Source organism: Schistocerca cancellata, chromosome 7, assembly GCF_023864275.1.
Source record: "Schistocerca cancellata isolate TAMUIC-IGC-003103 chromosome 7, iqSchCanc2.1, whole genome shotgun sequence".
Taxonomy (NCBI): domain Eukaryota; kingdom Metazoa; phylum Arthropoda; class Insecta; order Orthoptera; family Acrididae; genus Schistocerca; species Schistocerca cancellata.
This window is the reverse complement of record NC_064632.1, coordinates 504344996-504417084: the sequence shown is the minus strand read 5'-3', so window position 1 is coordinate 504417084 and position 72089 is coordinate 504344996.

Below are 72089 nucleotides of genomic sequence, written 5' to 3'. Positions count from 1 at the left end.
CAGTTTAAATTACAGACCTTCATTATACACATTTTGAGACATTGCAAAACTACACTGGACTTGAGGTATGTTATGGAAGACGACAGGCGTCTGTGAGTTACCGCCCCGACGGCAATATCTTTAACTAGGAAACTACTTGACTACCTGCCCCATTCATCTGCTCAACTGATTTTCCCTTTTTGTTTTTTGTGGATAGGCTGCATTAGAGGTAATCTCAGTTATCAGAATCTAAACGCACTTCAATGCTTAAATAGTATTAATGAAATGGTGGTCCTATCATTATTTTAGTCAACTGTCGATGCGTGATTAATATATCAATACGGGATTGATGTTTTATAAATGTTATGGCACAAGTTTGTCGGTTAAAATTGGACAAAAATACACGTTAAGCGTGACGGCAAAAATGAAACAAGTACTGATGACCGCAAAAATATGCAACAGTCAGTTAACACTCCTCTGAGTGGCTGGTGGTTGGCAAAGACTAAGGTTTGTCTGACTGGACTATTTACTGTGGCTAAAAATATCGATAACGCAATCTAAAACTATTTAACACTGAATAGACTGTTGGATTTGTTCTACACAGAAGTTATACTACATTGGTGCAGCTGTTACATTCCTTCCCTGGGGCATGAGTGTGTGTGTGTGTGTGTGTGTGTGTGTGTGTGTCTGTGTGTTGCCCCTAGCGTCAGTTATTTTAAGTCACAAGAAGTAGTGTTTATGCCTAGGGACCGATGACATCAGCAGTTTGGTCCCATAGGAACTTACCATAAATTTCCAATTTCCTGCCGTCTCACAAACTCTATCTCTTGCACGAAAAATCAACATTAAATTGTACCCTTAAATAAGGAGAATAGTGAGAAAGTGACTCGTCCTCAGCAATCATCGTTACTAAGTATCACAAATTGACAAATCGAATTTAAAAAAGCCTAAGACACCACACTCACCAAGAGATTATCTTGTTGCTGCTGTCCCATTGTTCATTGTGTTCTTTTTGTCGGCTTTGGCAGTGATTATTTTGAATATTTGGTGTAAGTTTGTATGATAATGGAAAAGAGGTATAGGTACTTTGATGAGCGAAAACATTATGACCACCTACTAAAAAGCATGTTGGCCGGCCGCGGTGGTCTAGCGGTTCTAGGCGCTCAGTCCGGAGCCGCGCGACTGCTACGGTCGCAGGTGCGAATCCTGCCTCGGGCATGGATCTGTGTGATGTCCTTAGGTTAGTTAGGTTTAAGTAGTTCTAAGTTCTAGGGAACTTATGACCTAAGATGTTGAGTCCCATAGTGCTCAGAGCCATTTGAACCATTTTTTTAAAAAGCATGTTGGTCCGACTCTGGGACACAATTCAGCAGTGATTCTGCGTTCCATGGATTCGACAAGTACTTGATAGGTTTCCTGAGGTTTGTGGCACCAGATGCCGACACACAAGTCACATACTTCCCGTAATTTCAAAAATGGCTCTAAACACTATGGGACTTAACATCTGAGGTCATCAGTCCCCCTAGACTTAGAACTACTTAAACCTAACTAACCTAAGGACATCACACACAGCTGTGCCCGAAGCAGAATTCGAACCTGCAACCGTAGCAGCAGCGCGGTCCTGGACTGAAGCGCCTAGAACCGCTCGGTCACAGCGGCCGGCATCCCGTAACTTATGGGCGGTTGGATTGTGGGCGCAGAGCTGCACCCGATAACATCCCAGCTAGTTTTCATCGGATTCAGATAAGCCGAATTTTATGGCCCAGACATCAACGTAATTTCACTATCATCCTCCTCAAAACACTGTGAAACACCCCCGATTAATTCTTTTACTGGGTTTTGTGTAATTTATCGAAGCCGCCAAACAGTTAATTATTTTGATTATATGACCGTGTGCTTAATGGATGAAAGACTATCGGTTTTTCTGCTGTGGTTTCGGGAGTATTTCAACCGAATGCGGCTGTTCTGAGATGGAATAGCTAATGATTGAAAGTTTGTCTATTATTAAGGACCACAAAGGTTACGATGTACAAACTGATATATATTTCCTACTAACACACAAATGCTGAGGCAGTTGCTACCTTCGCCTTACACGTCAATTCACAGTTATATCTTTTTATTGGTTGCTGATTTTCAGTACTTCGTCACAAGCAATGCTGATGGTTAACATTCAGTACAATTGAAACGTCCCCTTAGAACAATTATACATGACTGTGCTTAAACTGACACACAATATTTTTTTAGCGCAACGCAATTTGACTTTCAAAAATCCCTTCAAAAGAATGGCCCTGACTAACATTAACCTATACCTTTTACAAATCATTTACCTCACAAAAATCTTCGTTACTCGAACTACTGCAATACAGCGAGCGCCACTACTGCCAGCTACATAAAAGATTCAAACTACGGAAGGCACTAACTACTGATAGGGATAGTTAGCAAATGAAAGATATTAATAGAGAACAAACAATGTATTTACCTTAATAGTCATAATATATATAGCAGTTCATGACAAATTACAAAACTCCACCATCTCTCTCCCCACATCCAGCACTGCTGGCGGCTCACCTCCAACTGCGCAACGCTACGCGCTGTTGACATCCAGCTGCCGCTACCAAACACTACAATGGCAGACAACAATGCAAACTAGCCACAGACTCTACATAGCACAGCCAGTGATTTTCATACAGAGCGCTACGTAATGTTGCCAATAAGAAAACATAAACAGCCTACTTACACAATCCTCACTGCAATCCATGGTTGTTGCTGGCCGACGCGGTTGACGCGAAACACGTAAATCGGCACTTGTCACTTTCATATCACTCGCGAATCTGTATTAGTGAGGGTCAACCCCACGACGATCAGGGGGACGTGCTCACTCATCATACTCGGGTGAATTTTACTCGACCACCATTCTTGCCCGTCTTTCCCGCACTACCGCTCACTCGTCACTCTCCAGTACTACTCTGCACTCGACACTCGTCTCACTGCCTACTGCAGCGCTCGACAATCGATTCCTGTCTACTATCGACCTGGCTGTCGGATACTAGCATCTATGTTCATGGGATCACGGATCCCTTACAACTGCAGCACAATTTTGGTCTTTGGACACGGACAGTTACCCTGCTCCAAGATGCCATCGCTGTTGGGGAAGACGTCAACCATAAAGAGTTACAGGTGGTCCCTAACAATGTTCACGTAGTCCACAGGTGTGCCGGAGCCATCGGTTACTACCGCTGGTCCCATGGAAGCCCAGGCGAATGTCCTCCAAGGCACAATACTGCTTCCACTGACCTGCGTCTGTGGATCGCTGTGTGTTAAGAAAAGCCGTTCGCCTTGATGACGGCACATCTGGACACAGCCGTCGACCTGGTTTAGCAATAAACGGGACTCATCCGACGAGGCGTCGAGATTCCGTTGATCCGCAAGTCCAGTCTCGACGATCCTGTGCCCGTGTAATCATAAGTGACAGTGTTGGTGGGTCAACATGGGAACACGCAGGTGTCATCTGCTGCAGAACACCATATTCAATACTGTGCGATGAACGGTGGGCTCCAAAACACTTGTGCCTGAGCCAGCACTGTAATCTGCCGTCAGATCTGCCACAGATCGCCTCCAATCCTGCTGTAGAGAGTGGGCAAGCATCCGATCCCTCTGTTCCCTAACGAGATATGGACATCCAACTTCTTGTCGCCTACTCGTGGTTTCAGCATTCTTCAACCAGTTTCCACAATTGGTCGCGACAGTAGCACACGAACAGCCGACCAGTTTCGCCGATCCCTAGACGCTCGCTCCCAGGCACCGGGCCACAACAATCTAGCTTTTGCCAAAGTCGCTTATGTCGGCGGATTTCCTAATTTGCTACAATAGTTCTCCATTCGTCTCCGCTCCGCTCATATACTTTTCTTACTGCAGGTGCACTCAGCTCCACCACGCGGCATACAACTTCGCGGTGGGCAGTGGTGGCTGGCTCTGAGCACTATGCGACTTAACTTCTGAGGTCATCAGTCGCCTAGAACTTAGAACTAATTAAACCTAACTAACCTAAAGACATCACACACATCCATGCCCGAGGCAGGATTCGAATCTGCGTAGCGGTCGCCCGGTTCCAAACTGTAGAGCCTAGAACCGCACGGCCACTCCGGCCGGCTGGGCAGTGGTCATAATGTTTCCACTCATCAGTGTGTATGACTATGAGTGTGTGTGTGTGTGTGTGTGTGTGTGAAGTAACTACATAACTAGCGATGCTGTTCCCTCAGAAAGTGTGTGTGTGTGTGTGTGTGTGTGTGTGTGTGTGTGTGTGTGTGTGTGTGAAGTAACTACATAACTAGCGATGCTGTTCCCTCAGAAAAAAAAAATAGAACTGCTTACTTTTTTAGCAAAGGAAGATACCTTTACCGGCTAATTTACAGATGACATGCATTCAAGTCATCAGTGCACACCAACAGGCATGTTGTTCAATACAGTGCTTCAATTAATGCTGCATGGGGGCTTAATAAAATGTAATGCAATTACTTTTAGTAGCTGTCTGTCCGATTACTCAAGTCTCGTAAACGGCTGGCCCTGACTAGTATTATTACGCAATCTGACTGCTTAGAATGACAACAAAGAATGTAAGAAAATTTCTGTTAACACAATTAACTAATTAAGTCCCCAGCAACTATAAAATCTACGAAGCCAACAAAGCACAAGTGTAGCTGTTCTGTGTGTGGTAGTGTGACTCAACGCACATCTGGCACGGTTCTTCTTCAACAAAACAAGAATTTATAAATACCAATTATACTGACGTGATAAAAGAAAATTACAAATACTATAATTGTGCAAGAAAACCAAAATTACACTCTAATACAAGAACACAAGCCAGATGCTTTGTTGACTGAACCTGTAATGACCCATTATTCAGGACACACAAATAATAAGAAAATAAAGAACAGTAGTTAGTTACCTTAATTTATATTGACGAAAGGCACTCAGATCATTACAATATCTCCATTAGAATAACATCTGCTATCTCTCCCATCACATAGCTGCATAACATGGAACAACACTCACTACTACCCCATCTCATTCCAACTTCAAATACAAGCAGTGTCCACCACGAATGCTCGGCAAGAACTCTCGGCAAGAACTGCCTGCCACTACCTCTCAATGAGCACTGCCCGTGGAGGCGGCGGAACAATACTCTCTCTGGCGCGATTTTTGGCGCTGTGGCTCAGTGTAGCCGGCTCTTGCAAAGATACGTAATAATGAATCCAAAATTTTGTTGTGCTCACTCCAAGAACGTTTAGCAATAAGAATGTCGTCGGCATAAGAAGTAATATTGTCACGAAGATAAACAGGTAAAATTTCATTTAGGCTACGAATGAATGCTGCAGAAAATATAGTAAGTCCAAACGGTAAATTCCAAAGTCACTTTTCGGTAAAACAGTCATATCCGGTTATTGTTTACTACTGTCTAGATAGATTGATAGTCGAAGAGTTGTTTTGACAGATGCAAAGAATAGTGAAAGAGTAGGCAGCGGTACAGAAAACTAAAAGAGAAATAGCACCACTACAGCTCGGGGCCCTATGCTCGCTACGGCACATATTCACTTAAGAATAGTGAATCCCCTGAGGACTTTAATAGCTGCACATTAATTTTAATTTGTGACTTTGTGGCACATCTGGCGGAAGTGCGTACGTAAATTGATATAACCATGCACATGGATGTATGTCATTCTTAGAATTGCGGAAGATTTTAAATTTCCGAACAGTCAAAAAGTGTTTATAGTCAAAGTTTTCGCCTCGTGGCGACAAAGACCTACCGCGTCTGTCCCAGTCCAAATGTCGATTATTGTCAAGTTCGCGCGCCTCTTGTTGCATCTCGTAAATGAAACAAATTACTTTCTTCAAACCCTTCTGCTATCTGTGATTCTAAATTCCTTCTGCTGTCTTTTCCTACGATTTCGCCTTCAATTTGTTTGACTTGCTTTCGTAATGCCTCCACTTCCCTTTTAACGCGTTCATTAAATTTTCCCTGATTTTCAACATGTTTATTTATGCTCTGGTACTCTTCGGTTTCTGAAAATGGCAATGGAGCTTTGTCATCTGAATCTCTGTCCCCATTCAAACTAAAATTTGTCAATTTATCTGAAATCTCCTCCACTCTTTCCGATAAGTCACCTATTTGTTCTTTCTGTTTATTTACGTCTTCCGTAAGTGTCGCGACTCGGGTTTCGGTATTGTCACATTTAATAGTTAACTGTTCACACTGTTGCGTTAAGTTATTTATTCTGTCATTTGGTACGGATTCCTCGATTCTTTCAAGTATTTCTTCCTTATCGATTGCACGTTTTGAATTTAACTCTGAAAAATTTTGTACTATCACGCGATCTTTTTTTTCCTGTTCTCTGTCCTGTTCCTCTTGTCCGATTTCTGTTGAAATTAAACTATTATTGTGAGCATTCAAAATTGGTTGCACTTCTTCTCTAATTTCTTTGTTTGATTCATCTTTCATGTTGAAATATGTCCCTATTCGTGAACTTAACCGTGTTGCCATTGCTTCCATCTCTGTTTTTAATTCAGATCCTAACTGCGATCCAAGTGAGTCTAACCGTGTTTCCATTGTTTCCCTTTGTGAGTCTAACCGTGTTATCATATCAGTTTTAATTTCAGATCGTAACTGTGATCCCATATTTAATATAGCACTCATCAACCGCTGCATATCTTCTGTCGTTAATCTCGTATTCTGAGAATTTTTCGATTGTGAAAAATTTTGAAATGGTTCCGGACTATTTTCCCGACTTATTACATTGTTTTCCACTTCATTATCCATCATACTGTTGTCCTGTGTTGGCGAGTTCGCCATGTCAACAATTTCGTTATTCTCACTATTCATCATTTTTGCCTTTTTCATTGATCGCGTAATCATTTACAAAATCTACAAAACTCGTCACTATATGAAAATTACACACAATGACTCTTTATCTCCAACAATACCATTTACATGAAATGTTTCCCTCAAACACGATTAACGAACAATTGAAATAATTGCACTAGATTGTCAAAAGCGTATACAAGACAACAAAATTAAATTATGAAATACCATTAGAAGAATGACAATTACCAAATCTACACATGCAATCTAGACTACAATTACTAAACTACAAATTACTACAACAATACTACTGTCTACTATTTTTACAATCAGAAGATTCCAAGGGACGATCCGAAGCAGCGGTCGCCACGTGCATGGGGGCTTAATAAAATGTAATGCAATTACTTTTTAGTAGCTGTCTGTCCGATTACTCAAGTCTCGTAAACGGCTGGCCCTGACTAGTATTATTACGCAATCTGACTGCTTAGAATGACAACAAAGAATGTAAGAAAATTTCTGTTAACACAATTAACTAATTAAGTCCCCAGCAACTATAAAATCTACGAAGCCAACAAAGCACAAGTGTAGCTGTTCTGTGTGTGGTAGTGTGACTCAACGCACATCTGGCACGGTTCTTCTTCAACAAAACAAGAATTTATAAATACCAATTATACTGACGTGATAAAAGAAAATTACAAATACTATAATTGTGCAAGAAAACCAAAATTACACTCTAATACAAGAACACAAGCCAGATGCTTTGTTGACTGAACCTGTAATGACCCATTATTCAGGACACACAAATAATAAGAAAATAAAGAACAGTAGTTAGTTACCTTAATTTATATTGACGAAAGGCACTCAGATCATTACAATATCTCCATTAGAATAACATCTGCTATCTCTCCCATCACATAGCTGCATAACATGGAACAACACTCACTACTACCCCATCTCATTCCAACTTCAAATACAAGCAGTGTCCACCACGAATGCTCGGCAAGAACTCTCGGCAAGAACTGCCTGCCACTACCTCTCAATGAGCACTGCCCGTGGAGGCGGCGGAACAATACTCTCTCTGGCGCGATTTTTGGCGCTGTGGCTCAGTGTAGCCACCTTTCAATGCATGTAATCACAACAAAATAGATGCACATTTCTTTCAGAAAACACAAAAGACTTTTTTTCGGAATGCTTCAGATATCTTTCCTTTAGTGGTCTGTTCCGTCTTGTTACTTGTTTTGGCTTGTAGTTCGGCAGTGCTTTTATAATACTAACTCTACGCATTCTTCAAAGAGCTCGTATCACTTGTTCTCGCATATTTTTATTTCCTCGCTCATGTTCATTATTTAGTAGTTACTGACTGAAAACTTCATTTTCTTCCTATCTAGCTAATGGCAACTAGCCACTTTGCTAAGATCTTTCATCTCTGCACTTTTCTTTCGTTTATTAGTTATTTTGTTAGTGTCCTAGCCGGCCGTTGTGGCTGAGCGGTTCTAGGCGCTTCAGTCTGAAACCGTGCGACCGCTATGGTCGCAGGTTCGAATCCTGCCTCGGACATGGATGTGTGTGATGTCCTTAAGGTTAGTTAGGTTTAAGTAGTTCTAAGTTCTAGGGGACTGATGACCTCAGATGTTAAGTCTCATAGCACTCAGAGCCATTTGAACCATTTGTTAGTGTCCTACGACTACTTTAACGTTTCCTCCCAGCTTTTCCGCCTGTGTCAGGATTTGCAAACGATGGACACTCGACGATACACGATTTTTGTTCTCATTCAGTTCCTGGACGCTCTATGTGTCGTCACGAAAGTCATTTACCAGAAAGGAGACGAGTCATGTGCCCCACCCGTCAGTGAATCTTGTAAACAATTGTCTCTATCTGTTGTTTTTTGTTGTGTTACTGAACTGGGGGTGGTAAACCGACGTCGTGGGCTTTCCCACAGTGCGCTTGGCGATCCGGAATGTTATTCTGGTGTATTAGACAACAAATATTTTCGACATGTGTTTTACGACCGTCAAAGGAAGCCATAACAGTGGGAAGCCCTGTCGACAGTTTTGTAATACGAAAATTCCCTCGTATTCCGTCATTAATTAAGACTGGCTAAGGACGTTTTCATAGGCACGTTTAAATGGTTTTTTTAATTAATATTTACCTTTTTATTTTCGTATATTTTATTTTTACCTTTTTTCTACAACGTTACTGCAACAAATGATTAATCTTCTTGTCTTATTTTATCAGTTTTAATTTCTCTCTCAATTCTTTTGTAAGAAATGTTGGTTGGTTGATTCACGGGAAGGGACCAAACATCGAGGTCATCGGTCTCATCGGATTAAGGAAGGATGGGGAAGGAAGTCGGCCTTTCAAAGGAACCATCCCAGCATTTGCCTGAAGTCATTTAGAGAAATCACAAAAAACCTAAATCAGGATGGCCGGACGCGGGATTGAACCGTCGTTCTCCCGAATACAAGTCCAGTGTGCTAACCAGTGTGCCACCTCGCTCGGTTTTTGTAAGAAAGCCAGAGGTTCCAAACACAACCTTGATTCCCCAAGTCGTTATACACTGAAGAGCCAAAGAAACTGCCTAATATCGTGTAGGGTCCCCGTGAGCTCGCAGATGTGCCGCAACCCGACGTAGTACGGACTCGACTAATGTCTGAAGTAGTGCTGGAGGCAATTGACACCATAATTCCTGCAGGGCTGTCCATAAATCCGTAATAGTACGAGGAGATGGAGATCTCTTCTAAACAGCACGTTGCAAGACATCCCAGATGTGCTTAATAATGTTCATGTCTGGGGAGTTTGGCAGGCAACAGAAGTGTTTAAACTCAGACGAGTGTTCCTGGAGCCACTCTGTAGCAATTCTGGATGTGTGGAGTGTCTCATTGTTCTGCTGGAATTACCCAAGTCCGTCGGAATACACAATGGACCTAAATGGATGCAGGTGATCAGGCAGGATGCTTACGGACATGTCACCTGTCAGAGTCGTATCTAGACGTATTACTGATCCCATATCACTCCAACTGCACGCACCCCACACCATTACAGAACCCCACCAGCTTGAAGAGTCCCCTGCTGACATACAGGGTCTATGGATTCATGAGGTTGTCTCCATACCCGTACACGTCGATCCATTCGATACAATTTGAAACGAGACTCATCCAACCAGACAACGTGTTTCCAGTCATCAACAGTCCAATGTCGGTGTTGAAGGGCCCAGGCGGGGCGTAAAGCTAACAAGGGTACAAGAGTTGGCCTTCGTCTCCGAAAGCTCATATCGATGATGTTTCGTTGAATGGTTCGCACACTGACACTTGTTGATGGTCCAGCACTGAAATCTGCAGCAATTTGCGGAAGGGTTGCGCTTCTGTCACGCTGAACGATTCTCTTCAGTCATCGTTGTTGGAGAATCTTTCTCCGGCCCCAGCGATGTCGGAGACTTGTTTTACAGGATTCCTGATATTCACGGTACACTCATGAAATGGTCGTAAGGGAAAATCTCCACTTCACCACTATCTCAGAGATGCTGTGTCCTATAGCTCGTTCGCCGACTATAACATCACATTGAGACTCTCTTAAATCTTAGTAACCTGCCACTGTAGCAGGAGTAACCGATCTAACAACTGCGCCAGTCAGTTGTTGCCTTCTATAGACATTGCAGACCGCAGCGCTGTATTCTGCCTGTTTACATATCTCTGTATTTCAGTTGGTATGCCTAAACCAGTTTCCCTGATGCTTCAGTGTATATTTTATAACTTCTTTTTACCTTTTGTTAAGATCTATGTATCTCTCTCTTCTGTTTTGAAGAGACAGGCCAAGGGAATGTTTTTCATTTTCAAATATAGTATTTACTGCTTCCTCCTTTTGCTTATTTAACATAAAATATGCATTCGTTTGTTTTTTGTTGATTGAATTTAGTTTCCTAGGCTAGGTTTCGACAGCATTCGTGGCCCTGTGAAGCTGCTTGAGAGATTTCCACATGAGTTGGTATGTCAGGATTTTCCACCCGTTGATTGAACATGTAGTTTCGAATTCATAATGTCTTCTCCAATACACATTTCCTCGATTATTACCACGCACGCATTGTTTGGTGGAAGATATACCACTGCAGCACACATGTGGCAAAACAGTCTGATTTTTCTCTATCGCTGTATTCTTTGTTAATCTGATTCATGTATTTTCTTCCACAGACATAGGTTGAAGTGAAAATTTCAGCCGGAATGAGATGTTTCGAGAAATACTGTTTTCACTATGTTAATCGTAGTCACTTCAAAGCCTAGCATTGCAGTTTTCGGTGACCATATAGGCACCTTATTTTACGTCCCACAAAAAAAGTCTTTCATATGTATTTCGACTTTTGTCCGGGAACAAAGCAAATGAAACTAGGAATACCTTGGTCTCTTCTTCTGTGCTTCCGACGTCAACGTGTGTGGTATACAGCTGTTTTAAGTGTTTCGAACAATTGTCAGATGTCCCGTTCATAAGAACAGTTTTATTTATAGACAGTATTTTCCCCAAATAATTTTAAAACTGGGGCAACCAGAACTAAAACAGTTATGCATGACTGTTTGACATTTCATAAAGCGAACAGATTTTTCTTTTTAATACAGGTTTTAAAACCACTGAAATGAAAAAAAATGAAATGTCCAATGGTCCGCTGTAGCCCTGTTTGTTCAGGTCACTTATAAACCCACACAACTGGTTTCGCAACTTTCGAGTTGCATCTTTTGGTGTAAATATAAATGCTGTCATAGATTACAGAATGCCGCACTGTAACATTTGATGTGGCTAGGTAAAGATTTTCATTACTTCTCAGTTGATAAAAAGCATCGTCAAATGATAAAAAAAACATCTTCAGTGACGGAAGTCATGTCTGTGTTAGGTCATGAATCTGTAAAAAAAAAAAAGAAAATGGCTCGAAGCACTATGAGACTTAACATTTCAGGTAATCAGTCCCCTACAACTTAACTAGAAGAAGGGATCGGTTGGTAGGACATGTTTTGAGGCATCAAGAGATCACCAATTTAGTACTGGAGGGCAGCGTGGAGGGTAAAAATCGTAGAGGGAGACCAAGAGATGAACACACCAAGCAGATTTAAAAGGATGTAGGTTGCAGTAGGTACTGGGAGATGAAGAAGCTTGCACAGGATAGAGTAGCATGGAGAGCTGCAGCAAACCAGTCTCAGGACTGAAGACCACAACAACAACAACAACAGAACTTAGAACTATTTAAACCTATCTAACCTAAGGACATCACACACATCCATGCACGAGGCAGGATTCGAACCTGCGACCGTAGCAGCAGCGCGGTTCCGGACTAAAGCGCCTGGAACCGCTCTGCCACAGCGGCCGGCTAACTGTACACATTCCGATTAAAATGTGGTCCTGTTGGCCTATGTCAAGCAACAAAAAATCCCTCATGGATGTTATTCAGGGAAGGACAAGGCATGAGGGGCATTTTGTTGCTTGACATATGTCAACGAGAGCATATTTTAAGAAGAGTGCTTACGATTCGCCTCTTAACACAGGCACGACGTTCATCATTGACGATGGCCTTTTCTATCATTTTATCAACTGAGGAATGCTGAAATCTTCACCTAGCCACACCAGTTGTTACTCTGCGGGATTCTGTAACTTATGACGTAGCGTTTATATTTGCACCAGAAGATGTGAAACGTCCCCTCTGAAAAATTATAAATGACTGTGCTTAAACTGACACACAACATTTTTAGCGCAACGCAATCTGACTTTCAATAATCCTTACAAAATGATGGCCCTGACTAACATTAACCTATACGTTTCACAAATCACTTACCTCACAAAAATCTTCGTTTCTCGAACGTATGTTTTTTAACAAATACCTACGTTTTTTTAAAGGGAACCCCGTTAGTTTTGTTAGCACATCTGAACGTATAAACGAATACGTAATCAGTGCCGTTTGTTGCATTGTAAAATGTTAATTACATCCGGAGATATTGTAACCTAAAGTTGACGCTTGAAACCCCCGACGTTCAGTTGCCACGGTCAGCGAGCAGCATCTGCAGGGACATGTTTACAATGACGACTGTGTTGGCTGTAGTGCACTGTTGTGGTTTGGTCTAGCTGTCACAGTGTCCGCATGTAGCGCTTGCTGCTATTGTTATTCTGCATTCAACTCTGCACGCAGACCAACTGTAGTACACCGTGTTACCAGACGTCTGTGATAGTGTAGTGTTGTAGGAACTGTGACCATGGTGTATTCGACCTCTGAAAAGGTGGAGATGATAATCATCTATGGCGAGTGTCGACGAAATGCAGCTGAAGCCTGCAGGGTGTATGCAGAACGGTACCCGGACAGAGAGCATCCAACGTGCCGCACATTGCAAAACATCTACCGCCAACTGTATGCAACAGGTATGGTTGTAGCACGCAAACGGGTCTGTAACAGGCCCATCACAGGAGAATCGGGTGTCGTATTTGCGATGCTTTCTACAAAGAAATGTCAATAGCAAGGATAATGGCCTCCTTTTTTCTCCACCTGTGCCTCTGAAAGGCACACACTAATGAGTTTTTTCCAGGCGACAGTCGCACAGCTGGGTGCCCACGACGCATTACGTGAAGGTGGTCACTTAAATTTCTTACCGAAATATTTACGACATCAGTTTGCACTACAGTGACGGTCTCATATAAAATTTCACAGGTCGAGAATTTGCGTTACAAATGTGTAGAAACAAAATCCTTTAAATATAATAGTGTCCAAAAAATTTTTGTCAGCATTGTCATATATTCACGCATTTACACACATTTCATAACTCTTTAAAGTACGATTCTTGGTTCCCATCATCCTTTTTCACAAGCCAGAGTCCCTAACCACTACTCCTTATTCCTTACCTTATTACACTTATACATATTCATCAACACGTCTTCAATATTTCATCATAATAAATACATAGCATAATCAGACTCCTCATATAGCATCATCTCATTGATCATAAACATACCTCAACAGCATAATACACATCGTCGTCGTAATAATAACATCATAAGAGATCAATCACATCTCAAAATCGTCGTAGTTTTCTGAATATTTTAAAACCTAAAAAAAATTCTCTGCTCATTTCAAAAGTGTCATCTACCTCAAACGTACTTTAAATATCATGATCCCATACCAAACACATCATTCAAAGCTCTCATAGTATCACAATGGTTCCGAAAAATATATGAACAGTTCACAAAGTACAGACAAATTACAATTTCATAAGTGAGAAGTTATCCAACTGTGTAATTGCGTAAACATGTGTCACTGACGAAGCAAAAAAAAAAGTTTGTTTCTCTGTTAAATAATCAGATAGCTGTGTAATTTATGTGTTAGAGAAATATGGTACCGATGTGTAAAGCTGTATAAGCAAGTACCATATTAGCTAGGGCTCCTTGTGCTTGCCAAACACATGGTACACAGAGAAAGAGTGTACCCCCTGAGGATTAATGTAATTATACCCTCAGGTGTTACAGATTACAGCAATGGAATGAAATGTATCACAGAAAACTTTCTTCGTAATTCAAAAATATTTAAAAATAAATGTTTTAAGTACAAAATTAATCACTCAAATGCGTGTCCTGTAGCGCTAAATTGTGTGCCTTGTTGCAACATAATCTCTATCATTACTTAAGGGTAAAAAATGTGCCAAGTGTCGTAATTATCGTCGTCCATAAGCAAAGTTCTGTGGAAGTCAATATACTTACCTCGTAATAAACATAAGCGAAATGCTATGCGTATAGATATCGTAGTTATTATGCTTATTGCCGTGATGAAGAAAGTACTGTACTGTAACGTATTGTTGTGCTACAGAAAAGGCTGTCTCATTGTAGCTATACCAAAAAAGTTACTACTGAAACATGTTTTACTTTATAGAATAATACATAAAAACTGTGCAGATATAAAACAGATACACCGCAAAAGCAACAATGTAAATTGTGTCACACATTAGTAGCGTTGTGATATAATCGTGTAGCCGTCAAAGAAACCAAACACTAAGTCATCTTTAATCTCACAGAAAGTACTTCAAATAAAGAATGTATTTTCAAGTAAACCAAAATGTTCCATTAGAGTCTCATTAGCAGTATATGTTCTAAGTACACTCCTGGAAATGGAAAAAAGAACACATTGACACTGGTGTGTCAGACCCACCATACTTGCTCCGGACACTGCGAGAGGGCTGTACAAGCAATGATCACACGCACGGCACAACGGACACACCAGGAACCGCGGTGTTAGCCGTCGAATGGCGCTAGCTGCGCAGCATTTGTGCACCGCCGCCGTCAGTGTCAGCCAGTTTGCCGTGGCATACGGAGCTCCATCGCAGTCTTTAACACTGGTAGCATGCCGCGACAGCGTGGACGTGAACCGTATGTGCAGTTGACGGACTTTGAGCGAGGGCGTATAGTGGGCATGTGGGAGGCCAGGTGGAACGTACCGCCGAATTGCTCAACACGTGGGGCGTGAGGTCTCCACATCGATGTTGTCGCCAGTGGTCGGCGGAAGGTGCACGTGCCCATCGACCTGGGACCGGACCGCAGCGACGCACGGATGCACGCCAAGACCGTAGGATCCTACGCAGTGCCGTAGGGGACCGCACCGCCACTTCCCAGCAAATTAGGGACACTGTTGCTCCTGGGGTATCGGCGAGGACCATTCGCAACCGTCTCCATGAAGCTGGGCTACGGTCCCGCACACCGTTATGCCGTCTTCCGCTCACGCCCCAACATCGTGCAGCCCGCCTCCAGTGGTGTCGGGACAGGCGTGAATGGAGGGACGAATGGAGACGTGTCGTCTTCAGCGATGAGAGTCGCTTCTGCCTTGGTGCCAATGATGGTCGTATGCGTGTTTGGCGCCGTGCAGGTGAGCGCCACAATCAGGACTGCATACAACCGAGGCACACAGGGCCAACACCCGGCATCATGGTGTGGGAACGATCTCCTACACTGGCCGTACACCACTGGTGATCGTCGAGGGGACACTGAATAGTGCACGGTACATCCAAACCGTCATCGAACCCATCGTTCTACCATTACTAGACCGGCAAGGGAACTTGCTGTTCCAACAGGACAATGCACGTCCGCATGTATCCCGTGCCACCCAACGTGCTCTAGAAGGTGTAAGTCAACTACCCTGGCCAGCAAGATCTCCGGATCTGTCCCCCATTGAGCATGTTTGGGACTGGATGAAGCGTCGTCTCACGCGGTCTGCACGTCCAGCACGAACGCTGGTCCAACTGAGGCACCAGGTGGAAATGGCATGGCAAGCCATTCCACAGGACTACATCCAGCATCTCTACGATCGTCTCCATGGGAGAATAGCAGCCTGCATTGCTGCAAAAGGTGGATATACACTGTACTAGTGCTGACATTGTGCATGCTCTGTTGCCTGTGTCTATGTGCCTGTGGTTCTGTCAGTGTGATCATGTGATGTATCTGACCCCAGGAATGTGTCAATAAAGTTTCCCCTTCCTGGGACAATGAATTCACGGTGTTCTTATTTCAATTTCCAGGAGTGTATGTAAGCCTTATAGTCATTACGTAATCGTGCAACTAACAAGCAAGAATGTACAAATATCAACCCTGTGTCGTCTGTTCACTATAACAATGCAGTCGTAATTTCTGTTTAAAAATGTTCTCTTGGTTCTTGACTGGATATTTAACTTCAAAACATAGTTGCATGTTAACAGTTTCTCAGTGTGACAAATTGTACTAGTAACGTGAAGTGAAAAGATTTATGGCAAAGACGAAGTTAAAAACCAGATTACTTTTCAATAATCGGTTTTACATGTGAAATGTGGTTCAATCCTTTACTCTTCATAGTACTCAGAGTTTCAACTTAAACGCATTTATCATGCGGTATACGTCGGTAAAGAATACTGGAATTTTTCTCAAGATTAGTGTCTATGTTATTATTCTCTGAGCCAGCCGGCGCACGTGGTTGCCTGTGGTGCGTGTCATTGTCTGCTATCTCTTTGTTGGCGTGCGTCGTTATTGGGATTAGGAGACCTAACTTCTACAAATTCACTTTGTCGAGACAGCCCAGCCCTGTTTGAATCCCACCAGTTCTGATGAAATTCAGGTCTGTCGTTATGATTATATCGTCTGTCGTCATGTCGGTAGATTCCATAGTTTCTTTCTTGTCGGTCATGTGGTGGAGAATTTCTCCCTGAATCGTAACTGTGCACTGGACCGTTGCGTCTAAAGTTATTCTGTCTCCCTTGATAATAATTATTTTAGTTCCCATATTGTCTGTTTCTCTGATTGTCTTGCAGCTTGAGACCAATATGCTGAGAGGAAGGCATGATAAAATTCTCCTTCACTGTGACAGTTGTGAATGACCGATCGCATTATTACAGCTGGTTCATTCTCTAAATAGCCACACATAAATTCTAATCTATGCTCTAATGACCAGTTGGGAGGAAAACAATGAGAGAATGAACGTCGCGGCCAGAATTCTTAAACGTTTTGAATTTACGTGTAGTAATGATCAGCTTATAGTCAAAATCATAGTGTCGGCGAGTCGCATATCGGTCATTGTTACGTCGTGTCGGCAGTTCCATCTCAAAATTCGGTGCACCTTGCCAATTTCTTTCATAATTTCCGAAATGCCCTGTGTTATTATATTGCGGCTTTTCCGTATTCCTAAGTCCCTCTTCCCGTGTTGGAGCGCGAGTGTCCTCTGAAATATGCAATTTTTTTTGTATTACTTGTGCCAACTGATCTTGTACTTCCCGGATTTCTCACTGAAAATAATATCTAGTTAATTGCAAGCGCAGCTGCGAAATACTTGGTGCAAATCTACATGCATGCCACAACTGTTTTACTGTACAACAATGAAAGACTACAACTATAAAGGAAATTCTCTCTATAATTACGCAATAGCTACACTAATTACACAAACTACAAGAAAAAATCAGAAGATTCCAGTGAGGTATCCTCGGCTAAGGGTCGACATATGAAACGTCCCCTTTGAACAATTATATATGACTGTGCTTAAACTGACACACAATATTTTGAGCGCAACGCAATCTGACTTTCAATAATCCTTACAAAAGAATGGCCCTGACTAACATTAACCTATACGTTTCACAAATCACTTACCTCACAAAAATCTTCGTTTCTCGAACTATTGCAATACAGCGAGCGCCACTACTGCCAGCTAAATAAAAGATTCTAACTACTGAAGGCACTAACTACCGATAGGCACAGTTAGCAAAAGAAAGATTTTGATAGAGAACAAACAATGTATTTACCTTAATATTATTCAAAAGTCATATTATATATATCAGTTCATGGCATCCAGTCTTACAAATGTACTGTCTCTGATGGACACACGTCCAGATCATCCGCTCACAAAATTCCGCCATCTCACTTCCCCACATCCACCATTGCTGGCGGTTCACCTCCAACTGCACAACGCTACGTGCTGTTAACAGCCAACTTCCCAACGCTACAATGGCAGACAACAATGCAAATTAGCCACAGACTGCACACAGCACAGCCAGTGATTTTCACACAGAGCGCTACGTGGCGTTACCAATATAAAAACCTAAACAGCCTACTTACAGATGCAACTCCTCCAAGTTGCAAAACCGGTTGCGTGGATTTATAAGTGACCTGAACAAATACAGCTACGGCGGATCATTGGACATTTCATCCAGTGTCAATAGTTTTAAAACATGTATTTTTTTTAAAAAAAACTGTTCGTTGTGTCAACTGTCAAGCAATCGTGTGTACGTATTTTCTCTGTTTCTTCACAACCAAACACCAGGATTGTTTTGTCAAGAACAGACTCACCGTCAATTTTCAAAAAGTTTTTACCATCACTTAATTTCGAAACGTCTCCGCTTAGTTGAATCCCCGAACTAGTGCCATGGCTCTGAGTCATCCCGGTAGCTTCCCGTCTTGCTGTACACAATGGAATCTTGGAGTTCTCACAGTCTGGCATATTTGCGACTAAAACTGAACCATTATCAAACCTTGAAATTTCTCTTTAAGAATTTGGAGAACAGGCACTTTTTTTTGTGGACACCTTCCATGCGGTTGTGCATTCGCTTCTGAATCTACAAGTCTGCTTTGTCAGGAAGACAAGAATGTCACTATTGAGCCATGATCCTGCCATTTGCCTCGGCACTTACTCCGTTCGGAATTCACGCACTACTAGTTCGTATGCTCGTCACATTTTCCGTGCACCCGGTAGCGATTAGTATTCTTGAGGAGACATGGCTTCTCTTCCGTTCTTGTAATTATTTCCATTACTCGCATTAGAATAGAACTCAAGTAGCTTAGGCGTACACCACTGTACAGAAGCTGTCGGCGAGGGGACTGCCTGACCGACTGTGACATCACATCCGCTGCTGGTGAACGACTGGCCTGCATTGATGTTTTAAGCACCTTCTTGCTTCCCATTGTTGAAGAGTAATTGGAGGGTGGCGATTGCATCTTCCAACACGATCGAGCACCTGTTCATAATGCACGGCCTGTGGCGGAGTGGTTACACGACAGTAACATCCCTATAATGGACTGGCCTGCACAGAGTCCTGACCTGAATCCTACAGAACATCTTTGGGGGTACTTTGGAACGCCGACTTCGTTCCAGGCCTCATCGACCGACATCGAAACCTCTCCTCAGTGCAGCATTCGGTGATGAACGGGCTGCCATTCCCCAAGAAACCTTCCAGCTGACTGAACGTATGCCTACGAGAGTGGAAACTGTCATCAAGGCTAAGGGTGGGCCAACACCATATTGAAATCCAGCGCTACCGATGGAGGGCGGCACGAACTTGTAAATCGTTTTCAGCCAGGTGTCCGGATACTTTTGTTCACATATTTATATTGCTGTTACACACATCTGTTTGGCTTGGGGTTTGTCATACGAGTATTTGTGTAAATTAACAATAAAGTTGCAAATAAGGGCATGAAATATGCTTTGAAAGTTTTAGTGCGGTAAAGTGGGTGCTAATTTTGGCTGTTGGACGGAGGGATACCAATATTCCCGACAGCTTGGAGTCAAGGCTACAGCACACAACGCAATCCCGCTGGTATCGGCACTGCCTCTCCACGTCTTGACAAGTGTGGGAGTTTCTTGCCCTTGACTTGGACACGTTAAGCCTAGGGAGTGATCCCTTTCCCATCCCCCAGTGCCCACCGCCTTGAGTTAGTATCTGAAGCCAGGTGGTCGGGGACCAGCTCAATGAAATATTTTAAACGGTGAAGCCATAAAACTGGCAGCATCGCGTTGTGAAAAGTGCAGTAAAATTATGCAGTTGTTGTCGGTCCGTATCGATCGATGACGCCGCATGGAAACGTGAGCAGTTTTTTCCATGAGTAGAACTTGTCTAGTCATTGTTACTTTTTCTTGCAACATACTCCGTCGTTTCCAGCACTGTTAGGCCCCTGATAGAGTACTACCTGCGGTGGGCAACTGCAGTAGAGCAATGTGCTGTAGAGATGGGCAAACTGAAACACGTAGTTGTTTCGAACCAAATGAAATATTACAATGTAATGTTTCGATACGCTGTTTCGAAACAGTGAAACAGTTTGTGTTTTTTAATCTAATAAACACATTTTATCATCTTGAATATCTGCTGTATAAGTATGTCCATATAAAGACAAATGAGCTGCGAGAGCGCTAATCATGTCGCAGAAAGTATGAAACTATCAGTTGTGCGTCTTGGCAGTTTCGTATTTCCTGCAGCAAATGCGCTGCTTTCGTGTCGTGTGACTTTCATACTTTTCAATTGGCTGAGGCCAGCCATAGCTGAAGACAGAAGAACCACCGCGAACGGAACAGGAGGTGGGAGCAAACTGCAGAAACAACGTATATGCTACTGGGATTCCCACATTCCCTTACTACGGGTAATAAACCCATCCTAATAATTTCCATGCACACAAAGGGAATCATTGTGGATAATAGGCACAGTGACTATAGACTCACAAATAACGCCAAATAATTCGAATTGTTGTTGTGGTCTACAGTCCTGAGACTGGTTTGATGCAGCTCTCCATGCTACTCTATCCTGTGCTAGCTTCTTCATCTCCCAGTACCTACTGCAACCTACATCCTTCTGAATCTGCTTAGTGTATTCATCTCTTGGTCTCCCTCTACGATTTTTACCCTCCACGCTGCCCTCCAATGCTAAATTTGTGATCCCTCGATGCCTCAGAACATGTCCTACCAACCGATCCCTTCTTCTAGTCAAGTTGTGCCACAAACTTCTCTTCTCCCCAATCCTATTCAGTACCTCCTCATTAGTTACGTGATCTACCCACCTTATCTTCAGCATTCTTCTGTAACACCACATTTCGAAAGCTTCTATTCTCTTCTTGTCCAAACTAGTTATCGTCCATGTCTCACTTCCATACATGGCTACACTCCATACAAATACTTTCAGAAACGACTTCCTGACACCTAAATCTATATTCGATGTTAACAAATTTCTCTTCTTGAGAAACGCTTTCCTTGCCATTGCCAGTCTACATTTTATATCCTCTCTACTTCGACCATCATCGGTTATTTTACTCCCTAAATAGCAAAACTCCTTTACTACTTTAAGTTTCTCATTTCCTAATCTAATTCCCTCAGCATCACCCGACTTAATTCGACTACACTCCATTATCCTCGTTTTGCTTTTGTTGATGTTCATCTTATATCCTCCTTTCAAGACACTGTCCATTCCATTCAACCGCTCTTCCAAGTCCTTTGTTGTCTCTGACAGAATTACAATGTCATCGGCGAACCTCAAAGTTTTTACTTCTTCTCCATGAATTTTAATACCTACTCCGAATTTTTCTTTTGTTTCCTTTACTGCTTGTTCAATATACAGATTGAATAACAACGGGGAGAGGCTACAACCCTGTCTCACTCCTTTCCCAACCACTGCTTCCCTTTCATGCCCCTCGACTCTTATAACTGCCATCTGGTTTCTGTACAAATTGTAAATAGCCTTTCGCTCCCTGTATTTTACCCATGCCACCTTCAGAATTTGAAAGAGAGTATTCCAGTCAACATTGTCAAAAGCTTTCTCTAAGTCTACAAATGCTAGAAACGTAGGTTTGCCTTTTCTTAATCTTTCTTCCAAGATAAGTCGTAAGGTCAGTATTGCCTCACGTGTTCCAACATTTCTACGGAATCCAAACTGATCTTCCCCGAGGTCGGCTTCTACCAGTTTTTCCATTCGTCTGTAAAGAATTCGCGTTAGTATTTTGCAGCTGTGACTTATTAAACTGATAGCTCGGTAACTTTCACATCTGTCAACACCTGCATTCTTTGGGATTGGAATTATTATATTCTTCTTAAAGTCTGAGGGTATTTCGCCTGTCTCATACATCGTGCTCACCAGATGGTAGAGTTTTGTCATGACTGGCTCTCCTGAGGCCATCAGTAGTTCTAATGGAATGTTGTCTACTCCCAGTGCCTTGTTTTGACTCAGGTCTTTCAGTGCTCTGTCAAACTCTTCACGCAGTATCTTATCTCCCATTTCATCTTCATCTACATCCTCTTCCATTTCCATAATATTGTCCTCAAGTACATCGCCCTTGTATAAACCCTCTATATACTCCTTCCACCTTTCTGCTTTCCCTTCTTTGCTTAGAACTGGGTTGCCATCTGAGCTCTTGATATTCATACAAGTGGTTCTCTTCTCTCCAAAGGTCTCTTTAATTTTCCTGTAGGCAGTATCTATCTTACCCCTAGTGAGACAAGCCTCTACATCCTTACATTTGTCCTCTAGCCATCCCTGCTTAGCCATTTTGCACTTCCTGTCGATTTCATTTTTGAGACGTTTATATTCCTTTTTGCCTGCTTCATTTACTGCATTTTTATATTTTCTCCTTTCATCAATTAAATTCAATATTTCTTCTGTTACCCAAGGATTTCTATTAGCCCTCGTCTTTTTACCTACTTGATCGTCTGCTGCCTTCACCACTTCATCCCTCAGAGCTACCCATTCTTCTTCTACTGTATTTCTTTCCCCCATTCCTGTCAATTGTTCCCGTATGCTCTCCCTGAAACTCTCTACAACCTCTGGTTCTTTCAGTTTATCCAGGTCCCATCTCCTTAAATTCCCACCTTTTTGCAGTTTCTTCAGTTTCAATCTGCAGTTCATAACCAATAGATTGTGGTCAGAATCTACATCTGCCCCAGGAAATGTCTTACAATTTAAAACCTGGTTCCTAAATCTCTGTCTTACCATTATATAATCTATCTGATACCTTTTAGTATCTCCAGGATTCTTCCAGGTATACAACCTTCTTTTATGATTCTTGAACCAAGTGTTAGCTATGATTAAGTTGTGCTCTGTGCAAAATTCTACAAGGCGGCTTCCTCTTTCATTCCTTCCCCCCAATCCATATTCACCTACTATGTTTTCTTCTCTCCCTTTTCCTACTGACGAATTCCAGTCACCCATCACTATTAAATTTTCGTCTCCCTTCACTACCTGAATAATTTCTTTTATCTCGTCATACATTTCATCTATTTCTTCATCATCTGCAGAGCTAGTTGGCATATAAACTTGTACTACTGTAGTAGGCATGGGCTTTGTGCCTATCTTGGCCACAATAATGCGTTCACTATGCTGTTTGTAGTAGCTAACCCGCACTCCTATTTTTTTATTCATTATTGATCCTACTCCTGCATTACCCCTATTTGATTTTGTATTTATAACCCTGTAATCACCTGACCAAAAGTCTTGTTCCTCCTGCCACCGAACTTCACTAATTCCCACGATATCTAACTTTAACCTATCCATCTCCCTTTTTTTAAATTTTCTAACCTACCTGCCCGATTAAGTGATCTGACATTCCACGCTCCGATCCGTAGAATGCCAGTTTTCTTTCTCCTGATAACGACGTCCTCTTGAGTAGTCCCCGCCTGGAGATCCGAATGGGGGACTATTTTACCTCCGGAATATTTTACCCAAGAGGACGCCATCATCATTTAATCATACAGTAGAGCTGCATGTCCTCGGGAAAAATTACAGCTGTAGTTTCCCCTTGCTTTCAGCCATTCGCAGAACCAGCACAGCAAGGCCGTTTTGGTTAATGTTACAAGGCCAGATCAGTCAATCATCCAGACTGTTGCCCCTGCAACTACTGAAAAGGCTGCTGCCCCTCTTCAGGAACCACATGTTTGTCTGGCCTCTCAACAGATACCCCTCCGTTGTGGTTGCACCTACGGTACGGCCATCTGTATCGCTGAGGCACGCAAGCCTCCCCACCAACGGCAAGGTCCATGGTTCATGGGGGGGATAATTCGAATATATAACAAAATATAACAGAAAAAATTTAGTCTTTCAAGGTGTTTCAAATCGTTACTATAAATACACCATGCTTCCCAGCCCTTCCCGTTCACCATTACACTATCAGTGATATGTCAAACAGATTGCTTGCAATTATACCTACATCAAATTTATGTATATGTCTAATAACGGTCACTCTACGCCTTTTTTTATTCAAAATGTTGTGGGCTTACTTGCGTTTCTTAATATGATTACTGTACATGAACAGAGAAGCGAATGTAATAAAAAAAAGTGTAATTTAACTGAATGATTTTCACATATTTATTATTTTGAATGTGAATAGTATGCGTTGTTTTATTGTTTGGTTAGCGTTTATAAAGCAGATGTTACGCCATTTCGGAATAGGACAGTCAGCTAGAAACGAAGCTTTGTTTTCGGATATCTTAAGCTTCATGCTATTGCTTGTCAAAAAGATTTCGACACTCTTGAAAGTGTTTCATGAAGTGGTATGTTGTGTTTCAGTACCTGTGCCGAGCCCGAATCTCGTCCGACACACAGCGGAATGAAACATCACTGTTTCGATACATTTAGTCCGTTCCAAGTACAGGTGGACTGAAACAGCCTTATTTTGAAACAACGATACAGTTTCTGTGTCTGGCTCGAGATCGAATCTGGTCCGGTTATCCGAGACAGGGGCGGAATGAAACACCACTGTTTCGAAACAGTGAACCACAGCCGTTCCGAAACGCTGAAACAGTTCCACGTGTCGATACACTGTATCGCAACATAGAAACAGTGGCCAAGTCTAATGTGCTGCTTCTAGGGTTTCTGCATAATGTGCATGTACGAGGTGTGTGAGAAAAGTAATGAGACTGACAACACTGCGAGTGATCTGGCAACGGGGTGGTATTCTTCTGGTGAAGAGCTGAGTGTTCATCCCTTCCAGAGGCTCAGTCCGATTTTCAGCTACGTACAGCCACCACGTGTTGTTTGAGAGCACCATCAGTGAATTTGTGTTTCTCATGTGTGTTACGAAAATGGAAAAGCGGAATGTCATCAAGATTTGTGTCAAACTTGGGGATTCTGCGATTGTCACCTTCGAAAAGTTGTAACAGGCCTATGGGGCCGCTTCCGTCACTGAATTTCTGACCTCAGAAGGCATTCCTGCTGTTACAAATTTTCCTCCCCTTTTCACCTGATCCGAATCCTCGTGAATTTTCTCTTTTCATGAAATCAAAAAATGTCTTAAAAGGACGTCATTTTGGGACTCTGAAGAACATTTAAAAGTTTCATTAAAGGTGAAACGTCCCCTTAGAACAATTTATACATATGAAACGTCCACTTAGAACAATTGTACACGACTGTGCTTAAACTGACACATAATGTTTTTAGCGCAACGCAATCTGACTATCAAAGATCCCTGCAAAGGAATGGCCCTGAGTAACATTACACTATACCTTTCACAAATAACTTACCTCACAAAAATCTTCATTACTGGAACTACTGCAATACAGCGAGCGCCACTACTGCCAGCTAAATAAAAGATTCAAACTACTGAAGGCACTAACTACTGATAGGGATAGTTAGCAAATGAAAGATATTAATAGAGAACAAACAATGTATTTACCTTAATATTCATAATTGACATCCAGTATTACAAAACTCAGCCATCTCTCTCCCCACATCCACCACTGCTGGCGGCTCACCTCCAACTGCGCAACGCTACGCGCTGTTCACATCCAGCTATAGCAGTTCATGACAACAATGGCAGGCAACAATGCAAACTAGCCACATACTGCACACAGCACAGCCAGTGATTTTCATACAGAGCGCTACGTAACGTTGCCAATAAGAAAACATAAACAGCAAACTTACATAAAGAAAACATAAACAGCCTACTTACATAGAGAAAACATAAACAGCCTACTTACATAGCCCCCATCGCCGCAAACTGCGCAACGCTACGCGCTGTTCACATCCAGCTATAGCAGTTCATGACAACAATGGCAGGCAACAATGCAAACTAGCCACATACTGCACACAGCACAGCCAGTGATTTTCATACAGAGCGCTACGTAACGTTGCCAATAAGAAAACATAAACAGCAAACTTACATAAAGAAAACATAAACAGCCTACTTACATAGAGAAAACATAAACAGCCTACTTACATAGCCCCCATCGCCGCAAACTGCGCAACGCTATGCGCTGTTCACATTCAGCTATAGCAGTTCATGACAACAATGGCAGGCAACAATGCAAACTAGCCACATACTGCACACAGCACAGCCAGTGATTTTCATACAGAGCGCTACGTAACGTTGCCAATAAGAAAACATAAACAGCAAACTTACATAAAGAAAACATAAACAGCCTACTTACATATACAGCCTACTTACAAAGGCTCTACCAGTTGAAGCCTTTCAGCGCTGCTACCAAAACTGAGAACAACGACTCCGCCAGTGTAAATCTGCTGAAGGGAATGAATTTGAAGGTGACAATATTGTTGTTTGAAGAAAATAAAAACTTTGGACGGCAAAAAATCAGTCTCATTACTTTTCTCACACACCTCGTATGTGTGTTTGTTCAACTGTATTGTCTCATTTAATTTTGCTGCACCATTTTTTAACTTCGGTCAACGGTTCCCGCCAGATCACCGAAGTTGAGCGCTGTCGGGCGTGGCCGGCACTTGGATGGGTGACCATCCAGGCCGCCATGCGCTGTTGCCATTTTTCGGGGTGCACTCAGCCTCGTGATGCAAACTGAGGAGCTACTCGACCGAATAGTAGCGGCTCCGGTCAAAGAAAACAATCGTAACGACCGAAAGAGCGGTGTGCTGACCACACGCCCCTCCTATCCACATCCTCAGCTGAGGATGACACGGCGGTCGGATGGTCTCGATGGACCACTTGTGGCCTGAAGACGGAGTGCTGAGTGCCTTTTTTAACTTCAGTACAATGGACACGGTTCATTATACTGTCAACTATGTCCTCTCTGTTTTTCTCTAATAAAAATAAGTTTTTGTTGGGTTGAGAAAAGGCGCATCCTTAGCAAGACATGGAAAATAGGATATACACTGCCAGAAAAGATTTTAAACATGGCTGCAACAGCAACTGTTGAAATTCTTCACGATAAAGGATGACAGCCAAAAACAGTTGCAGGATAAAAATTTATTAAAATTCTTGACCAAGGTTTCGGTACATATAAATATACCTTCATCAGAAGTAAAAAATCTAAAATTACATCATGCAATGGAGATTAATAAAAGAATTGTGCCAAAGGCGTCGTCAATAATTAAGACATCTTCTCCATTTGTACAACATGACTATAGCTACAGGGTCAAAGCGAACAGTCAATTGGCACAATTGTTTTATTAATCTCCATTGCATGATGTAATTTTAGATTTTTTACTTCTGATGAAGGTATATTTATATGTACCGAAACCTTGGTCAAGAATTTTAATAAATTTTTATCCTGCAACTGTTTTTGGCTGTCATCCTTTATCGTGAACTGTCAGAAAAATTACAGAACACTGACCTCTCCTGCAAGTACGCTGAGAAGTCTAAATAGCCTGTATAAGAAATAAATAGTTTAATTATCGTCGTTGTACGTGAATTAGTTTTACGTTCAGAGCACCTTATCCCCAGAGACTACACTCGTCCTCAACATAGCCCACCCAGTCTCCTCCTCAACCCCGACTTACCGCAAGCCATGCACCCGTTATCTCATGCTGGGGCTACTCGAAATCGGAGTACGCTACGGCTGGCGGAAGAACCCTTGCGTCTTCTTCAAGTGTTGAACCCAATCGAACTTAATTGTCTCTGTGATGGTGACATCCAGTTGTAATATTTCTGACTTAGTCAGCAATCACATTAGGCTCCAAAAAGCTGTTCCCAGAGCAGTGGAGATGACGAAATGTGGTGTGAGGTACCTGTGACAGATGTTAGATTCGGTAGCATTCCCGTGAGAAAGACCGCCTGCATAATGCTACTGCTCTGTGATTGGCTGCTGTGTTCGGAGCAAGGGCGCCAAAACGTTAAAGTATAGTTATTATTATTAGTTAAACTACTCATTGGAATGACTTCACTCTTTAATATAAATATCTCTCAACAGCTGACTATCAGTCAGTCGTTTTAAATCAAAAACGAAAGACTGAAGAAACTGCAGACGAAGGACTTCGGAAGCGTTCGGGTCACGCCTTTTCTCGTATGACGCACGAAGTGTTTCGGGCTGTTCGTCACTCTGGATTAGGCAGTCGAGAAGAACAGACATGTTGTCTGTCGTAGGATGTGTTTCCAAGTTTCATTTAAGTTCCTGTTCGTCACTCTGGATTAGGCAGTCGAGATGTACAGTCATGTTGTCTGTGGCAGGATGTGTTTTCCAGTATTCAGTATTAAAAGATTCACTCCGGTAGTCATGAGGCACAGACACGTGCCACAAATAGTGTAAAGATACATTTTCGTAAACATAGTGTTTGATCAGGTACTTTGCTGTATCAGAAGGTGTTGTATTAAGATCATGTAGTCTTCTCGTGTGGCTATATCAAAATAAGCGAGTGGCATCCCAAAGAAGTGATTCATTATTTCAGAACAGAACCTCGCTAAAAGTCAGTTTCAGCCTCAAGATACAGAACCTACGACCTGCGTGCTGTTTTCTGCGTTGGGGACATCAACTTCAAGACAGGAGGTTAGTGAACTGTAACAGAACCTTCGTATTCCACAGAGTGCAGTGGAAACAACTAGGCGCCTCGCGTGTACTGCATGCACAGAACAAATGTGCTCAGTGACACGTCATCTGCAGTACGAGGAGGTAAAGGAGGATGATCGTTATTAAGGGGCTCCGGAACGCCCTATACTTGCAATGTTAAAATAACGCTTATAAATTACATCTTTCCTCACAAAGTATTTGAGGTAGGAAGTTAAACTTTTTACAGATTATTTATTGCAATATGGGCTACAACTTAACACAGGGATTTTACAAAATTTTAGTTCAGTTATTAAAGATGATTTTTTTTTCAATTGTAATGAAAATTCACAACATTTTTTTGCAATTTTTTATTTATATATTCAAAAATATACAGTTTTTTAGAAAAAGGCTGTGTTAAATTATGCAGAAGGTACTGTGTAACATTTACTGAAAGTTTGAAACAAATATGTTTGGAAGATCCTTAGAAAACATGTAATTAGTATGAGAAAATAAAAGTTTTGGGAATCGAGCGACAAAGATAGGATTAACTTTTTAGTGCATTCCAGGTCCATAGGATGGATTATCTTCATCCGCTGCAAACTCCTCCTCCAGCTTCCTCTTGTTCCTGCTCCTGTTTACTCTTGTTTGTATTTCTAGACTCTTTACAGCCCTGTCTGCAGCCCGAAGGCGTTCCTTGTCTAAAGCAAGCATCGCTCGTACCATGTTAGAATCTGTCTTCATTCCCATATTTCTAAATACCTTGCACCTTACAATGTTGCCATCATTGAAAGTCGCAACAGCATCATACACACCAAAGTGAAGTGTTTCTATTCCAACAAATACAGTCTTGGGGATTCTCGACCATATAACACTATTTACACTTTCATTGGGGTTTTGAGTTTTTCCGTGAATACACTTTTTCAACAGTTCAGGTGCTGCTAAGTCTCTGAAAATAGGTTTTATCACCTCCATTATTGCATGAGGCAGACCTGATGAACACGGACGTTCATAATAACACCATTTGACAGCTGTTTAACAGCGCCGCAGTGGGTCACGCCCATGTAGAACACATTTCAAAAAAAATTTAAAAATAGTTGTAGTCTTCGGAATTGAATAAATTATATATCTATTAACAGAAAACGCAAAAAAGTAAAAATTGAACTTTTCATGATTTTTGAGCCTTTCCGGAGCCCCTTAACACCAGCAACCAATTCATTCTTCCTTTCTTGCCGTACAGTCGCCGAGGCTGACCTTAGCGTCATTTACGAAATGAGGCTGGCACCTTACCTTACATTCTCCAGGAGCTTATAAATTGGCTACGTCTTTTCGTAATATGCGCCACCAAGGCGCGGAATCTATCGATGTCGGCAGTCGGTCTTTAAGGCGGGACGTCAGGTTCAGATTTCCGCGTCAGTCGCCGCGGGATCGCGCAGAAAAAGTCACAGAGCGGGACGAGACGGTGGTGTCCTCCCCCTTCCCCCGCCGTCGTCAAGCCCCCGCCCCTTCACCCTACGACCCGCAGTGAGCAGTGCGGAGCGAGGGGGTGCGAGAGGGGGGGGGGGGTTCTCCCAGCAGACGTGTCGGCCTGAGTCAGCGATATCGCCCGCGCCAGGCCCCGCGCCGCCAGCTCAATTGGATCTATCACGGCCCAGTGGCGACGCCATCGACTGCGCAGACTGCGGACGGGTGCGGGATGGAGGGGGGGGGGGGGGGAGGACGCGAGATCTGCATGCCGGCCTGCTGACGTGTTCGCCGCCCCGTGGTTACTGCCATGCGACCGCGCGCAGGTTTGCTCCGTATGGAAAATTGTGCGGCCGAATTGTCGCGGAAATTTAATACTGCAGCACTTACTTAGATCAGGTCGCGGTCCGGATTGAATCGATAGAAGCACTCCCACTGGAAGACATCCAGTATTATCCTGCCGAACCTACCTAAAACTTACGAACATGTATGCAAGATGACTTTTCGACAACAACAATGAAAAAAGATCTAAAAGTTATGTAAAATTTTGCCTGCTGCGAGAAATTACGCCAAAATGTGGATACTCAGATCACTTAATAAACTTCATCAAGAGTCTGTATGATGGAAATCACACACTGCCGGAAAGACCCTTTTTAGAGGTTTCCAATTCATTCCAATATTTATTGTTGCATCACTGCATATGGAGCACATGAAATGATTGGTTTTGCAGATCAGCAGCATAAGCGGTTCTTAGGCAACAGGTATCGACCGATGCTGAAACACCCATCATGCTGTCTGTGCTGCGTAGACGTCCAGAACCCCATCTACGTGTGTGAGGACGGTCACTGACCACTGGTACCAAAGTCGTTGCACAACTTACGCAGCACATCCAACTTGTGTGGCAATACTCCAAAACGACCATGGGGCCAATCGGCAGCCACAATTTGACCTTTTTCAAACTCGCTCTTTAGGCTGTAGGAAGTTTCTGTGGAATTGTTTCATGCTTGATTCACATGTTTGCACCACACTGAGCCTTCTGGCTGTGAAAATTTCCTATTAAAAGGTAGACTCAGATGGAGCTCTGGTAGCTATGACACAGCGCTGCCTGTTTGCGGACGACAGTGAAATCATTATAAGTGGATCTACTATCCCCCAGGTAACATATGCCGTCATCGGATCGAAGTCGACCCGTCTTTATAGGTGACATATGCCGTCACCGGATAGAAGCGACGTCATCTTTACAGGTGAATTAATTCTTTTTCCGACATTGTATTTGTAAGTAGGCTGTTTAGGTTTTAATATTGGTAACGCCACGTAGCGCTCTGTATGAAAATCACTGGATGTGCTGTGTGCAGTGTGTGGCTGGTTGGCATTGTTGAAATATTCTCTATTGTAGTGTTGGGTAGTTGGATGTGAACAGCGCGTAGCATTGCGCAGTTGGTGAGCCGCCAGCAGTGGTGGATGTGGGGAGAGAGATGGCAGAATTTTGAGAGCGGATGATCTGGACGTGTGTCCGCCAGAAAGAGTAAATACTGGATATCATGAACTGTTATATATATATAATGACTTTTGAACACTATTAAGGTAAACACATTGTTTGTCCTCTATAAAAATCTTTCATTTGCTGACTATGCCTATCAGTAGTTAGCGCCTTCAGTAGTTATAATCTTTTATTTAGCTGGTAGTATTGGCGCTCGCTGTACTGCAGTAGTTCGAGTAACGAAGATTTTGTGAGGTAAGTGATTCATGAAAGGTATAGGTTATTGTTAGTCAGGGCCATTCTTTGTAGGGATTTTTGAAAGTCAGATTGCGTTGCGCTAAAAATATTGTGTGTCAGTTTAGTGTTCACCAGAATAAGTAAAGAGAGTAATGTCTGAGTACGTTCAGTTTTGCTCAGCTGTTTGAAAATCAAATAACGTAGAGGTTTATCAGCACAGTAATTCATAAATTTTTCTAGGGGGGAGTTTCATATTATACCTGACATCCCAGTTACAGAGGGGAAAGCATTTTAATAAAACAAGGTGTGAGGCAACGATTTATTTTATCGTCTACTCTTTTTAAGTTTTAAAAATATGATTCCATCCGAAAATGGAAAAAAGCGCCCTAAAAACAGAAATAAAAAATATTAATATACTATTAAGTGTTGGCAACATTAAATTAATGGTAAATGATGAAGAATAACTACAAAGAGCAGACCATGTTTTAAACATGACGGGGAGAATTATAATTTTAAGACAGTATTAAACATAACTAAGACAATGGCATCCCATGGTAAATACGCAGTGCTAAGCTAAAAGCTAAATGGAGGTCAGCTTTTGAAATAAATTCAGTACTTCAATTTCCTAGGGAGCTATGTTGGTTTGTACGAGGGTAAAGATGTAGATATTATATTACAGAAATGTCAGACTACATGCGACAATGGCGCAATACGTGGAAAATTAAAAAAAAATACAGAAAGAGACAAAGATGAAATTCTATAATATGCATGGCCTACTGTATTGCAGCTATGAAGAGAAAAGACCCTTTCCATGTTTGGGAGGCTCAAATGATATTTTTACGATCAGTCGAAGGTTGCACTATGCTGGACAGGATTCTTAATGAAAATATCAGAAAAGAAGTGAGTATTTTTACAGTAAATAACAAAGCAGAAGTGCATATACAAGACTGGAAGGAACATCTGTAACGAACGGAAGAAACAAGCGTGGCGGTAGAACACAAACTCAAAAGAGAGAGCGAGTTAAAAGATCGAATTGATGACTAGGTATCGCTACAGTCCTGCAGCTCTCAAAATCTGAGGAAAATAAAACTGACCATTTCATGTCTAAAATTGTCTCACTGCATATGTTTCGTATAACTACTTCATCTAAACCAAGGAAGTTGTTCGCAAAATGCACGATAAGTGTCAGTCGTGAAGCAAGCAAAGGAGAATCGTAACTTGTGGAAACGCTTGTTCCGGGCTTGGCCGATGTCGTTACTTGGCTAACGACGTCAAGTGAAAGGGTCGTAATTTTTCTTGTAGTACTTGATTTTGAGCCAGCCATTCTGTAATGAGGTGATGTGGCGAGCACAATAAATTTTGTTTTCCGTCAAGCACCATCAGACACTATATCGATATTCTCATGTAAGAAGTACACAGACACATGCTTCATATTCAGTATGTAACATTAACGGAGAGAGCTACAGTTAACAGTCAGATAATAATCTGAGGAAAGAGGAGGCTGCACTTTATATAGTGGCGAAATTCTTATATAATGATGGGTGATTTATAAGTTGTTTGCCACCGAGTCAGCAACTCAAGAGGAAAGCATTAAATGAAGATTATGTACGAGTGTCTCGATCTCAACGTGATAGAGTTATACGTAACTAATTGACTAATCCATACAGTATATCTCCATGGGCGAATAGCAGCCTGCATTGCTGCGAAAGGTGGATATACACTGTACTAGTGCCGAGATTGTGCATGCTCTGTTGCCTGTGTCTATGTGCCTGTGGTTCTGTCAGTGTGATCATGTGATGTATCTGACCCCAGGAATGTGTCAATAAAGTTTCCCCTTCCTGGGACAATGAATTCACGGTGTTCTTATTTCAATTTCCAGGAGTGTATTATGAAGGATAATACTGGGTCCTGGAGTGACTGAAGAATAAAAATAAACTTAGTGAGGAAAACTAATAAAATCAATACTTTGAACCGCAATGAAAAATTAATTTCATCTTTTAGGGGCACCAATTATCGAAGGGAAGCATCTTATGCTGAAAATGAAATTTACCGGAAGCCGATACGCTGATGTATGTTTGTCCCTAATATAATAGTAATCGTAACAGCTATCAGCACAAACTACGAAGTTTCAAGAGTGTTTTCGGAGCGTGTGTGGCGGGTGCCGTCCGTGTACTGACAGTATTAAGTAAATCGAACTGTTTGTGGGGCGTATGTGATACACAACTAGTTTTCTGACTAGATGAATAAGATTTTCTTCGTTGTTTAAGTCTATTCACGCAGTAATTTAAGATATCTCAGTAACTTCATTTCCTCTTTATCAAAGTATTAATTCATAAAATTTTCTGTACAGATATACACCAGAAGATGCAACTTGAAAACTGTCAATCCGGCTATGTGAGTCTCTAATCGACTTAAATAAATACAGCTACAGCGAAATATTGAAATTTTCATTCAGTTTTATATTTTAATAGTTTTAACACCTATATGTAAACTGTTGTTATACTGTATGAATTGGTCAGTCAGTTATGTGTAATTACTTTAGCTGTGACGGTAGGCGTAGCCGAGCGGTTCTAAGCGCTTCAGTCTGGAAACGCGCGACCGCTACGGTCGAAGGTTCAAATCCAGCCTCGGGCATGGATGTGTGTGATGTCCTTAGGTTAGTTAGGTTTAAGTAGTTCTAAGTTCTAGGGCACTGATGACCTCAGATGTTAAGTCCTATAGTGCTCAGAGCCAGTTGAACCATTTTTGAACTTTAACTGTGGCTGTCCTAGTTTTAAAATTATCGTTTAAAGAGACAGCAAAACGAAGTGGTGGAATACTATTGATCGTAACTATCGGACCTGCTGCTCTAACTGTAACTTCCGCCAGTTATCTCCGGATAAATGATTGCTTACCTGAAAGTCTCCCTGACCAGGGTAGCATTGGATAACAGAACGTACAACAGACGTTTCAGCGAAAAAGGGGGAAGTCCACAGGTACAGGGGGAAGTCCACAGACAAGTAACAGACACGCAGAAAATGAGTTAATTTTTGTGTGTATGGAACCTCAACCACAAAAGAATTGCGGGGCACCCTGTACAGAGTGGAATAGCGCCGAATTGTCCTTTATTATTTCCTTTTCTCCACGGGATTACAAAAGATTAAAAAGTTCGTCCAGCCCCAAGGGAGTCTAATTAGTAAAAAGCGGGAGGAAGTGTTCTGAGAGAAAGAGTGTGGACATTGTCCCTGAGGATAACTGAGTGCAGAGGGCTGCATTGGCGACAACTCTTAGCAAAGTAGTTTAGTGTGCAGACGGTTCGCAGACTGCGTGAGCGCCTAGTTTCATTGATCGCGGTGACCGTCAGCATCTTCCCCCGTCGCGACCTGATTGCTGACACCATTTACGCACATCTGATCCCAGGCAGGTGGAGGTTAGAATAAGATGCTGGTTAAGAAGGCTTCCGCGGAGACTTCACAAACGTTCCAAAACCAAAAGGAGAAACGAGAAACTGCCTAAGACTAGCTGGACCGTCTGTCTCTGTTAGTCTGACTGCGTAAACGGGGTGTCTCCACCAGTGAAACATACACTATGTGATCAAAAGTATCCGGACGCCTGGCTGAAAATGACTTACATGTTCGTGGTGCCCTCAATCGGTCAGGATGGAATTCAGTATGGTGTTGGCCCACCCTTAGCCTTGATAACAGCTTCCACTCTCGCAGGCATAAGTTCAGTCAGGTGCTGGAAGGTTTCTTGCGGAATGACAGCCCATTTTCCACGGAGTGATGCGCTGAGGAGAAGTATCGATGTCGGTCGGTGAGGCCTGGCACGAAGTCGGCGTTCCAAAATATCCCAAAGGTGTTCTATAGGATTCAGGTCAGGATTCTGTGCAGGCCAGTCCATTACAGGGAAGTTACTGTCGTGTAACCACTCCGCCACATCCCGTGCATTATGAACATGTGCTCGATCGTGTTGAAAGATTCAGTCGCCATCCCCGAATTGCTCTTCAACAGTGGGAAGCAAGAAGGTGCTTAAAACATCAGTGTAGGCCTGTGCTGTGATAGTGCCACGCAAAACTACAAGGGGTGCAAGCCCCCTCCATGAAAAATACGACCACATCATAACGCCGCCGCTTCCGAATTTTACTATTGGAATATGACGTTAATCGGGCATTCGCCACACCCACATTCTGCCATCGGAACGCGATCGATTCGCCATCCACACAACGCTTTTTCGCTGTTCAGTCGTCCAGTGTTTCCTCTCCTTACAGCAAGCGAGGCGTCGTTTGGCATTTACCAGCGTGATGTGTGGCCTATGAACAGCCACTCGACTATGAAATCCATGTTTTCTCACTCCCGCCTAACTGTCATAGTACTTGCAGTGAATCGTGATGCACTTAGGAATTCCTGTGTGATGGTCTGGATAGATGACTGCCTATCACACATTACGACGCTCTTCAACTGTCGGCGGTGTGTGTCAGTCAACAGACGAGGTCGGCCTGTACGCTTTTGTGCTGTGCCTGACCCTTCACGTGTCCACTTCACTATCACATCGGAAACAGTGGACCTAGGGATGTTTAGGAGTGTGGAAATCTCGCGTACAGACGTATGACAGAAATGACACCCCATCACCTGACCAGGTTCGAAGTCCGTGAGTTCCACGGAGCGTCCCATTCTGCTCTCTCACGATATATAATGACTACTAAAGTCGCTGATATGGAGTACCTGGTAGTAGGTGACAGCACAATGCACTTCATCTGAAAAACGTATGTTTTTGGTGGTGTCCGAATACTTTTGATCACATAGTGTAGCCCATACAGCCAACCTTACGGGTGATTTTGCGCTGATCTCTCTCACTGTTTTCTCTGCGGTGGTGCGTTTCTCACTTCCAAGCTTTTCGATCATCTATCCTAAAGTGGCACCACTCAAAAACACCGAGAAAAAGACCTTCCTCTGCTCTAGCTTTGCCAGAAGCAAATTTGAACAAAACGAGCTGTTCCCCTTTAACTTTCCACGCAATCTTAGCACTTTTTTAAAAATAATATACCTGATATCAGTATTTTCTGATCTCTTCATCCGAACATCCTACACTTCAGAAACCTTCGGTAGGTCCAGAATTCTGAGCAAAGTTGATTTTATAGGGCAAATTCGCAAAATAAGTTTTCCACTGATAAGCACACGAAGACGATCATCTTAGTCTTTCTATTTCACTTCTCCTACATGAATGGTGGTAGAATGGTGTTGTTGAACTAAAATTTAGCTTTGGGTCAACTGTAAGTTGCCATTTCATCTGGTTCCCGGCAGCGCTGTCCCTGTTACAACTAGGACACTCGCACACCCTTTCACATAAGATGGGTATGTTAGACATCCGACATTTTCCAAGACTGCGAGAAAATCCCGAAAATTTTATTTTCCAACAAGACGGAGGACCACTGACACCTGCATGTAAGAGCAGTTATTAACACTGAGCTGCCTAAACGTTAACCATATGGGCGTATGAATCTCGCAACACACACTGGCCTTCTTGGTCGAAGGGTAAGATATTATTTTGTGAATAGTCCCGTTAAGGAATGAAAGATAAGGGTTTTGCTTCCAGTCAACATCGAGGTCGTTATAGACGGAGCACAAGCTCTGGATATTTCAAGGAAATCGACCGTGCACTTTCAAAGGAACCATCCTCTCACTAGCCTTGAGCGATTTAGGGAAATCACGCAAAACCGGATGGCCGGAGACGGATTTTAACCACCATCCTTGGGAATGAGAATCTAGTGCGCTAATCTCTTCGCCACCTCGCTCGGTGAAAGAATTCATGTACATTATGTGATTAAAAGAATCCGGAGACTTGTTAGTAGACATTAATATGGGACCGAGCGAGGCGGTGTAGTGGCTGGCACACTGGACTCTCATTGGGGAGGACAACAGTTTAAACTTGCGTCCGGCCATCCAGGAATACGTTTTCCGTGATTTCGTTAAATCGCTCCAGCCAAATGCCGGGATGGTTCCTTGGCACACCCGATTTCCTTCCCTATCCTTGAAACAATCCGATCTTGTGCTCCGTCTATAATGGCCTTGATTTTGCTACGTGGGACAGCCGCTCGGTCTCAGGCGCCTTGACACGGTTCGCTCGCCTCCCCCGTCGGAGGTTCGAGTCCTACCTCGGGCATGGGTGTGTTTGTTGTCCATAGCGTAAGTTGGTTTAAGTTAGATTAAATTAGTGTGTAAGCCTAGGGATCGATGTCCCACAGGAGTTTACTACAAATTTCCAAAAATTTACGTCGATGCCGAAGGGACGTTAAACCCAATCTGCCTTCCTTGCATTAATATGGAGTAAATCCCTTCGCCTGAACGATGATTTGAAATTTGATAGGGACACTTTTCAATGAAGTATCTCGATCTCTGTGAAGGAACTGCATTCCCATTCTTCCTCAAGAACCGAAGCTAGAAAAGTTAGTGATGTTGGACATTGGGGCATGGAGAGGACACGATGTTTTAATTCATCTTAAAGACGTTCCAATAGTTTCAGTTCGGGACACTGGGCAGCCAAGTCCTTTCCAGGAATTTTATTGTCCAAAACCCACTGTCTGACACATCCTGTTTCATTACAGGGTGCGGCCGGCCGGTGTGGCCGTGCGGTTCTAGGCGCTTCAGTCTGGAACAGCGCGACCACTACGGTCGCAGGTTCGAATCCTGCCTCGGGCATGGATGTGTGTGACGTCCTTAGGTTAGTTAGGTTTAATTAGTTCTAAGTTCTAGGGGACTGATGACCTCAGATGTTAAGTCCCATAGTCCTCAGAGCCCTTTGAACCATTACAGGGTGCTTTGTCATGAAAACATGTAAGTTTACAAGACATTCGCCAAGTCCAAAAACTTTCATCCAATTGCTACAGGGTACAGCATGATTCATCATTCCAAATCAATCGTTTCCAGTCATCTACTGCAAGTAGCGTCGCTCTTTATGCCACCCAAAGCGTCGCTTGCCAGAACTATGTGGCTTATGAGGATCCGCTCGGCCACTGCAGTCAATTTTTTTTTAAATCCTCCATGTGCTGTAATTATGCTAGCTGAACTGTCAGAAGCACTTCGGAAATCACGATTCATTCTCTCCGCTGATTTCAGCAGATTTTTTACATCCACCCCCTCATTGTTAGAGGATTTCTGTCCACCAGTACATGAGTCCTTTCTGGTCTCGATTTAGCTGTGGTTGTTCCTTCACTTTTCCACTTCACTATCACATCACCAACAGTCCACTTGTGCAGCCTCAGAAGGCTATCCCTGATGAATTTGTTACTTGGGTGACATCCAATGACTGTTCCAAGTTCGAAGGCACTGAGCTCTCCTAACCGACTCATGCTGCTATTACTGGTTCTCTGCCGACAACACGAGAACCCCAGCCTCCTTTTATACTAGCGGTTCCGCCTCTAGTGATCTTGTGGTCAATTGCGCAGTGCCTCCCCTTCTAACAACTTTGGGTGAACGGCAGCGCCACATAGGAACTGCTCTCATTGCTGCAGTTCTAGACAGGCTGGCAAAACTAAGGTGAAGTTTCCCTATCGTCTAGATGTTTGTCTTGCGTCCGGTGGAGGGAATGTTGTACAGTTGTTAAAGTTAAACGAAATCTTTGATCCTAAGAGCAGAAGGAAAAAATACACACAGGCCTCTGAGCACTATGGGACTTAACTTCTGAGGTCACCACTCCCCTAGAACTTAGAACGACTTAAACCTAACTAACCTAAGGACATCACACACATCCATGCCCGAAGCAGGATTCGAACCTGCGCCCAGAACCGTTCAGCCACTCCGGCCGCCTGGAAACAGTACCTCAAGCTTGTGAATGCACGTAAAAAACAAGCCTTCACGAATGGAAATCATTTTTTAAAAAATAAAAAGTTCGTTGTCTTATGCTAAAATTCAACTCTGGGTTCCATCTTCATTAATGTAACAGATACACTACTGCTACACCACGAAGATGACGTGCTACAGACGCGAAATTTAACCGACAGGAAGAAGACGCTGTGATATGCAAATGATTAGCTTTTCAGAGCATTCACACTAGGTTGACGCCGGTGGTGACACCTACAACGTACTGACATGAGGAAAGTCTCCCACCGATTTCTCATACACAAACAGCAGTTGACCGGTGTTGCCTGGTGAAACGTTGTTGTGATGCCTCGCATAAGGAGGAGAAATGCGTACCATCACGTTTCCGACTTTGATAAAGGTCGGATTGCAGCCTATCGCGATTTCGGTTTATCGTATCGCGACATTGCTGCTCGCGTTGGTCGAGATCCAGTGACTGTCAGCAGGGTACCTCGGAACGCCGTGCTGGATCCCGACGGCCTCGTATCACTAGCAGTCGAGATCACGGGTATCTTATCCGCATGGCTGTAACGGATCGTGAGGCCACGTCTCGAGTCAACAGATGGGGACGTTTGCAAGACAACAACCACCTGCACCAACAGTTCGACGACGTTTGCAGCAGCATGGTCTATCAGCTCGGAGACCATAGCTGCGGTTACCCTTGACGCTGCATCACAGACAGGAGCGCCTGCGATGGTGTACTCAACGCCGAACCTGGGTGCACGAATGGCAAAACGTCATTTTTTCGAATGAATCCAGGTTCTGTTTACAGCATCCTGATAGTCGCATCCGTGTTTGGCTACACTGCGGTGAACGCACATCGGAAGCGTGTATTCGTCATCGACATACTGGCGTATCACCCGGCGTGATGGTATGGGGTGCCATTGCTTCCACGTCTCGGTCACCTCTTGTTCGCATTGACGGCACTTTGAACAGTAGACGTTACATTTCAGATGTGTTACGACCCGTGGCTCTACGATCCCTGCGGAACCCTACATTTCAGCAGAATAATGCCCGACCGCATGCTGCAAGTCCTGTACGGGTCTTTCTGGATACAGAAAATTGTTCGACTGCTGCCATGGCCAGCACATTCTCCAGATCTCTCACCAATTTAAAACGTGTCGCCAATGGTGGCCGAGCAACTGGCTCGTCACAACACGCCAGTCACCATTCTTGATGAACTGTGGTACCGTGTTGAAGCTGCATGGGCAGCTGTACCTGTACACGCCATCCAAGCTCTGTTTGACTCAATGCCCAGGCGTATCAAGGCCGTTATTACGGCCAGAGGTGATTGTTCTGGGTGCTGATTTCTCAGGACCTATGCATCCAAATTGCGTGAAAATGTAACCATATGTCAGTTCTAGTATAATATATTTGTCCAATGAATACCGGGTTATCATCTGCATTTCTTCTTGGTGTAGCAATTTTAATGGCCAATAATATATATTTGAAATGGTTAAGGAGGCAACGGTTCGCTAGCGGCAAACTACTGCGCCCAGACTCAGTAGTAAAAATTAAACGATTTGAGTACCATAAATTTACATCAAGCACACACTGGTAACCTTTACTAAAGTAATACGACGACTGCACTGCAACGCCCTCAGACTCAAAATATCACAAAGGCGCCGGTTAGGAACAATGTGGAGGAATTATTTAAACGTATCCAAAAGATATTAGAAGATAAAATACTCCCCTTGCGTTTGAAAGACCGGATACCAGTCTCTGTTTGTACTAGAGCAACTGTACGCGGCGGTGTCGTAGTTGGAGACAAGCAGGTCCGTCACATCTCGCGGTTGTTGATGTGAAATCTACTAACCTGCTTCTTTCACATGATTCCCCTTCCGCTGCATTGGAGGCGCTGCTCGTGCACTCGCCGGATTTGTATGCGTAGGTTTAGCTGCAATGATGAATTGTTAAGGGAATTCTCTGTTACCGGTTTACATGATTTAAAAAAGGGTACCATGTAATTCCATTTATCCATTGGAGTCGTCACATACACTGCACTTCACAGTTCACTACGCAATTATATCTAGTCTGCAATTGTAGGCAGCTTATCCAGAATGCATTTACGACGCACATGCGCGATCTCACGCTCACGGACCGCGAATACGAAATATCAGCAATAAAACAGATTGTAACCAATGAAAATGAAATCACTTTCGATATTTTGGCTCTGGAGGCTGCTGTTGATTATTCTGTTTTTAATTAGAACTCATAAGATCAATGTAACGAGCTGGAGCTACGACCGACACGCGTACACTCATGGTGGCCTACTCCTTGCGACTGTCTCTCCAAAATGTTCAAATGTGCGTGGATTCCTAAGGGACCAAACAGCTGAGGTCATCGATCCCTAGACTTCCACACTAGTTAAACTAACTCATGCTAAGAACAACACACACACCCATGCCCGAGGAAGAACCCGAACCTCAGGTGGGAGAGGCCGCGCAATCCGTGACATAGCGCCTTAAACGGCGCGGCCATCCCGCGCGGCACTGCGTCTCCAGCTCTCCGCGACACGGGGTAGGGATCTGCTGTCTTGCGTTGCGGCCAGTCAACGCCGTGGAAATTTTGTCTGACCATATATATTGCTATCTATCTATACTAATGGCGTCCTCTTATGTGGCTGATTCCAAGCCACGTCACCAAGGTGCCATGCTGCAAGTTCCTCGTCATCCGAAGCTGTCTTACTTCTCTCTCTGTGTGTCTCACAATAGGCTGGCAACATGTTGCACAACATTGCAAAGTGGTAGGTACCTATTATTTGACATAAATGCGATAATCTGGCCGTACACCACTGGTGATCGTCGAGGGGACACTGAATAGTGCACGGTACATCCAAACCGTCATCGAACCCATCGTTCTACCATTCCTAGACCGGCAAGGGAACTTGCTGTTCCAACAGGACAATGCACGTCCGCATCTATCCCGTGCCACCCAACGTGCTCTAGAAGGTGTAAGTCAACTACCCTGGCCAGCAAGATCTCCGGATCTGTCCCCCATTGAGCATGTTTGGGACTGGATGAAGCGTCGTCTCACGCGGTCTGCACGTCCAGCACGAACGCTGGTCCAACTGAGGCGCCAGGTGGAAATGGCATGGCAAGCCGTTCCACAGGACTACACCCAGCATCTCTACGATCGTCTCCATGGGAGAATAGCAGCCTGCATTGCTGCGAAAGGTGGATATACACTGTACTAGTGCCGACATTGTGCATGCTCTGTTGCCTGTGTCTATGTGCCTGTGGTTCTGTCAGTGTGATAATGTGATGTATCTGACCCCAGGAATGTGTCAATAAAGTTTCCCCTTCCTGGGACAATGAATTCACGGTGTTCTTATTTCAATTTCCAGGAGTGTATTTCGATGCGAACGTATCAATATCTTTGTGAAGTTCGATTAATCGTTTTGAAAGTCCCTATACATCAAATAAGACACGGAACTCATAGTGTTTTGTATGAAATACCTTTAAGGAAAGAGAATACCAGACTTCTTCCTGCAGACTATCAAAAGCTTATAAACGTTGTGGCGGAACGGGTTGTTCTCTCACTATCCATTAAACAATCATCCCACCTACCTGGATTAGTTTCAAGTCGTCTACCCCTTCACTCTGCGGTGGTAAATACTGGTTTTGCCGACAATAGCAGTGTTGACGAAAATTCGACTAAATACCTACCACGGAAAGGCCACATAACTCCAGCACATGGACTGAAAGGTAGTTAAACAATCGAGTTTTCGGGATTCTTGCATGACTCGTTTGAAAAAAATCTCTAAAACTTCCTTTAAGTTGGTTTATGGTCTTTAAAACATGGAAAATGCCTATCAAATCTGTATTTAATATTCCAAGATCAATTATGCAATGTTACTGACTGTCTCTGTTACAAGTTCACGCCCCAAAGCAGCCAGTAGATATTTATTCCGACCCGACACTTTGAACGTCCTAAACAGTCATTGACCCACGACTACTTCCGAGTTAACACTTTCAGTCCTTCAGTAGGCTTCTTGTAAAGAAGTGATCGCCATAATGTCTCGCAATTTGCACGAAACACGCCACGCAGAGTTTATGGATGACGTGAAATGTTCACACGCGAATGTCCCCTAAAATGAACCACTCTTAAAGCTCAAACTTCCACAAAATTGAAACCTGGTGGTAGTCAAGGAAGGCAGGATTCGGTTACGATTGTGGACGGGGCCGTAATCAGTTACTATTGGTTGCCTTTTACAGTTACACACAATTTATTTTAAACCAGTAATTCCAGACTGAACAATACTTAAAAAATGCCACACGTTATTAATGAAGGAATAAACAAAAATGTAAATGGTAGCGTTTTCCGTGAGTTACAATTTAGCAAATCACCGTTAAATACAGATACAACAGATAATGTTTTAAAAGCAAGCCGCTGTGATCTGGGCAGAAGGCCTTACACACCAGGAATGGCAAAAAATAAGAATTGTTTAAAGCTCGTTACAACTTATAAACTACAGGTATTGAAATATTAAAGGCAAGTCGCCACAAACACAGCAGACGGCATCAGACGCCAGGAATGGCAATAAATAAGGTTTTAAAGGCTTACTGCGGAAATAGAAATACCAAATTAGAATTTTAAGGCAAGCAACCACAATCACGGCTGAAGGCCTTACACGCTAGGAACGGCAATAATATAAAAAAATGTGAAACCTGCTGTAAAACAGCAAATACAATAGCAAAAGTTAGTTAAAAAAAAACAAGCAAGTGATCCAGACGGTGCTCCAGGAATCGACCTCTGAGAACGTCCGGCAACAAACACTTTGGCGAGCGATGAGACTGGCAGCCAAGAGTTGCATTCACTTCACAAGATGGTAACTCAGACTAGTGGCAGTCTATCGAACGACTAATGATAATCTTGCTGAAGCTACCTGACGTCCCATTAACCAAATGCAACGATGGAACAATACGCCAAAGCCAGAACCGGCAGTCTGCACCACGTCCAGAATATTGGATTCAGAGCCCCCAGAACGAGAGAGGAATCATTACCACCAGAGTAGAGGAATCACCAACCGGCCTACAATCAAGAAATCTGTCAAAACTACCCGCCTTACCGGACAGCAGCGGCAAGGCGGGGAAATGTACACTGCCGTTACATAGAAGAACCCCCAAGAGCTGGTAACTGGGGAGTTAGCACCCACCAGGCAAGAAAAATTGCCGCTGGTTGAATTTAACAAATCGTAACAAGCTGAACGCAGTAAATAGTAATAAGAAGTCGAGGAAAGCTAATCAGATCCGCCTTCCCCAAGCACTACACTCGCTGCTCTTCACCTCGGCGACACTACGAGCAGCAACACGAACCCAAGTCACTGGAGAATCGCGAGATGTCATAATGGTGGAGGTTTCTCTACTTGGATTGAAAGGCACTCATCTTTAAAGCTTGCTGTATCCGGTTTACGACGAAGTCGTGCACCCTCGTGGCCACAGCCCTTCCACCCGGCAGTCCATGCGTGCCGCCAGCGGTCCTGGCGTGCTCGCGCGATGTGCGGACCTGGCTTCTCCTAAGTCCTCAACCGAACTCGCCACTCACACGACCCAAAGATAGGGCAACAGTTACTACATATCGACAACCGTCGCTACTGCCATTAGAGGACAGGCAATGCTTGCGAAACCAAGTGGCGCCAGTCAACACGAGAAGAAGACAAACAACCGCAACCATGCCAACTAAATGATACCGTCTGGCCTCCAACAGAGGGCGGAAACCTACAAACAGCACCAACGGCAGCCACAGCACGGCTCTATCTTAACACATCTTTTTGCAACACTATTTGTTATAGTTACGTATGCATCACAACATCTCAGCATGATGAGGAGAATGGAAGCGCTTGCCACACGAAAACATGACAAGCTACCTGTAGTAATTAACACAAAAGTGATCCAGAAAGTTCATGCGCACCAAATGTAAAGAGTAAATAAAAAATCGAAAACCCACTAATGGTGGCACAGTGGTGCCGAAACATGTTTTGGTACTGAGAAAAACGGTGTTTTGCATAACTGACAGACCTCACATCCAAAAATTTTTAACTGCAAACACGGCCAAAACAAGAAGCTGCATATCAAAAGATGGTTAATGTATTCCAATTTCAAAAAAACCTTCAATAAATGAATCGTATTAAACTTCCTGGCAGATTAAAACTGTGTGCCCGACCGAGACTCGAAGTCGGGACCTGTGCCTTTCGCGGGCAAGTGCTCTACCATCTGAGCTACCGAAGCACGACTCACGCCCGGTACTCACAGCTTTCTTTCAGGAGTGCTAGTTCTGCATGGTTCGCAGGAGAGCTTCTGTAAAGTTTGGAATGTCGGAAACGAGATACTGGCAGAAGTAAAGCTGTGAGTACCGTGCGTGAGTCGTGCTTCGGTAGCTCAGTAGGTAGAGCACTTGCCCGCGAAAGGCAAAGGTCCCGAGTTCGAATCTCGGTCGGGCACACAGGTTTAATCTGCCAGGAAGTTTCATATCAGCGCACACTCCGCTGCAGAGTGAAAATCTCATTCTGGATACATTTATATAGTTTCAATACTATATTACATCCTCATTTTACGTATGTCCTTCATTCACTCTCTCAGTCTCTCCAAGACACTCACGTAACCAAAGCACGATGAAGTAATAATTTTCCACAGTACTTTTAATTATGTAGGAAATCTGTGGTAATGAAACTAAAGAAAATTCGAGAAAGTTAGACTGTAGGAACCTTTCCTCCTGATTGTGGTTTCAATTGCTACAATATATAAATGCATTACAGTAACCAACTCGGTTTCGCAAGGCTAGCACGTTTATTATGTGTTTTAGGTAAAAATTTATATCTCCAAAAGTAATGAAGTTATTGGTATGAAATTTTAACGGTATGGTTTTTTATCCCTAGAATTTAGTATGTTAAGTATGAAAAATATCGATTAAAATTTAATAGCACTTCTGATTCACTGACACTGCACGCAGCGTTATTCACGGACACGGCTCGCTCGGCCCAGTGGCCAGCGTCAGCTGTGCCATCCTGAGAACCGAAATCTGCTCACCTCCCGGCTACACGGCAAGCTAAGCTTTCAATGCGAGGTATCACTCGTAATAATTTGAGACGTTACAGCGTCTGCAGCTAGATGCTACAAACATGTACTGTTTAGTAATCACTGCTGGAATATGTGCTGTTCTCATGTGATGGCTTCCTCAACACACACAATGCTTATGTCTGGTTGACAGAAGATTGCTATGTCACAGAGGAACAAAACCGTCAAGTGCAGCATTGTTCGTAACAATTTAATTAGACCTGACATTCTACGACCTCGGTAGCCAGGTTCAGACTACCTAAGTTCCCCCATGGAAAATAGCCAGAATTGCTGGAATACGTCGATTTGGGGACAAGACTGAAGCTATAGTGCGTACAGGATGGCATTCCTGCTTACTTTGACAGTAATTAGCACCATTTTTGCCCATATCGGGATCAGTAGAGGTGGACTGTCGCCTTGGACTTCACGGTCTCTAGAAGTAATGTCGATGTATTATTATTATTATTGTTATTATTTTACTTAATTTTATCCATTGTTTTTCAGTGTTTCGTCCGCGATTGTTATACTTTCGTAAAATGAAGAACAAACCGCCTTCAGTCACAAGTTGCGTTTATTTACTGCACTCATTTCGAGCCCTGGAGGCTCATCTTCAGGTGCTTTTCAATGATTTACATGAGGTTTTTTTACCTGTTTGCCTGTTGATATTACATTTTTGTGTTACAACAAGGTATATTGTAGATATAAGTTTAACAGTGTTAATAATATGAAAATAACTTACAGTTTAACAGTGTATGGTGTCTGCTTCTGTTGTGCAATTGGTAAATGCAATATACATCTTTAGTTTTGCAGTACATACTGGGATATATACAGAGTCACACACTTTTTCGCACATTGTAGTAGCAAAACATAAACATGCCAAAGATTCTCTTTCATACAGATGTTCTACTTCTAAGTATAATCGATTTTCTTGTTTCACAGGTGATAATATGGTATAATATTATTAGTACACAGGTATTATTAAAATAAATATTTGGCACCATGTTGTAGGTTCTCAGCTGTTTGTACTATTATAGATTTGATTCCTCAGGAAAAAATGAACTTTTAAAGGTGTAGAAAAAATTGTGGCTGTTAAACTCTGTTTGTTCACTCAACAAGTTTTCGGAATATTTTTCTATGTGTAGCATTATTTCTAACCGTTCTTCTAGATTAAGTTTTTTACTGTTGGGTTCTGTGTGAAGTACAGTTAGGCTGTTGTGGTTGTCGTCAAGTCTGTGTTTATTAATATACATGTGGTTAGCTATTGTAGATTTTTCAAAATGGTTTAGTCGAAACGCGTCGGTGTGTTCTTTATACCATGTGTGGAAGGTTCTTCCAGTTTTTCCTATGTAAAATGCAGGGCAACTGTTATATTGTAATTTATATATTCCACTGTGTTGTGTTATTGGCTTGCTTGTGTTCACTGTGTGAGGTAAGTGGTATCGAAGTTTGCTGTTTGTGGAGAAAGATATATTTTTTTTAATAAGTTAGCTTTTTTGTGATACTGTGCCTAAGTATGGAATGCTTGTGAATATTTGTTTTGTGTCGATAGCTTTCTTTTCAGTGTTTTTGTGAGTGATGTTGGTCTGAATTTTTCTAGATAGTTTATCAATTGATTTTACAGAGTAACCATTATTTACTGCAGTTGTTTTGATAGTATCTATTTCTTGTGTTAGTGCTTTGCCGACATTTTCATCAACCACTTAGAGAATAAGTTCTTCAAAGGAGAAAATAAACTTGTTCAAAAAATTGTATATCACGAGAGATATGTAGATGACACACAACTCTTATGTGATGGCACTAAAGATGAACTTGAAGAACTCCTCACATCATTCAACTCACTCCACAATAAAATAAAGTTAACAATAGAACATGAAACAAATCAATCCATAAATTTCTTAGACCTCACAATTGTGAATGAACAACAAGAACATAACTTGTACATTTACTGAAAACCAACCTACACTGACATCACAATACATGAATCTTCATACCATCCAAACACACATAAGTATGCTGCATTTAGATCAATGTTGAACAGGGCACATATATTACCTTTAAAACCCAAAGCACTAACACAAGAAATAGATACTATCAAAACAACTGCAGTAAATAATGGTTACTCTGTAAAATCAATTGATAAACTATCTAGAAAAATTCAGACCAACATCACTCACAAAAACACTGAAAAGAAAACTACCGACACAAAACAAATCTTCACAAGCATTCCATACTTAAGCACAGTATCACAAAAAAGCTAACTTATTCCAAAAAAAATATATATCTTTCTCCACAAACAGCAAACTTCGATACCACTTACCTCACACAGTGGACACCATCAAGCCAATAACACAACACAGTGGAATATATAAATTACAATGTAACAGTTGCCCTGTATTTTACATAGGAAAAACTGGAAGAACCTTCCACACACGGTATAAATAACACACCGACGCCTTTCGACTAAACCATTTTGAAAATTCTACAATAGCTAACCACATGTATATTAAAAACACAAACTTGACAACATCCACAAAAGCCTAAATGTCCTTCACACAGAACCCAACAGTATAAAACTTAATCTTCAAGAACGGTTAGAAATAATGCTACACAAAGAAAAATATTCCGAAAACTTGTTGAATGAACAAACAGAGTTTAAGAGCCACAATTTTTTCTACACCTTTAAAAGTTTATTTTTTCTTGAGGAATCAAATCTATAATAGTACAAACAGCTTAAAACCTACAACATGGTACCAAATAATTATTTTAATAATACCTGTGTACTAATACAACTGTATCATATTACGAGGGCAGTTCAATAAGTAATGCAACACATTTTTTTTCTCGGACAATTTTGGTTGAAAAAACCGGAAATTTCTTGTGTAATATTTTCAAACATGCCCGCTTCGTCTCGTATAGTTTCATTGACTTCCGACAGGTGGCAGCGCTGTACGGAGCTGTTAAAATGGCGTCTGTAACGGATGTGCGTTGCAAACAACGGGCAGTGATCGAGTTTCTTTTGGCGGAAAACCAGGGCATCTCAGATATTCATAGGCGCTTGCAGAATGTCTACGGTGATCTGGCAGTGGACAAAAGCACGGTGAGTCGTTGGGCAAAGCGTGTGTCATCATCGCCGCAAGGTCAAGCAAGACTATCTGATCTCCCGCGTGCGGGCCGGCCGTGCACAGCTGTGACTCCTGCAATGGCGGAGCGTGCAAACACACTCGTTCGAGATGATCGACGGATCACCATCAAACAACTCAGTGCTCAACTTGACATCTCTGTTGATAGTGCTGTCACAATTGTTCACCAGTTGGAATATTCAAAGGTTTGTTCCCGCTGGGTCCCTCGTTGTCTAACCGAACACCATAAAGAGCAAAGGAGAACCATCTGTGCGGAATTGCTTTCTCGTCATGTGGCTGAGGGTGACAATTTCTTGTCAAAGATTGTTACAGGCGATGAAACATGGGTTCATCACTTCGAACCTGAAACAAAACGGCAATCAATGGAGTGGCGCCACACCCACTCCCCTACCAAGAAAAAGTTTAAAGCCATACCCTCAGCCGGTAAAGTCATGGTTACAGTATTCTGGGACGCTGAAGGGGTTATTCTGTTCGATGTCCTTCCCCATGGTCAAACGATCAACTCTGAAGTGTATTGTGCTACTCTTCAGAAATTGAAGAAACGACTTCAGCGTGTTCGTAGGCACAAAAATCTGAACGAACTTCTCCTTCTTCATGACAACGCAAGACCTCACACAAGTCTTCGCACCCGAGAGGAGCTCACAAAACTTCAGTGGACTGTTCTTCCTCATGCACCCTACAGCCTCGATCTCGCACCGTCGGATTTCCATATGTTTGGCCCAATGAAGGACGCAATCCGTGGGAGGCACTACGCGGATGATGAAGAAGTTATTGATGCAGTACGACGTTGGCTCCGACATCGACCAGTGGAATGGTACCGTGCAGGCATACAGGCCCTCATTTCAAGGTGGCCTAAGGCCGTAGCATTGAATGGAGATTACGTTGAAAAACAGTGTTGTGTAGCTAAAAGATTGGGGAATAACCTGGTGTATTTCAATGCTGAATATAACAACCCCCGTTTCAGAAAAAAAAATGTGTTGCATTACTTATTGAACTGCCCTCGTATCTTCTGTGAAACAAGAAAGTCTATTATATTTAGAAATAGAACATCTGTATGAAAGAGAATCTTTTGCATGTTTACGTTTTGCTACTACAATGTGCGAAAAAGTGTGTGACTATGTATATATCCCATTATGTACTGCAAAACTAAAGATGTATATTGTGTATACCAACAGAAGCAGACATCATACAATGTTAAATTGTAAGTTTTTTCATATTATTAACACTGTTAAACTTATATCTACAATATACCTTGTTGTAACACAAAAATGTAATATCAACAGGCAAACAGCTAAAAAACCTGATGTAAATCACTGAAAAGCACCTGAAGATGAGCCTCCAGGGCTCGATATGCATAGTGCAGTAAATAAACGCAACTTGTGACTTAAGGCGGTTTGTTTATTATTATTATTATTATTATTATTATTATTATGAAATCGCTTCAACAATGTGGTGGACAAGACAGAAAGCTGTAGATACTGCTGAACTGAAGCGAACGGTACACCAAACATCTGCGTTAGTTGGTGAACGGGCACCACTATCATCTCCTTACAGTAAAGAAAGTTGTCTTTATCAAGGTGATGTGTTAATTCCATGCTGACGAAGGCCACTTGCAACCGCAATGGAAACTTTGAGTAAGATGCACATTAATGTGACCAACTGTCAAAAGCGGATCGCTGCGAGACGTGGTGGAAGACAGCCATTGAGGTTTTGAACGGTACCTACAGGGATGGCCGGCCGAAGTGGCCGTGCGGTTAAAGGCGCTGCAGTCTGGAACCGCAAGACCGCTACGGTCGCAGGTTCGAATCCTGCCTTGGGCATGGATGTTTGTGATGTCCTTCGGTTTAACTAGTTCTAAGTTCTAGGAGACTAATGACCTCAGCAGTTGAGTCCCATAGTGCTCAGAGCCATTTGAACCATTTTGAACCTACAGGGATGTGGAGCCACGGCGACTGCAGTCCGAGGCCACCTGCGCCAGGTTTCTCGGTTGAGGGTCCACGGCGCGAACAGCCCGATCGGTGGTCCCACAGATTCTCGGTTAGATTTAAATCTGAGGAGTCTGGTGGCCAGGAGAGTAGGTGAACTCGTGCTCTTGTAACCTCGGACGTACACTGCAACCTGTGTGACTTCTTGCGTTTTGTTTGTTACTTTGTATGTCCTTCGAGTGGTGTCTCAAAGAGAGATGACACTGTTTAGAAAGAATAAGAGGCGAAAAAGAACAGCCACATTACAAGTGGCAATAGTAGATACACACATCAAAAAAAAGATTTGCATCACCTCGGTTCCGAGAGTTCCGGAATCTGTACAGAAAACTGGAATAGAGATCAGCATAAACATCATTTCCGCCCTTTTTACTGAAAGCCACACATTGCATGCTGTACCACCATACACCGAGACCTTCAGAAGTGGTGGCCCAGATTGCTATTCACACCGGTACCTCTAACACCCAGTAGCACATCCTCTTGCACTGTTGCATGCCTGTGTCCGTCGTGGCATACTATCGACAAGTTCATCAAGGCACTGTTGGTCCAGATTGTCCCACTCCTCAACGGCGATTCGGCGTAGATCCCTCAGAGTGGTTGGTGTGTCACGTCGTCCATAAACAGCCCTCTTCAATCAATCCCAGGCATGTTCGATAGGATTCATGTCTGGAAAACATGCTGGTCACTCTGGTCGAGCGATGCCGTTATGCTGAAGGAAGTCATCCACAAGATATTCACGATGGGAGCGCGAATTGTCGTCCATGAAGACGAATGCTTCGCCAACATGCTGCCGAAATGGTTGCACTATCGGTCGGAGGAGGGCATTCACGTATCGTACAGCCGTTACGGCGCCTTCCATGACCACCAGCGGCGTACGTCGGCCCCACATAATGCCACCCCAAAACATCAGGGAAACTGCACCCTGTTGCACTCGCTGGACAGTGTGTCTAAGGCTTTGAGCCTGACCGGATTGCCTACATACACGCCACCGACTATTGTCTGGTTGAAGGCATGTGTGACACTCATCGGTTGATGCCAATCCTGAGCGGTCCATTCGGCATGTTGGGCCGCGCTGCACGGTATCGCGGATCCAAAGATGGATCTCAAAATGGAAGTCGGGAATGAAGTTGCGCATCATGCAGCCCATTGTGCACAGTTTGAGCCGTAACACGACGGCCTGTGGCTGCACTAAAAGCATTATTCAACATAATCCATAGGTAGCGGCCATCCATTGCAGTAGCAGCCCTTGGACGGCCTGAGCGAGGCATGTTATCGGAAGTTCCTGTCTCTCTGTATCTCCTCCATGTCCGAACAACATCGTTTTGTTTCACTCCGAAACGCCTGGATACTTCCCCTGTTGAGAGTCCTTCCTGGCACAAAGTAACAATGTGGACACGATCGAACCGCGTGGCGTGGGTGAACTACAGACAACACGAGCCGTGTACCTCCTACCTGGTGGAATGACTGGAACTGATCGGCTGTCGGACCCCCCTCCTTCAAACAGGCGCTGCTCATGCATGGTTGTTTACATGTTTGGGCGGGTTTAGTGAGATCTCTGAACAGTCAAAGGGACTGTGTCTGTGACACAATATACATAGCCAACGTCTATCTTCTGGAGTTCTGGTAACCAGAGTGATGCAAAACTTTTTTTGATGTGTGTATTATACTAATTTCCTCGCTTACACTCTCGCTTCTTTTCACCTCCATTTCTTTCTATACAAACAAAAACGTAGATTTTCGTTTGTTCAAAATCTTATGTACCTGAAAGCTCTTAAATTATTGCTTCGAAATTTTGACTGAACATGCATTCGAACAGGAGTTTCTTTTTATATACTTATTTTAACATGTATAATATATAAACCAATATGTACTGTATAAAGGTGAAAGGTTGTTACCAAAAATCTCAAAAAGTACTTGACTGACATACTTCAAGTTTTAAACGATACTGTATTAAACTTTCAGACGGACATAGGCTACATATTTTTTTAAGCAATGATGTACAAGTTTCCTGTTAAGTCCGACAGCGAGAAAGGAATGTGACGCTTTTTGTTTCGTTCTCGTAGTCCGTTTTAAATCCGATAGCGGGGCATTTAAACCATTAGGTAAATTGGTTCTCTTAATTCTCATGACATATATATCTAAACATAAACTGTACACACAACAATGTACCGTTTTTTCTCTTCTCGCAGACAATTTTCGCAGAAAACAGGAAAATTGTTTTTATGGCTTATCGATTTATGATTAGAATACTATTACAGAACCTGAATTTCCAGTAACAATAAACAAGGCCATAGGTCAGAGACAGGGGAGGAAGAGGAGACGGACAGAGGAATGGGATGAGATGGACATAGAGGGAGGAAGGGAGGACATGGACAGAGGAGGGACAGGAAGAGATGGAGAGAGAGGGGAGTAGGTGATGGACAGGGAGAAGGGGAAGAGACAGACAAAGAGAGGGAGAGAAGGAGATTGGTAGAGATAGGGGGAAGAAGGAGATTAAGACGTATATACAATTCCCATACATTTTAAGATCGCGTGCTCTTTCTTTTCTTTCTTTTCCATTTAACCAGACTGAGCCACAGCGACGCGTGACTACTTACAGCTAAACTGATCATAAATGATAAAACGGAAAACTGGCAATACCCCATTATAACAGTCTGTACTACACAGTTAAACCTCTGACATTTTTGCATGTTTAATAAAAGTAGCGGATATTAATTTCTAACAGTAAAGTCCCACTTTGTTAAAACTTCCAGGCTAAGATGCAAAATCCTCAGAACACCTTAATGAGCGAACAAGGTAGTATAGTTATTATTATTCTGTGTAAGTTAGTGTTTAGGCTCCGTCTGGCATTCTAATTCACCTTATCTTTGGTTTCCCTGTATGTGTTCTAGACAATGCTGTAGTGTTTGCTTTAATTACACCGCAATTGATGTCCCTCCCATTCGTTACCGAACTGAAGCTCAATCTCTAATACATCGATATCGACGGGACATTAAGGTCTAAGTTTCCTTTCTTCTTTTCACAGTACAAGACGTAATTTCAAAAGTTTCCTGTAGGTACCTTCTAACCCAATTGCAGCTTTTTGTCCGTAGCCATTGTCCTCCCTTCCAACCATGCGAGTGCTATTATTGTTGCTCTCGATATATTCACTCTTTTAGTTCAAGCCCCTCACTCTAAAGTACAATGACCATCTCCAAAACTTTATCAATAGTACTTATTTTCTATTTCTTCAAACACCTGTATTTTCATGCCATCTTCATTATACAAGAAATCTGTTACACATTTGGGATTAAATAAACTATCAGAGAGCCCCAAAAAGTCGTGTAGCACCCAGCGTCAAAATAAGACCTTGTAAACTGCGAGACTACAGCAAAATCTTAATGCATAAAGCATGTAATCTGTCGCCTATAAAGAGTTAATTATTTAACACTATACACTATCTAATCGAAATCATCCGGACACTACTATGTAATACGGAATTGACTACTAGAGGTGCACCAGCTAGCATAAGCAGAGGCGAGGTGTATTCTTTTATCAGTGGAGAACCAGTAATAGCAGAATGGATCAGTCAGGAGAGATAACACCCAGACCTCCAGTTGTCAGACACTCAGATTGTTACCAAAAACTTAATTCGCGCTAATTGCTGTCGTCCTGTAGAACATGCGTAAACGGTAATTAAAAGGAACACCAGAACTACGGAGCACACGAAAGGCGCATCTGTGGGTGACAGATTTGCAGTTATCGCGTTGGTGAGTTGTTAGAACGTGTGATTGTCTTGCATAAGGTCCCGCGCTCAAACCCAGCTGACGAAAAATTGTTTTAACTGTTTACGCTTGAAAGTGTTATATAGGAGAACATTTTCCTGAAGTGTAAAAGCAATTTTCAAAGTTTGTAGCAAAGTTCTTTTGGCAGTCTGCTTTTGCTTCGTTAGTTGAAAGTAGTAAACAATATCGAGTGCATTTGTACAATATAGACAGGTGTGGTGTTCTTCAGACATGTGCGGCAGAACGTACACCACTCGTGATGAAGCAGCTACTGCATTTGCAGTTTCACAGAATAAACATAAACAATCGGAATAGGAGAATAAAGAAGCAACTGCATCACTCTGCAGAAGTATTAATAGTCCCACACATCACTTCCAAGCATAATACAGCAAAAAAAATGTCATAATTGGGACTGAACCCAGGACCCGTGGTGCGACGATCTCACTCTGCACCAACTTCTCCACGGAAGCTATGCATATTAGTTACTCAGAGTTATGCGTTTACTGTGCTCCGTATTTCTGGAGTTATTTTAATTAACGTTTGAAGTGCCCGCTCTGCAGGACGACAGCACATAGTAGGAAGTAAATCGGAGTTTTGGTTTATATCGACAGACAACGATAGGCACCGGGGGCAAAGAGGACAGGGGTCATCCAACGAGGCCTTACCTCAATGTCCCATTCCCGCCCTCCCAGCGCCAAGGAAAGGAAAGGGGTTCGATAGGATCTAGAGAACTTTATTGGATCAAATTCACTTATTTATAAAAAATGGTTCAGATGGCTCTGGGCAGTATGGGACTTAACTTCTGAGATCATCAGTCCCCTAGAAGTTAGAACTACTTAAACCTAACTAACCTAAGGACATCACACACATCCATGCCCAAGGCAGGATTTTAACCTGCGACCGTAGCTGTAGCGCGGTTCCAGACTGTAGCGCCTAGAACCGCACGGCCGCTGCGGCCGGCACTTGGTATTCCCCATAAACTTCAAAAGCACTAAACCGTTTGCTCTGAGGATCACTCCTGTGCCGTGAATCATTTTTAAGTGTGCTTCTAGTACTCGTAACGCCCCAAATGGGCAGGAGGATCCTCGAACAATGCGCCTAAATAGTTTGATAGCGGTGTGCGCTACAATGCATGGTGGCGGAACGCCTCATGAGTCGTTGTCAGGTGGACCCACAAGTCCAGAGCGTTTTCGGGAGCGGCTTGCAAAATGTAATGCAGCACCATGCCCTTCAGCCAGTTGGCGGCGTTCGTTATGGCAGTGGGAAAGTAAGTGGTATCTGGGTGTAGGAGTTCGTCTTGCGTGACAGACTCTGGCTGTCGTCACAAAAGGAGCGCCAGCATACGTTGTACTAGATCCCAGCATCTGCCTGTCACAGCACACGTCAGGCGGTGCGCGTCCGAATCGACGACGGCACAGTGCGGACACAAAGGGTCGTCGGTAAGATGGATGGAATGGCGTGTGGATAATCTGCCGTTCACCACCATATACCACAGGGAACGAGCGTAAGTGGGCAGGTATGGGCTGTGGACGGGTCGCCACACCCTGGTCCAGCGGATGGTTGGATGTTGTTGTTCGACGTTGTTACGAGGTTGTCGTGCCTGATAGATACGGTAGTAATCTCTCTCGTGCTCGGCGTCCTCGTCGCCGGTAGATCCTCCTCGGTCGTGTAACTCAGTTCGACCAGAAAATTGCGGATATGGGCAAGAGACGGATCTACTGTATGTGGCCCACGGTGACAGGTGGACGAAAAGCTCGCTGCGCGACAATCTGTACCAGCGTCCCCGTCAAACTATTGTTGATCGCAGTCCATGCGAGCCGCAGTTCTTTAAATAAAAAAAAAAAAAAAAAAAAAAAAGTTCAAATGGCTTTGGGCACTATGGGACTTAACATCTGAGGTCATCAGTCCCCTAGAACTTAGAACTAATTGAACCTGACTAACCTAAGGACATCACACACATCCATGCCCGAGGCAGGATTCGAACCTGCGACCGTAGCGGTCGCGTGGTTCCAGGCTGAAGCGCCTAGAACCGCTCGGCCACACCGGCCGGCAGCCGCATCGTCCGTAGGTACAATGCCCGCGCGCGGTTGTGGACGTGAGTCAACCCCTCCCAGTGGAGGCCTCGTTAAAGTAGTGAAGCGAACTTTGAATATATGACCTGCACTCACATATTGTCCGTACTCCGCCTGGAAAGTGCGGGCCATGGCGGCAGTTAGCGGTAAAATGTGCGCAAAATAAGTTTGGACGCTAGGTAAGTGTTGACGTAACGCGTTCGGAGAATCATATCCAGGTCACTGCTATCACAGAGCAGCGCCCGTGTCCTTTCTAGTAGCCGGCGATATGTGGCTGTCGCAGTTCGGCGCACTGTACTGGAGAACTGCACGCCCAGTGATTTTAGTGAGGGAACCTTCTGGAAGGGGATCGCTGTTGGGTGTAGAAGGCCTTGAGTGTAATCGGCTTCGAACGTGCGCTAGTCATGTGATGCCACTTAACCATTCCATCACTGATTTTTACAGCCTTCTAAAACTGCCAAATTCGGCTGTTGGTGATGTGGCTGTAAAGTGAAACACCGAAGGAAAAATAGCACGAAACCAGTTGCAGTGCGGAGAGAATCAATGTTGAGTCCTAAGGTGTTACAAGTAGTATAGTCAGCACAATCACTGTTTGTACGGAGTTAACCCTTTCTTTACCAGCGTAGCTTATAAGAAACATCGTCTTTCCATAAATGTATTTTGCATCAAACCGATTTTAACTACTCTTTGCCACTGTTTACTTGAAGCTCCATGCCAGTAGTGACTGTTCCTGACAACAGATGCCAGGAACTAACGCGCGGGAAGAAGGAAACAATTGTTGAGCGTGACTAGTTGCTGGAGTCTACATTGTGAAGAATTGATGATAAAAAACGCGTAAAATACGTAAGTTTTGCGCTTTCGTTTACAGTCAAATAATTATCGTGTGTTGTGACAATCCTTCCTGCATAAGTACATCATACATTTGACTTGCATAATGATTTCCAGATAAGATAAACTGCGAAAAACCTTATGTTGCTTCAAAGCAACAGTGGAATTGAGTGGAAATTCCGTAATATAATGCGTCGCTTTACAAATCTATTGATGTAGGTGTTTGAAATTTTGCTTTGCAGGTATAAAATCACATTCTAGACACTTTTTAAATATTGCGTCACTATGTCTGGCTTTTTGACTGATGCTGACCTAGAATATATTATGAATTTACCTGATAATGAGTTCGATGGATACATTGATGTCCCTGATGGGGATATATCAGATGTTGGGGACGAAGATAAAGATGAAACTGTCGAAATTGATGAAAGTTCTCAAGCTATTTCCGAAGCAGCTGTCATGAATTTCATTCAGATGGTGGAAAAGGAGGATGGAGCTGAAATTTCGGCAATTAGAGAGGAGCAAGACACAGAATATGAATTTCCAAAGGTAGAGACCACTAACAGAAGTAACAATATTGAGAAAGTACATAATTATAAGTATAATTACGTATTTTAGACGTCAATATCTTTAAATTTCAGGCTGATGCAGTCAGGAGTGGTAAAGTTATTGATTCTCAGCCAAAATCAGATGTAAGCAACAACAATACAAATGAAGGAGCACCATCTACACGTGAGCAGCAGCAGCAGTAGCAGCAAGTAAAACATAGATGTAAGCATAGTGATTATAAATTTAGAAAAACTGATTTTGTGGTACAAGACACAGAATGGAAAGGATCACTTCCACCACCACCAATAGAGGAAATGACACCTTTGCAATATTATAAAATACACTCCTGGAAATTGAAATAAGAACACCGTGAATTCATTGTCCCAGGAAGGGGAAACTTTATTGACACATTCCTGGGGTCAGATACATCACATGATCACACTGACAGAACCACAGGCACATAGACACAGGCAACAGAGCATGCACAATGTCGGCACTAGTACAGTGTATATCCACCTTTCGCAGCAATGCAGGCTGCTATTCTCCCATGGACACGATCGTAGAGATGCTGGATGTAGTCCTGTGGAACGGCTTGCCATGCCATTTCCACCTGGCGCCTCAGTTGGACCAGCTTTCGTGCTGGACGTGCAGACCGCGTGAGACGACGCTTCATCCAGTCCCAAACATGCTCAATGGGGGACAGATCCGGAGATCTTGCTGGCCAGGGTAGTTGACTTACACCTTCTAGAGCACGTTGGGTGGCACGGGATACATGCGGACGTGCATTGTCCTGTTGGAACAGCAAGTTCCCTTGCCGGTCTAGGAATGGTGGAACGATGGGTTCGATGACGGTTTGGATGTACCGTGCACTATTCAGTGTCCCCTCGACGATCACCAGTGGTGTACGGCCAGTGTAGGAGATCGCTCCGCACACCATGATGCCGGGTGTTGGCCCTGTGTGCCTCGGTCGTATGCAGTCCTGATTGTGGCGCTCACCTGCACGGCGCCAAACACGCATACGACCAGCATTGGCACCAAGGCAGAAGCGACTCTCATCGCTGAAGACGAAACGTCTCCATTCGTCTCTCCATTCACGCCTGTCGCGACACCACTGGAGGCGGGCTGCACGATGTTGGGGCGTGAGCGGAAGACGGCCTAACGGTGTGCGGGACCGTAGCCCAGCTTCATGGAGACGGTTGCGAATGGTCCTCGCCGATACCCCAGGAGCAACAGTGTCCCTAATTTGCTGGCAAGTGGCGGTGCGGTCCCCTACGGCACTGCGTAGGATCCTACGGTCTTGGCGTGCATCAGTGCGTCGCTGCGGTCCGGTCCCAGGTCGACGGGCACGTGCACCTTCCGCCGACCACTGGCGACAACATCGATGTACTGTGGAGACCTCATGCCCCATGTGTTGAGCAATTCGGCGGTACGTCCACCCGGCCTCCCGCATGCCCACTATACGCCCTCGCTCAAAGTCCGTCAACTGCACATACGGTTCACGTCCACGCTGTCGCGGCATACTACCAGTGTTAAAGACTGCGATGGAGCTCCGTATGCCACGGCAAACTGGCTGACACTGACGGCGGCGGTGCACAAATGCTGCGCAGCTAGCGCCATTCGACGGCCAACACTGCAGTTCCTGGTGTGTCCGCTGTGCCGTGCGTGTGATCATTGCTTGTACAGCCCTCTCGCAGTGTCCGGAGCAAGTATGGTGGGTCTGACACACCGGTGTCAATGTGTTCTTTTTTCCATTTCCAGGAGTGTATTTATGAATGATGACGTATTTGAACTCATTGCTGAGCAGTCCAATATCTATGCTTTGCAGAAAGATTCAGTTTCTTTGCAGACGAGCAAAAATGAAATGGAGCAGTTTGTTGGTATTTTACTGCACATGGGCATAATCAAAATGCCTTCCATTCATTTATACTGGTCGAATGAGTGTAGGTATTCACCAATAGCTGATGTGATGAGCAGAACTCGCTTCTTCCAGCTACTGCGGTATTTTCATGTTGTCAATAATCAAGACTTGCCTGAAGCTGATAGTAATCGTGACAAACTCTTCAAGATTCGCCCACTTTCATTTGCATTGCAGTCATCATTGAGGACACTCCCTTCAGAAGAATACCAAGCTGTTGATGAACAGATAGTACCATTCAAGGGTAGAAGCGGTTTGGAACAGTACATAAGAAATAAGCCACACAAGTGGGGCTACAAATCTTTTACGAGAGCTGGTGCTTCAGGCATGATGTATGATTTTGAAATTTATGTTTGCAAAAACACCTGCAGTGATAGAGGATTAGGTTTGTCTGGGGATATTGTTTTGGCATTGACGGAAACATTGCCAGAGAAACAGCATTTCAAAGTGTTTGCTGATAGTTGGTTTTCGTCTATACCATTAGCAATTGCCCCGAAAGAAAGGGGCATTGAATTCTATGGCACTATCAGGACAGACAGGATGGGAAAATGTCCCTTGAAAACTGAAGCGGAGCTCAAGAAAACTGGACGTGGCTCCTGTGACTGGAGAGTGGAAACAACAAACAATGTAGCTTTATTACGCTGGTTTGACAGAAAATGCATAAATTTTGTGTCAACAAATGCTTGTGTTGAGCCCATGGCAACATGTGGACGCTATTCTGCATCTGAAAATAAATTCATTGATGTACCTAGACCTTACGTAATGGCAAAGTACAACAAACATAGGGGGGGCGTGGACCTTGCTGACATGTTGATAGAACTATACCGTATCAACTTGAGGTCACGGAAGTGGTATATGCGCATTGTGTACTGGTGTTTGTCTGTAGCAGTTGTCAATGGATGGCTACTCCACCGACGTCAAATGGTCCAACGTGGCAAAACCTCAAAGATGTCACTCCTGCAGTTCCAAGCTAATATTGTTGCAAGTCTACTGCTTGCGGGGGATCAGGTTCCCAAAAGAAGAGAGGAAGACCAAGTTCTGAAATATTGACAAGGACTCCTGCAGCAAAAAGGACTGTATGTGCAGCTCCAGTTATGGATTTGCGTTTTGATGGGTTCGAACACTTTGCAGATATGGTAGAGAAGAAAGGTCGATGTAAAGTTTGCATTAAGTCTACTACACAAATTTTTTGCACCAAGTGTAAAGTTCATCTGTGTCTCACAGTAAATAAGAAGTGTTTCCACATCTTTCATGGAATATAATAACTTCATAAGACAAAGATACAACACACACTGATGTCTGACAAGATACGTGAAAGTAAAACAGTGAAATGTTTGCGGTACAAAAATATCAAATTTTTACTAATACACAGAGCTTAATTTGTTAATTACTCGAAGGAAAATTAGTCATCACCACATTGTCAATAATAAAAATGCTGTGCATAGACTTCTAAGCTATAAAATGTGATGTATAAACCAATATTTTGCTTACATGAACCCATGTTTATTGAATTTTGTTTCTATGATGTCACTACCTGTAAGAACCACTGTTGCTTAAAAGCAACGTTAAAAAAGTTTTGGAATAAAACATATAAAAAAATATTTTATCATATTTTACATTTATGCACCTAAATAAGTGTAAAAATAATACAGATTTTTTTTTCTCAAAACTTCGAAATTCGGTAAAGAAAGGGTTAAAACGAATGGGGTAAAATGGTCGAGGAGCTCCTCATGAGCCACATGTTTCAGCAGTCGGTGCTCGTAAACAGCGACGCCACAGGACAGGGATGACTGTAAACGAGTGATGTCTGGTGGCAAGTGACGCTAATGGGAGGGTTTGAGTTTTGCAAACACCTCGAGAATGTTACCTGCCATCACATCTAGTGACAACAATGGATTACGGAGAAGGTGGCGCTACGTTGTGCGGGTGCTTTTCGTGGCTAGGATGTGATTGCCTTGTTGCACTTGACACTAAATTCGGACGGATATTAACGCATTTCCTGTGCACTGCAGAGGAACGGTGTAGAGATGATCATTGCATCAGCATGAATATGAACCCGTCATAAGATCGCATCTCTGAAGCAAATAACATTCCCAAAAATGCACTCCCCGGCCCAGTTTCCCGACCTGAAACCAAAAGAACTCCTTTCGGTTCAGTCACAGTGCCGACTTCGCTCCAGATCCCAGTGTCCAAAATCACTACTATCTCTGGTTCAAAAAATGGTTCAAATGGTTCTGAGCAGTATGGGACTTATCATCTGAGGTCATCAGTCCCCTAGAACTTAGAACTACTTAAACCTAACTAACGTAAGTGCATCACACACATCCTTGCCCGAGGCAGGATTCGAACGTGCGACAGTAGCGGTAGCGCGGTTCCAGACTTAAGCCCCTAGAACCGCTCGGCCACACTGGCCGGCTACCATCTGTGGTTTCGGCTGTAGGGGAAGAACTGATTGCCATTTCTCGACAGACATTCAGACACCTCATCGTAAGTGTCCCCAGCAAAGTTCAAACCGCTACAAATGTTAAAGATCAATACATCCCATATTGATGTCCTCCAATAGGAGTTCACTTACTTTTGATCAAATGGTGAATGCGTCGTAGGCGCCCATCATTCTAGGACATATTTTGTTGAAGACTCCTGTAAAAACTAAATAACATTTTGTTAACTGCAATAATGTGTCTCTCAATCCACTCCTCATTTCTCCATCAGTACAGAAACACTGTACATGAGCTTTTTTGACACCCTGTTTAGAGAAGGTTTGTAACTAGGATGTACCTTGTAGCTTTACCATTTCTGGCTCCTGTTTGTTGTTAAGTCATTAGAATTAGCGCTAATTTCCAAAAAAAGAAAAAAAAAGCTTTTCACGTCGAAGTCGCGACCTCACTGTGAGTGATGTACAGTATATCTAACGCTCGACTCTCGAAATATGGATGTTGATTCCCCATTTGAGTGATACTGAAAAATGCCTAGTATACTGTTGGCAATATGAATTGCTTCCAAATTATAGCGCGAGAAATTGTGGTCACTGTGGCTCCGAAAATTCTGTAAATTTGGAAGTTAATTTCCCTTTGCAGCTTATGTTTAAGAAAAGCAGGAAAAGAAGTGATATAATAAAGATAATGTGTTTTGACAGTATAAAACTAGGTATTGACCATAGTGTCAAAGTTGTTGCGTCCTGGATACGTAGTTTTACATTGGAGGAGACTGCGTCCAGGTGGGAACATTCAATGGATACAGTTTCCGTCTATTACGGTAGGGAAGTGTGTTATGTTATTGATACTAATGATAGTTTGCCCATTGGTGATCAGAACAAAACTGTAGAAGTAGATGAATCTTACATGCCACTCGCAAGTATGAAAGAGGACGATTACTTAAGAACAAAATAAAAACATTTAGGTTTTTTGAGCTATCGAGCGGGAGTCAAGAAAGAACTTCATTTTAATTGTGTGGTTCAGGGGAAGGAAAACGTTAGTACCTCTCACTAAAAATGTCATTTTACGGGGTACGGAAGTGATCACCGATGTTTGGAAATCATGCAAATCAATGAACAACAAGGGAATTGATCATGCATTCGTCAATCATTCAATAGAGTTTGCATCTGCCAACGACCCATCCGTGCACACACAGAACACTGAACGTCTCTAGAAATCACTTAAATCTCTGTTAAGGAAACGGTTGACTTGAGAATCGAGATGAATTTTAGATATTTCAGTTTTTACATTTTCACAACTTAGACAATCTGGCAAATCTCTCTCCTGTTAGAGTCACCCACTTTTCCTAAAATACGCGTCAAAAGTGTATCCCTGGTACGGGAAAAATGGAATGGTGCCCGTTGCCAACACAACACACACAATATTGTGCGCGATGGCGATTACCTGATTAGCAATGTAAGTGAACTTATTCATTTCTTTAATAAATCTCCATGAGTGATAAAACTGCTGTTACTCTCTCTTGTTAATACCTTATGTTTTCAATGTGTTGGTGTTTTCTCGTCTCTCTTGTCGACATCTCGAGATTCGAGCGTTCGATGTAATCGCTCGTAGGGAGACAGCGACTTCTATGTGCACCCAATGACGCCGTGACTTCAGTGTGCACCTTTTCTTGAAAATTAATGAGTTAGAAACCCTAAGTAACCATGAGAATTCCACTGAAGTTACTCTTGTTTCTGTTGAAGTTACCCCGTTCAGGACGACATACTGCTCCCTGTCTTAGAAAACTTTCTATCCGACCGCATATGTCATCGGATAGACCGTAAACTCGCACTTTTTGTAGCAAGCGACAGTGCGGAACTGAGTCGAACGCCTTTCGAAAGTCGAGAAATATGGCATCAACCTGGGAGCCGCTATCTAGAGCCTGTTGTATATCATGCACAAAGAGGGCCAGCTGTGTCTCGCATGACCGCTGTTTCCTAAAACCGTGCTGGTTTCTGCAGATGAACTTCTCACAGTCTAGTAAGGTGATTATGTCTGAACACAAAATATGTTCCATGATTCTACAACAAAACGATGTCAGTGAAATTGGCCGGTACTTATATGCATCCGATTTTCTACCCTTTTTATAGATTGCTATGACCTGGGCCTTCTTCCAGCCCCTTGGAACTTTCCGCCGTTCCAATGATCTCTGATAGATGATAGATAAGAATGGTGCTATATTTGTAACATAGTCAACATAAAATATTACGGGGATACCGTCTGGGCCAGATGCCTTTCTGGCGTCTAAGGATCTTAACTGTTCTACAATCCCAGATACACTAAACACTATGTCAGCCATCCTTTCGTTTGTTCGATAATTGAAAGGGGGAATGGTGCTGCAGTCCTCTATCGTAAACGAGTTTTTGAAAGCTAGGTTTAGAATTTCGGCCTTCTGTTTATCATCATCAGTTACATTACCCGTACTGTCAGCAAGAGAAGGTATTGAATTTTTTGTAGCGTTCATTGATTTTACGTACGAATTCTGGCATGTGCTGGATAAATTTTAGCGCCTGGGCGCGATTCAGAGAATGCACATTTCGAAATCGAGTCTTCAGCCACGTTACAGAATGAAGCAGCGGAATTGCATCGCTGTGAAACGTCCGCTGACAACTTTCGCCTCGCTACCTCAATCTGAGTATCACGTCTCCCGCCGAACTGCCTTATATTTCCGCGTCACGAGGCGGACGGAGTGGGGAAGAGGTCGCCGAAATGGAGTAGCAAATAAAGCTGTCAGAATACGTGCTACGAGAAGGGGGGGAAGGAACGCGGAGGGCAAGGCGCGAGGCCCGAGGAATCGGGCGGCAAGCGGCCCCTTGACACAAATCCCGGCCTGCAGTATTTGAAGCAGCGAAACAATCTCCCGCTCGCGGAGGGGCTGGGCGGGGGGTTGTGGAGGGGAGGGTGGAGGGGTGGGGGGAATACAGGCGCAACAGCCGCGCCTGCCGAGCCGCGCTCCCGATAAACGCGGCCGCGCGCAGCCGCCCAGATTGCGTGTGAAATATTTAAATGGCGGCGCGCTGTTTATGCCCTCGTAAAGAGGCCGCCATCTGAGGGCTGCGCGCCTCGTAACGCCGCCCATCATGGCCGGCAGCGCTGATGCCCAGGTGGGCGGCGCAGCGTCTAGCGGCCTCGCTCAAGGAGCCGCCTGAGGAGGTTGGCAGCAATGCCGTGTACCTCCCCTACACCGTAAACAGGGCGTCAAAAAAGTTTGCGCAAAGTGTTTCATTATAAATAGGGTAAAGGTTAAGTGTTGCGACACAAAGTTTAGGAATTAACGAAATGTTACTGAGTTTTTGCACAGTTCTTGATGTGACAGTTACTTTTCCTTTTTCCATTCATCAGTCTTCTGACTAGTTTGATGGGCCAGCCACGAATTCCTTTCCTGTTACAACCTCTTCATATCAGAGTAGCACTTGCCTCTTAAGTGCTCAATTATTTGCTGGATGTATTCTAAACTCTGTTTTTAAAAAAGTGGCTCTGAGCACTATGGGTCTTAACATCTGATGTCATCAGTCAACTAGACTTAGAACTACTTAAACCTAACTAACCTAAGGACATCACACACATCCATGCCCGAGGCAGGATTCGAACCTGCGACCGTAGCAGCAGCGTGGTTCCGGACTGCAACGCCTGTCGCTTGTTACTGTTTTCCATACATTCCTTTCCTCCCCAATCCTGCGGAGAACCTTCATCACTCCTTACGTTGCCAGTACACCTAATTTTCAACGTTGTTCTGTGGCACCATAACTCAAATGCTTCAAATCTCTTCTGTTGCGGTTTTCCCAAACTCCGTGAATTATTCAATGCTGTGGTTTCAAACGTACATTCTCAGAAATTTCTTTCTCAAATAAAGACCTATGTTTGATTCTAGTAGGCTTCTCTTGTTCAGGAATACAATTTTTGTCAGTGCTTGGTTCAAATGGCTCCGAGCACTATGCGACTTAACTTCTGAGGTCATCAGTCGCCTAGAGCTTAGAACTAATTAAACCTGACTAACCTAAGGACATCACACACATCCACGCCCGAGGCAGGATTCGAACCTGCGACCGTAGCGGTCGCTCGGCTCCAGACTGTAGCGCCTAGAATCGCACGGCCACCCCGGCCGGCTTTTGTCAGTGCTATTTTGCTGTAAAGTCCCCTTTGCTTCCTAAGCAGCAGAATTCTTTGACTTCGTCTATTTCGTGATCACCTGTCCTGATGTTAGTTTCTCGCTGTTCTCATTTCTACTACTTCTAATGACTTCTTTCTTCGATTTACTCTCGGTCCGTATTTTGTACTCATTAGACCATTCCGTTCAATAGGTCCGGTAATACTTCTACACTTTTACTGAGGTAGCAGTGTCATCAGCGTATCTGAACATTGATTTAATCCCATTCTTCCGTCACTGTTTCTACGACGTATAGACTGAACAGCAGGCGTCAAAGACTACACCCTATCTTAAACCCTTTTTCATCCGTTCGCTACCATTCCTACTGTTCATTCTTCGTTCTTGTTTTCCTGTAGTGTACCCTACTTTTCTCAGAATTTCGAATCTCTCGCACCATTTTAGATTGTCGACAAATACTATGAAGATATCTTGATATTTCTTCAGTCTTGCTTCCATTATGAACCGCAACGTCATAACTGCCTCCCTGGTGCCTTTACCTTTCCTGAAACAAAACTGATGTCCATCCAACACCCTCAGTTTCCTTTTCCATTCTTCTACATATTGTTCTTGTCAGCAACTTGGATGCATGAGCTGTTAAATTATGTGTTATTTCTCGTACTTGCTGGCTCTTACAGTCTTGGGAATTGTGTGAATGACTTTTTACCGAAAGCCTGGTGGTATATCACTAGTTTCGTATAGTGTACACAACAACGTGAACAATCATTTTGTTGCCACTCCCCTAATGATGTTAGAAATTGTGGTGAAATGTTATCTATCCCTTCTGCTTATCTGATCTCAAGTCTTGCAAAGCTCCAGAATGAGATTTTCACTCTGCAGCGGAGTGTGCGCTGATATGAAACTTCCTGGCAGATTAAAACTGTGTGCCCGACCGAGACTCGAACTCGGGACCTTTGCCTTTCGCGGGCAAGTGCTCTACCATCTGAGCTACCGACGCACGACTCACGTCCGGTACTCACAGCTTTACTTCTGCCAGTACCTCGTCACCTACCTTCCAAACTTTACAGAAACTCTCCTGAGAACCTTGCAGAATTAGCACTCCTGAAAGAAAGGATATTGTGGAGACATGGCTTAGCCACAGCCTGGGGGATGTTTCCAGAATGAGATTTTCACTCTGCAGTGGAGTGTGCATTGATATGATGATTAAAACTGTGTGCCGGACCGGAACTGGTTAATTCACATAAATGCCCAAGTGTAACAGTTTGTAGGGATGTGAAAGTAAATGATCACATAGGCTTGTCCAACAATAAATAGTTTGGACAAGAAGAGAATAGAAGCTTTCGAAATGTGGTGCTACAGAAGAATGTTGAAGATTAGGTGGGTAGATCACGTAAATAATGAGGAGGTATTGAATAGGGGACTGCTACGGTCGCAGGTTCGAATCCTGCCTCGGGCATGAGTGTGTGTGATGTCCTTAGGTTAGTTAGGTTTAAGTAGTTCTAAGTTCTAGGGGACTTATGACCTAAGATGTTGAGTCCCATAGTGCTCAGAGCCATTTGAACCATTTTATTGAATAGGATTGGGGAGAAGAGAAGTTTGTGGCACAACTTGACTAGAAGAAGGGATCGGTTGGTAGGACACGTTCTGAGGCATCAACGGATCACCAATTTAGTATTGGAGGGCAGCGTGGAGGGTAAAAATCGTAGAGGGAGACCAAGAGATGAATACACTAAGCAGATTCAGAAGGATGTAGGTTGCAGTAGGTACTGGGAGATGAAGGAGCTTGCACAGGGTAGATTAGCATGGAGAGCTGCATCAAACCAGTCTCAGGACTGAAGACCACAACAACAACAACCCTCCTACTGTCAAATTCAGCATATGGTAACATTTCCGGCTGTTGGAGCGTAAGTTTATTCCCTCATATCACATCTCACGTGAACGAAAATAAAATAATCAAATTAAACTATATATTCCAGCTACCTGCTCAAGTCTCAAACATCTAAAATGTAAATATGTAGTCTGAAGCGACGAATGAAGATCTATACCAGCGCTGTGATCCGAATCCAGGTCTCTAGCTCACGAGGCAGATGAGATAACTGTGTCACAGTGCTGTTGCACGAGTGCGCGGACAACACTAGCACTTCCGCCTTGTCATTCCAAATTCCCATTCACAACTCAGTCCACTTGGTATTCCAAATGGCTCTGAGCACTATGGGACTTACCTACTGAAGGTCATCAGTCCCCTAGAACTTAGAACTGCTTAAATCTAACTAACCTAAGGACATCACACACATCCATGCCCGAGGCAGGATTCGAACCTGCGACGGTAGCGGTCTCGCGGTTCCAGAATGTAGCGCCTAGAATCACACGGCCGCTTCGGCCGGCACTTGGTATTCCCCATAAACTTGAAAAGCATTGCAGATGCTCTCCAAATGAATTGGAATAGTATCTCATCATCGAACGAAATGGGGGATCCTGCCTGAAACCCAGGCACAGGTGCTTTTAACCAATTGAAACTATACAGTTCAGACACTTTTTCTTTTCTCAAACATCTACGCTGGTCAGCCAGAAACTTACGACCACCGATCTATATCGATAGCAGCGCCGCCTGGCGTGTATTGGCACACGCACAGTGCATGTAGCATCAGTGAGCGTACTGTACGCGCGTAGAATGGGGAAGGTGAGCGGTCTGCCTGAGTTTGAACGAGGGCAAATTGTGACGGCGTGGAGCCTCGGCACGAGTATTTGAGAAACTGCACGACTTGCTGCGGTGAGTGTCTTCAACATGTGGCTAAAACCAAGGTGAAACCATATCGAAACGACGTTAGGTTGGGCGGCCACCCCTCTTTACAGACGTCGTACTTCGAAGGCTGGACAGACTGGTAAAATAGGACAGGTGGCGAACTGTGGCGAAATTAACATAAGGCTCTAATGCTGGGCAGAGTACAAGTATCTGAACACACAGTGCATCGGAACTCCTAATGATGGACCTACACAGCAAGCGACCCATGCATGTGCTAGTGTTAACAGCACGATATCGTCAACTACGACAGACATGGGCACTGATTATCGGCACTGGACGTTGGCATAGTGGCAGAGCATTGCATGGTCTGATGAATCCAGATACCTTCATAATGTCATTAGGAGGGCTCGAATCCGTCATCTTTCTCGGGAACAGCTCATTCACATCTGTACTGTGGGACGGAGAAAAGCTGGCGACCGCTCCATTACGTTCTGGAGAACAATCAAGTGAACATCGATGGGTCCAGTGGAGCTCATGCAAGGCACCATAACGGACAAGGAATATCTTGGGGGCTGCAGACGGCATACACCACTTCATGAAGATCGCGTTTCCTGACGGCAGTGGCATTTTTCGGCAAGACAATGCATCATGTCACAAGGCCAGGAGTGTGATGTAGTGGTTCAAGGAACACAGTGACGAGTTGCAGTTCATGTGCTGGCCTCGCAACTCGCCAGATCTGAACCTGATCGAACGCATGTGGGATGCGACTGAATGTGGGTCAGAGCTCATCGGTCCCCCTCCCTGGAATGTACAAAAAAATGGTTCAAATGGCTCTGAGCACTATGGGACTTTACTTCTGAGGTCATCAGTCCCCTAGAACTTAGAACTACTTAAATCTAACTAACCTAAGGACATCACACACATCCATGCCCGAGGCAGGATTCGAACCTGCGACCGTAGCGCTGGAATGCACAGAAACTAGGTGACTTAGGTGTACAAATGTGGTGCCACCTCCTCCAGCGAATTACCAAGGCCTCATTGCCTTCATGCCACGATGTGTCGCCGCAGTTATCTGTGCCAAAGGTGGATATACTGGCTATTAGGTACGTGGTCATAATGTGGCACATCGGCATATATGCAGGCTGAAGCGACAAATGAAAATTTGTACCAGAGCCAGGATTCAATCCTGGGTCTCTAACCACTACACAACCCTGGCACAATGGTTTGCAGCACCTATGCCTGAGTTTCTGGCAGGATTCCTCATTTCGTTCGATGCTGATGTGTTATTCCAATGAAGTTGGAGAGCTTCAGCAATGCTGTTCGAGTTTTGGGGGAATACCAAGTGGACTGAAGGGTGAACTGGAGTTTGGACTGAGGAGGGAAGCGTGCTAGGGTGCTTCGTACAGCTGTGCAAATCCATTGCGCCACGGTGGCGTAGTGGTCAGCGCATCTGCCCAGTAAGCAGGAGACTCAGGTTCAAATCCTGGCCTTGTTACAAATTTTCATTCGCCGCTTCAGTCTGCATATTTACATCGAAGATAAAGTTGCTGGTGTATGATGTCATAAGGTGGAATGAGGTAGGGGCGATAAGATGCTGCTACCCAGTTATAGCGGTGATGGGGAAACTGCAACAGTGAATCATCTTGTGTTCGGGTTGCCTGCTGCAATGAAAATGCAGGG